At 35.4% G+C, this 72,089-nt stretch overlaps 1 protein-coding gene across 2 annotated transcripts; it reads left to right on the top strand.

The window, feature by feature from the left end:
• Window positions 1–20,736: 20,736 nt before the first annotated feature.
• Window positions 20,737–69,845, top strand: Trpa1 (transient receptor potential cation channel subfamily A member 1). Of its 2 annotated transcripts, XM_015485712.2 has the most exons (27): window positions 20,737–20,972; window positions 26,619–26,778; window positions 29,070–29,245; window positions 32,840–32,947; window positions 35,368–35,476; window positions 35,655–35,800; window positions 36,759–36,895; window positions 37,731–37,779; window positions 39,454–39,553; window positions 40,693–40,793; window positions 42,299–42,468; window positions 42,554–42,718; window positions 44,150–44,264; window positions 45,155–45,321; window positions 46,670–46,763; window positions 49,726–49,785; window positions 50,278–50,376; window positions 53,409–53,479; window positions 54,020–54,182; window positions 54,979–55,068; window positions 56,562–56,731; window positions 58,284–58,413; window positions 58,961–59,143; window positions 63,160–63,228; window positions 66,426–66,536; window positions 68,247–68,344; window positions 69,040–69,845. In XM_015485712.2, exons 1-27 carry the CDS (start codon window positions 20,865–20,867, stop codon window positions 69,254–69,256), a joined length of 3,366 nt encoding a protein of 1,121 aa, XP_015341198.1. In that variant the 5' UTR covers window positions 20,737–20,864; the 3' UTR covers window positions 69,257–69,845. The 2 variants fall into 2 exon arrangements, with proteins under 2 accessions (XP_015341198.1, XP_048638814.1); XM_048782857.1 differs by lacking the exon at window positions 54,979–55,068.
• Window positions 69,846–72,089: the final 2,244 nt, after the last annotated feature.

Genomic DNA, 72,089 nt, shown 5'->3' with positions numbered 1-72,089 from the left:
TTTATATAAAGTAATTACTGTGCTTACTCTACACAGGATGTTTAAACCAATGATATGATGGCAAAGGAATTTATATTAACATGACCTGTATTTACTCAGCAGGTCTCCATGTTAGTTAGATGCCTTGAGTCATCATGGAGGAAGTGGTCCTAAGGCTTTGCAATACGGTGGTGCTTTCCTGGATAAATTTTCAAATAAAAAACTTTTATGGCAACAAAAGCAGAGTATTACATTGAGTATTTATTCCATCATTGTTATTGGTCTCAGTAGCAGATAAGCACAGCATGGAGGAACTTCCAGTTAGCTGACTTTCTGCTTGAGAATATGAGAAATGAATCCAACTTTGGGGTCAACAATCCCTGATGAATTTTGACTTGCTTCCTTTTCTTCCAACACTCAAGAGACATCTTATAAATTTAGGAATAAAGGGTAATGAACAATCATAAAGATTTTGCTACTATTTTGAGTTACTAGTGTTTTTTCTATACCATTGTTGATATTTTAGTGAGAAATTGGGTGAGGCTGTGTATTAGAATAAATGGTTTTTACTGCAAGACAAAGAAAGTACTGTTTTTTATTAATAATTTTATTTATTATCAAGGAGTACAGAGAAAATCAGTTTCAGGGTTGCTTCAGTAGCTCAGGAATAGTGTTGAAGATGCACAGTATGTTCACCTGTGGGGCCATACTAGCTTTTATCCTCTTGCTATTTGCTTTGTGTTCTGGAATAGTTACTAGAGACCCAAGCATTAAACCCTCTCAGGGTGGTGTTCAAAGCTGAGAAAAGGAAGTGAGCAGGAAAATAGGACCTTTTATAAAGTGAAAGGAGAAAAATTATTCCAGAAACCCCCAGTTCTCCAGTCAATCTCCTCAATCCTCAAGTTCCACATGGTCACACCCTGATCAATCACTGATAAAATGGAATGAGGTTACCATAATTCATCTAGACCATTCATAGCTTATTCCCTAGGGTTCATCAAATGAAATTAATACGTTCAAAGAAAGAGGGCTAAAGACACCAGCTACACAAGGAGCCACACCTGGTGTGGGTTGCTGTGGCTATCTGCAGTGCGCCATTTTGAATATGAGTTCTCACATAGATTTTCCCACATTGTCTAACATGTCTTATCTATCACATGTGGGTAAACAGAAGTCAATGTGAAAAGCAAGAACATAACACACAAATACAAAAATCTTATTTCTGAATAGTTTGAGTGTACAGACATAATTATTCACTCTGTTTTTCAAAATTTATTTTTGATACACAATAATTGTACAGATTTACATGATATGTCATGATGTTTTGACTCATATATACATTATGTAATGTTGAAATCAGAGTAATTGGCATATCCATCATCTTAAACACATCTTTAATGGAATATTCATAAATCAGGTCATATATTAGAATGTAAACTTGATCTAGTTAAATGAATTAGTTGAGATGAGGATAATAGTTAAGCAGATATTTTTCATCTTTACATGCAGGTTCACCAAATTATTTTTGAAAAATCAAAATAAAATAATGCTTTAAAATGTATCAGAAAACACCAAAAGATAGCACAAAGTCACTGAAGGAAGGAAAAATCAACAAATTGAAATGGAGATTATATCATAGTTACTATTCTTGAACAAACACATCTGAGTTTATCTTTTCCCCAAATATTTATCCCATGGTTAAGATAGCTTTCCTGATGTAAGTTTTTCATGTGGTTAGACACCCTTAACTACACACCACCAAAACAGCGATGAGGCAACTTCACAGAAGATCAGGCAACATTTGGCAATATGTATGAGCACTTGATCTCTTGTCAAAATGGAAGATTAACATCTGTGAAGAAAGAATTTCATCTTTTTAAAAGGCAATGTTAAGAAAAGATAGAGGACTACAGCTCCTACTGGTAGAGATCCTTGCATGGTTTTCTGGGTCCTAGCTTAGCCTGAGCTACTTATTTATACCACCACTCCGAACTCAAAATGATACCACTTAAAAATGCAAGCCATCAAATCCATGTCCTGTGGCCCTTGGATATTCTTTTTTCTCCCTCTAACTTTACTGAAATGTCATTGACAAGAATGGAATGTTTGCTTAGTATGCACAAGACCCTGAGTTAGATACCCAGCACCACAAAAAATTATATTTATGGTGTATAATTTGATTATGTATGAGATGATAGATTTCTCAAAATCAAGCTAATTAACATATCCATCACCTCATACTTACCTTGTGTGTGCCCGCACATGGGTTTGTGTGTTTGTGGGCACAAGCTTAGGTGGTGAGAATATTTAAGATTTACTCTCTTAGCAAATTTCTGGTACAGACTACATTATTAATTAACTATAATGACATTGTTGTACTTTGATCCCCAGAATTATTTATCTCGCACAACCGAAATTTTGTATCCTTTGACCAATATTTTCCCATTGCCCCGACCTTCCTATTCCTGATTAGCACCATTCTACTCTGTTTAAACAAGTGTGGAATTTACTCTCCTTATTCTCAGTACAACACAAAGGGATTTTGGTTTGGCTTGCAGAGTAACCTTTGCTTGGCTTGCAACAATTTTTTTTCCAATTAACTGTATTTCTTTTAATAAAATAAAATGATTACAGAATTTTTAAAATGAGGGTTGGGGTTGTAGCTCAGTGGTAGAGCACTTGCCTAGCATGTGTGAGGCACTGGGTTTGATCCTCAGCACCACATATAAATAAATAAAAGAAAAAGGTCTATTGACAACTAAAACCCAAAAATTTTTAAAAAGAATTTTAAAAATTAAAATGGCTACACAAAATTTATGTCTACCCCAACTTACTGCTTGAGAAGGAAACAGCCATGGTTGTGTATATGTACTGGGGCCAGAAAGAAAAGGCAGCCCAAACAGTATCAGATGGGAAGTTTCTGCCTGAAAGCTGACTTTGTGCCTGGAGGTCCCACCTAAAAGCCTGCTTTGGGCAAACCATAAAAAAGGAAGTCTGAGCGCTTTAGTAAGTGACACTCTCAAAGGAACCCATTTACTCCTATGGGGGTGAGAATGTGGGTGCCTGGAGTGGGAGGGAGCAATTTCTTGTTTTCTGTCTCTCTTTTATTTTATTTTATTTTTACCTTTTTTTGCCATGCTTAGTTGTTCTGGGAGGTGACTCCTATAGGACCTCTTGCAACTGTCTGCTAGAGAGGTGCTGTCAAATGGAATGATGATAGGAGAGAGAATTCATGGTGGGTTTTTCACAATGGCGGCCTGCTTCAGTGTGGTGTCTCTGGGCAATCACATTAACTGAGATACTACCCGTGATGTTCTCAATAATAATGAAGAGACAATTTAAGAATAGAAGATAATTATGTTCACTCTGTCTCTCAATTTGGCCTTTACTGCAAATTAACTGCTTATTTCCCTGGGCCTTCTGCTTGGAATTTCCCAATGAGGGAAATAAGCAATTCATTCAAAATTAACCCTGATTTGGATAAATTTTAGACCTTGATGAGCGAGTGAGTAATCATAATTTGTTTTGTTTTCTTTAGCCATAACACAGGAAATTTATATCTGGAAGGCTTTCCTCTTGAGCAGGCAATTTGTCTGGAAGTATTTATTGAGCACAGTCAGGATGAATCATACTCTCAAGGATTAATGTTTACAAATGAAAGTAATTAATTATTTTAGTAAAGCAATGGAGGGTGTAGATGGGGCAATTTGTTGATGCATGGAGATTATTAAATGTTAAAATTGGTGACCAAAGTTGCCATGGAATCTTTATCTCTAACAACCCTTCAGAGTCATATCCTGGTCTAAGGGAAGTCATTCAGCCACTGTATACCTTAATTTCTCATCTGTAAAATGGGAAAAATTAAGGAGTTCCTTCATAAGTTGTGAGAATTGAATAAGATAATAAATGTGAAACATTTAATGAAATATAAATATAAAAAAAGGCTCATTGTGATCATTCAATTAGTGTGACCAATGTCCACTCTTGATGGTATCTTGGTGACTCTGCAATAGAATTTTGAGAAAACATAAGGCCTTATTTTCCCTTTTATGATAGCAACTCAATTAAAAAAAAAATAGTCCTGTTCTTATCCCCAAGAACCACAAGAAAGCACATTTCACTTTTGAAAAATCCAAGGTTTAATATTTGTCCAACTCAGAGGTTCATAAATGGTCCGCCTTGTACTGTGCTCCTAATGCTTTCTAAGATTTCTGAAAAGAATCAGCATCATAAATAAGGGGTTTTTTTTTTGTAACAATGCTTGTAAAACCAAGACAATTATGTAATAGAACAGAAGAAGCATTTTCTCATACAGTGTCTAGTTTATTTCTAACAAAACCCTTCTGAGACCAGCTTTATTATTTCCACTCTGAGCAAAAGGGATCAGAAGTTCAGAGAAATGAAATGACCAATCTAAGGTTATAAAACTGCCAGGTGGCAGGTTGAGACTCAAACTTTGGTCTCCTTATCTCCAGTTCTATGTAATTGCCAAGCCTTTTGTTCTCTAGGCCTGGAAAATTCAGGTTTGGCAGAGCATTGTATGGATAGCTAGGTACATGGGATGTATTTGCTGATTTCCTACCAGGAAAACAGGTAGTGGATTCTGTCTTATTTTTAATGTGGAATTATTTATCTTATTTTTGTGAGTCAACAGAAACACAAAACTCAAAACCACCAAACATAAAAGGCAGATTACTTCCTTTATTTGTAATAATCCACTATTACAATTTTAATATAGACTCAGGCCATTATCCAGGCTTTTGAGCTTCTTGTAGAATATGCAGTGCAAAGGATATATCTTCATTTAGTTTTTAAAGAGAAAAATAATTGTATAAACAAATATAAACTAGGTGTATTATTACTTTTAGTTCTTTGAGATATTATCATTCCAGATAATGCAGTATAGCATTTTAATGTTTGAGATGTTACTTAATATAAACACAATTTCCTACTCCACCAATTTCAGTTTTGATAATTTTCTATAAGCTGTTCTTTATCCTTTGGGATTTATATAATGCACATGAAGTGTCTGCTATTAAAAATTTTCTAATTTTGATCACTAAATAACAACTGAAATACATTATTGTTCATCATGGAGGTTTAAAAACTATTGATTTGCATACTTTAAACTTTTGTTATCATACATTCTACGAATTAATAGTCTTTTTTATAACATTCTCTTCTATCATTTTGATATTGAAATTTTGGAGACATTGCTGCCAATAGCAGCACTCGGCATGAAGTATTAGTAATAGCAATCATGTGCATTATCATCATCAAATTTCTCAGTAAATTAGGGTGGAGGTGAAAGTCTTCCATGTGGAAAAATATCTGAGTTGGAGCTCCAATGGTTCTGAATTGAAGATCTACTTGTTTTTACATTCAGAGCATAATCAGATTCTCTTTAAACTTTGATTAACAACACTGTGATAAACACCAAATCGTGTTTCCGATCTATACCTGAATAACTTTAACCACTAGGGGAAGCCGTTTCATTATTTATGCTAAATATTTGAGATAATTGTAATGCATTATTTTCACTGTCATTGCCAAGTTTACTATTAAAAAAATAGCAAAATCGAATTCTGAAACTTCTCTTAGCAAAGTCCCTGGTGACATTCTAGTTTTCACTTTGAAAGAGGACAGTTTGGTCTTCCTTTTCTTTATCTTTCTTCAGATTTTGCAAAGTCAAAATTTTCTACCACTTAAAAACTCTTTCATCCCTTGGATTTCTGGAAGACAGACTCTTGTTTTTCCCCCTCCCTTTTAGGAATACACTTACCTCTCTTCTCCCAGGAAGTCAGAAACCTCCAAGTCATTCTAGACTCTGCTTCGCTCATCCCACCCTCAGATTGCCCTCCAACTGCAGTAGTCTCTGTCTCAGAGGTCTACTAAATTCTCCTCCCCCTTCATCTCCACTGCCACAGTGGAAGACTTTAGCCTTTCTAACCTTATGACCATTATTCCATCATTATTGACTTTACTGACCCCACCCTTAATCTGCTTGCTTTATATCCTATGGGGAAAATACAGGAATCTCAAATGAACATAAAGTTTTTCATTCTCCCAAATCAACAATCCCATTATCAAAGTTTCCATGGTCCTCCATGCTCTTTCCTTCCACCCCTTCATGAGCCTGTTGAAATTCCTTCATTACACCATCTTTTCTCACTTGTGATTTGCATGTGATCTTCCTTCTGCTACAATCATCTTGCTAGCATGGCTCTTCTTTCACCATCCCAATTTCCTCCTGACTATTTACTACTCATCCATCATGGACTTTGCTTCCTTCAGAGAGCCTTCCCACAGCAACTGTGGAAGAGGCTACTGACAAACATTGCTCCTTTTCCTTTTAGGCACTATATTTCTCTGACTCCTATGCAGTTATAGCTATGTGGCTACAACATATCAGGTCCAAAACAATGACCCTAGAGATCTATTTTTTATATTCAGAGTATAATTAGATTCACTTTAAACTTTGATCAGCATCACTGTGATAAACACCAAAAGTGTGGCCATCTATACCTGAATAACTTAGACACCAGGGGAAGCCATTTCATTATTTATGCTAAATGTTTGGGATAATTGAAATGAGTACGTTGAAATCCACTGTTCCATGCTCTTTCCCCTCTCTGGCTCAATCCAAAAGAACATGGAAGCACAGGGAGCTATGGATTGAAGGTGTCAGAGCCACTCTTCAATGCTAAACCACCATTTGAAAAGTTGATTAAGCTAAGAATATCTGTTTTGCATGAATGGGACTGGAGGACATTTTGTTAAGTGAAACAAGTTGGGGACAGAAACAAAACAAAACACTGCATATTCTTGCCTATAGGTGGAAAATAAAAAAGTTGTTCTAGAAGTGGAGAACAGAATCGTGGTTAGCAGAGTCTGGGATGGGGAGGGTGAATAAAGAAAGGATGATTATCAGACACAGTAGGATAGAACTATGGTTGACAACTCAGTGTGTCACAGTGGATAGTGAAGAGGATTTTGAATGTTTCCAAGACAAAGAAATGATAAATGTCTAAGAGAATATATGTGCCAGTTACCCTGATCTGATCATTACACAGTGTACTTATGTGTTGAAATGCTACAATTGTACCCCATAAATATGCAAAATTACTGTGTTAATTATTGTGCACACACACACACATAGACACATATACACACAAACATATTTAGAATATTTGTTTAGGGCTTTGCATAATTAAGAAGATCCCATGCTTTACTATCACAGTAATACATTCTGCTTCAAATTTCTACTTCTCTTTCATGTTAAGTTGGAAGCTCCTTATATACCTCCTCATATGAAGTTACTACAAAGTAAATGTTTTTGAATTAAAAGAATGAATAAATAAAAATGTCTTAGGAAAAGAAAATGGAGAACACATCAGATGGAGCATTTTCATTCAAGTTTTCATAGCTGACATTCAAAGTTGGTTTGATTTAAAAAAAAGGTTTTACAAGGTAATTTGTAAGTGTTCAATTTAGAAGTTCATTTTTTCCTGAAATCATATTTCTGTTAGACACACATATACTCATGGTGTAAAATATTTGTCATATTTGATTTTTTATACTTTTTCCTTGCATTGTTCAGTTTTGTCCACAATTTATTATTGCATAACAGATTTTAACAAGTAAATGACAATGCTGCTATCCTTTATTTAGTCTCTTGATGATCTGTTTCTCTTGATAATCTGTTGTAGTTCTGTTTCTCTTGGTAATCTGTTGTAGTAGTAAAAAGGTTATTAGTTCTATGCAAAAGTTAGATAATTCTCCTATGGCTACTCCTATAAACTATTTGGGATTTGTACTACTGAATAATAGAGAAGCTTGGTAGATAAGACAAATGTACAAGTAATAATTAGGTGATTGGTTTTGAGTAGGCAACTATCAAATTTCAAAGCCCAAATTATGAATATACAGTGTTCACTCATAATTTATATAAGGCAATTTAATAAAAGGCATAATATTGACTCTTAGAATGAACCACCCCTTGTATAATTATATTGTACTATAAAAGTGGTGCAACCTATTGACTGAGAAAAGGAACAGTGCTCTACTATTTGGTCATTTAATCCTGTGTAAAAGGAGTCAATTTCCATGAATAAAGGTAAGCACTTTTTAATTCAATTTCTTGTGATTTTCCTATGTTTAAAGTATAATGCGTGTATTTCAGAAGTGAGATGAGTCAAATTTTCTGACATCTGAAATAAATATAATTGTTACATTCTCATATATATCTGAATGTCAATTTGGATTTCAACTGTACAACCAAAAGGAGGTTCTCATTTTATATTTGTTATTATTAATTTCAATCCGACTTAGCTCCTTATTATGAATTGGTGAACTGTGGTTTACAGAATTTACTAAAAGTCTTATGATTTGGAATCCTAAAAAAGTCTTTTTTTTCAGACTGGGATAAATTAATATATTTTTGAAATAGTCAAACAATAATGTTTCTCTAAACTGATGATGGACTTTGAACTACAGATATTATTATGTTACTGCTTAAGATAAACCCAATAAAATATTTTCATATAATGAAGTAGTTTTGCTTTCTGAAAGCTCCATATATAATAAAAGTATTAAATAGTAGAGGTGCTTAAGAGAAAAGAGCTTTCTTTTGTAGTCTTACTGCTCCAGGCTAAATTATCTGGGTATTAATTATGTGCATAGAAGGGAAACATGCACCATGGAGGACTTTTGTAATAACAGACATTAATTGTATTTCCAAATCCTGTAACTACTGAAAGTGTGAATAATCTTCCACATCTCTCATTCACTGGCATATATCATAGAAACAAATTCTAAATTTTGGTTGTTGCTTCAGGATAAATGGAAATAAATATCCCCAACATACAGATGAATTCCATCATCTGATCAGATTAAGTAATAAAATATGTATAATTTTTAAAAAATTGAATACCATCAAAATACATTTGTATGTCTTATTTTATTCTAAAATTTGTTACATTATTTTATTTGATAGAATTGACTCTTAAGAAGGCTTTCCTTGTCTGGGGGCCAACTAAATTAACCTTATTAATATCTTACATTTTAAATAATCTTATCAGACTTACATTTTTATTAACTATTCCAACAATCACTCTAGACCATGGTTGCTAAGGACCCAGGGAATGGGGCTGGGTTGGTTAATCTGTGTATATCTCTTGGTCTCTGGGAAGTAGAAAGGGCAAGATTTGCTTCAGGTTTCTTTGTAGCAAAGTACACCAAGTATCTCTGATTACACGGTAGAAAAAAATTATTTTATGGGTATCATGGTGGAGTGTGTGTGTGCATGTGATCATGAGAGAGAGAGAGGGAGGGAGGAGAGAGAGAGATGGGCAGGGCTTGATGAGTGGTAGAATCCCAGTAAACATTAGTTTTCCCTTTTCTTTCTAACCCAATGCTCTTCTAATATCACTCAAATATTTGAAGACAGGCTATATAAAAAAATTCTCCTTTGTATACATTTTGGCAAGAATAGGATTGAATTTTTTAATTATATGGAAATTAAGAGAAAGCAATTGAATGAAGATAGTTATCTGAACATACATACCTATCTTCCATCCCATCTGAAATCCTATAAAGTGGACCAAACAAAATTCTATGTGTGTGTGTGTGTGTGTGTGTGTGTGTGTGTGTGTATAAGAAAGAATAAATTCAAAACAAGGTTGGATGCTACCAATAGACTAGAAATGCAAAGGATTCGAGAAAGATGTTAGGATAAGACTTACATAGTTATTAAACACAAAGGAAAACACAAACCCATGCAAAATAATACTGCAATGGGAAGAAAGATGGGGAGGCCCTGATCACAAAGTGGGTGTCTGCAATTGTTTACCTGAGAAGTTACAAGCTGAGAAACAACAGCGAGAGGGGAGCTCATCCCCACTACACCTTTCTCTGAGTTGTACTAAGCAACAGGAGCAATGATGTTTGCCCATGAGCTAAGGCAGATTATGGGCAACTGGAACCTGAGGCACAGTAATTCTCCAGGGAGGACAAGGTGCTGTTGTACCTAGATGGAGGGTGAAGCACACTAGCATCTTATCAGACCTCCCCAACAATCCCAGAGGCTGATCTTAGTGAATAAAAGAGGCAAGTGATACTAAATGAGCAGATGGATTATTCAGCATTTGAAGGACACTAATGCTACTTATTATACTGAGAAAATGAGGTTAATAGGATGACAAGCAGATCAGGACTCAAGAATGAAATGAAAATGTGAGAATATATTACAATCTGAGACTTTGAAATAAAAATTTCTTCATGAAACTTATAAATATGGATACTTGATAGAGAAACATAAGTGAAAGACAACACAGTGAACAGGAAGGTCAAGTCAAAGAATTTTCCTATAATACAGCATAAAAAGACTAAAAAGTAAAAATTATGATAGTAAGCTTGAAATATAAGGAAAAGAGATTAAGAAATTTTAGTATGTACACAGAAAAATCAAATATAAAAATAAGAGAAAGTGTGTGTATAAAATACATATGTATAATTTATTGGTTCAGTCAGGCAGAAATAGTATCAATTTCTTGCCCTCCCCACTTTTTTTCCAATATTGTACTCAAATTTCTCTCAAGTTGATGGAATCATACTTCCCCCATTCTCAACCCATGTAATTCAGGTACATTTGAATCCATGTCTGGCTTCACCAGAGGACACATATCTTAGGTCTGCATAATCAAATTGTTTTCCTGGTCATAGTGACTAGATAAGAGACTGAATTCATAATCTAATTAGAGCAAATGATACATCATGAACTTTTGTAGAACTGGTGAAAATTCAGTGATCATACCAGTGAACATAAACTTGGAAGATTTGAGCCTGGTGCTGTTATAGCTATCTAGGTACACCTTGGAAAGGGAAGAAAAATTCTCTCTTTCTATTAAAAAAACTGGTAAAAGGAAAGAGAAAACCAGCTTTAATGACATTGGGTCCCCAGATAAAGTTGTATCTGAAGTTAGTACTAACATAGGCCTTTTTAGTTTTGTGGCCAATAAATTCTACTTTTGAGAAACAAGAATAAATTTGATTATCAAAAGTAGAATTGAGTTGAATTTTTTAATCATTTGCCATGAAGAGATGTGCAATGTATAGAAAAATAAATGATGACATTAGTACATCATATAAATTTCCAAGATCCAAAGAAAATCACTAAATTAGAAGGAATCACAAGAACAAAAGAAAATTCTTCATCCCAGAAATAAATACAACAATCCTTAAAAAATTGAGAAAGAAAAAAAAATAACTTACAAAGAATGAATATGAAGTAAATCAATAGAAGACATTTTATCTATAAAAATATACTATGAAAAGTAATAGGAAAATCTTCAATGTGCCTTCTCTGGAAGAATTAATTGTGTATGAAATTCAGAAAAAGGTGATATGAATTCAAGACAAAAAATGGTAAATATTACAAGAACCAGAAAAATAAAAATATAACAATGATAACATTTAGAATTATCTATGTATTTTTATAAAGCTTAATTCTTCAAATTTGAAACTAACATGCAGGATATATTTAATGTGGATGGGAGAGGTAGTCAGAGAAAAGAGATGCAAATGTTATCAGCTTATTAAGTTGTAAATAGAAAAAGTGTAGGGGATCAACATTTGAAATTGACCAAAATCTTAAGTGTGATTATTAAAATTAAGGGGAAAATCACAATAAAAAAATTAGAATGTACAATCTTTAAAACAGTAGAGGCTAAAAACGCACAAGGTCAGCCTAATCATCAGAAAGAAATAAAGCAATTAAAAAATAGGTAAAATTTCAAAAGCTTTATAAAAAGAACAAATGTAAATGTATTAGTGATCACAAATATGAGGAGTTAAACTGCCCCATTTATTGAAAGAAAATTTTAGACTGGGTTAAGAACAAAATAAAACCAACTGTAAGCTTTCATGAGACACATTAAAATGAAAAAAAAATGTGCATAGATAAATCTTGAAAATAAGAAGATGGAGAAAATATTAAAGAAAATAATAACAAAGAAAGATGGTATAGCAGTATTAATACCCAATTAATTGAATAAAATGAAATTCAAGTAAAAAAAGCATTAAAAAGAACAGATATTTCACATTGGTAAAAGTGTAATCCAAAAAGACATAAATATACTTTTATTGTTATGAACATCTACGTATCTGAAAATATAGATTAGAAATATTTAAATGGAAAACTGATGATAAATATGATTAAACTGTCAAATCCACAATCTCAGTGGAATTCCTTAACAGAAGTTTTTGTATCAAGTAAACAAAAATATGGATGTAGTATAAGATGTGAGGAACAAGAAATAGGTTTATATAATGGATTTATATAAAACTGTGCATTAAAATACTGTGCTAAATACAACTTATCTATTATTGGACCCCCCAAAAAATCCCAATAATTTTCAAAATAACACAGATAAGATGTATTAATTGAACATCATTAACAAAATTGCAAACTAACAAGAAATACTTTAAAAATCCCAGCCATTTAAAAGTTAAAAATCTTTTCAATAATGTTTTTGTTGAAAAGGAACTTTAAACAAAAACAAATATAAGAATTACCAAGAAATACTTTTTTTTGGTGGTGCTGGGGATTGAACCCAGGGCCTTGTGTATGCCAGGTAAACACGCTACCAACTGATCCATATCCCCAGCCCTGACTAAGAAATAAATTTGAAAAGCAATAATTTTTAAACACCCTTGTATACAACTAAAATAAATATCAAGCAACAAGTTATTACTTTAAGTGCATAGATAATAACATAAAAAACTAAATATACTAATGCCAGTATTTTTTTAAATCTTCAAAAAGTTACAAATAATTTCATATAAAATAGGATAAAAGTAGAAAAGCATTTAATAAAAACAACAAAAAATAGAGAACATAGTTACCAATATTATTACTAATGCCTTAAATTGATTATTTAATAAAAATCAGTAAAATAGGCCCTTGTCTGAAAAATAAAAAAATATAAAATTTAATCATCTCACATATCTCAAATAAACATTAAAAGCAAGAAAGGGGAAGCATACACACACACATTCATGATTAAGCAGAATCAGTTTCTATTTGTGTGTTCATATATAAATATGTAATATATACATATATTTGTATATATATACATTTTATACACACATATATGTGTATATATGTATTATTTAGAAGTTTATGTATGATTACTATGAATCCAAATTCATTTTTTACGAAGTGTATATGAAATGAATTATTTCTAAGGAAATTACTATTTTCTAAATTTGACTTAAGAAAACACAGGAGATCTATCTAAATAGACAATAAACATCCACAAAATGTAGTCAAATATTAAGACACTAATAGATCAAAGACACCAATAGATCAAAACATTTTAATGTTTTCATAGATTAGTTCTTCTAAAACTTTGAAAAATTATTACTTGTACAATTTTACAGCTGTTGAACTCCAGATTTAAATACAATTCACAAATTACTATAAGAAAAAAATACAGCTGAATTCATGTATAGAAATCTGTCAACTTTCATCTCTGTAACTGTAATTATATATTTAGCAAATAGCAAAAAGCAAGTTTGGGACACTTAAAAAGCAATGTTTTAACCTAAATAATACACTTTCAAGTGGGTAGTGAAGCTAAAAATCCAGGATAAAAATTAAAATTTAAAAAATCTGATAAGAAATAATATTAATAGCTGCAAACCACATGAGAGATAGATTCTACAGTTTAATCAAAGGAATATTTCAAAACAAAACAAATGAAACCAAAACAAAAAGAAAACCCAACCCTCCAGAACAATTAATCAGAATTTAGAGTTTCTAAAATTAATTATCTAAAATACCTAGTTTTAAACACAAATTTTTAAGGAAATAAAGAAATAATGAATTATAATCCTTATTCAGAGAAAACAGTAACAAATAGAAACTGATTCTGCTTAGTCACAGACATTACATTTGTCAGTTAAATACTTCAAATCAGCTAATATAAGTATATTAAAAAGTTAAAGAAAATCCAGTCAAAGAACTAAAGGAAAATATGATGACAATGATAAAATAGAAATAGCAAGGAAAACAAAAAATCACCTTGGCATCTGTGGTTGAAAAGACAATAAATATTCATTCATAGGCTCATCGGAAGATTTGAGAAGAAAGAAGGTGTGAACTTGAATATCAATCAATAAAATTTATCTAACTTAAAGCAGAGAGAGAAAAAAGGTTTGGGAAAAAATTGAACAGAGGCTCACAAACTTAATGGGACAACATTAAGTTTACTATCACATGTGACAGAAGTCCCAAAAGGAGAGGAGAGAGAGAGTAGGGGATGGAAAAATTACTTGAAGAAACAATGGTTGAAATTTTTCCAAATTAGATATAAAGTATTAATTTACAAATTCCAGAAGTTCAATAAACACTAACCAGGAAAAACACAAAGAGATCAACACCTAAACACATAGTCACATTGCTGAAAGACAAATAATAAATCTTGAAATCAGGAAGAAAAAAATTACTTATCATAAAAAAATAGAATAATTTATTGACTTTTCTTCAGAAACAATGCAGGTCTGAAGCCAGCATAATAACATTCTGAGTGCTAGAAAAAAAATAGCTGTCAAATAAAACTTCTACATGTAGCAAAAAGAATCTCTTACTATTTTTTTTAAGCAAGCCTACTTTTCAAGAAATTCTAAAAAAGTCCTTCAAATTGAAAGTAAATCATAAAAGTAAATCAGACTGTAACTCAGATCTTTAAGAAGGAATGAAGAGCACTAGATGATAAATACGTAGGCAAATAAAAAGGCTGTGTGTATGCGTATTTCCTTTTCTCTTATAATTTCTTAAAAAATATAAAATTGTCTGAAGTAATAGCTATAACAGTATTTTGGAGATATTATATAGCATGCATAGATATAGTAGATATGTATAAATGTGTTACATGTGATAATAATTTCATAAAGATGTAGAGGAAATGAAGGAGTGTTGGAGCAATGCTACCATAGTTTCCTGGAATTAAATAAATACTTAGCTGGTATTGATTGTGAAAACTTATAGATGAGCATACTAATCATTATACTCTGAAAATAACTAAGAACATCTATAAATGGGTTAAAGTGGTATGTTAAAAATGTTGGATATAAAATAAGGTGGTAAAGAAGGAACAGAGGAACAAAGTAAGAGAAAGACATGAGACAGAAATCAAATATGCAAATGGTGGCACCATATGAACAATTACCTTCAAAGTCAGCAACTCAGTGAGTGAACATTGTAATCAAAGAGGAAGGTTGTCAAGCTGGATAACAGAGTAGGATCCAACCACATAGCATTTATGAGAAACAATTCAAAGACACTAATAGATCAAAACTAAAAGGATGGAAATAACATACAAATAGTAAATATAAGAGATCTGGAGAGGCTGTATCAGACAAAATAGACCCAAATACTAAAAGCCAAGAAGAAAATTTCATAGTGGTGAAAGGGAAATAAAACACTAATATATATGCATGTACGTAAAAACAGACTTCTCTGCAAATGAAGGAAATCTTGACAGAACTGAGTGAAGAAATAGATAATTGAACAATTATAATTGAAGAATTTATTATTCCTCTCAGTAACAGATAGCAGAGTAAACAGAAAATCACTTAAGAATTTAGGAAACTTGAACAGCACTATTGACCATCTGGACCTAATCTCTTCAGGAACTTCAGTAAACAACAGCAGAGTATACATTCTTCTAAAATATATATCGAATAGTCTCTAGGACAGGTCATCTGCTAGCCATAGAAACAAATTTTGATGTCTACATTTAAATTTATTTAGATTGAAATTATACAACATGTTTTCTGTCTGTAATCGTATTGGAATTAGAAATCAACAACAGAAAGAAATTTGGGGAAATCCCACATACTTGGAAATTAAACAACACACTTCCAAAAGTAATCTGTGAGTCAAAGAAGAAACCACAAATGAAAACACAACAAGTCCAAATTTATGGGACACAGGTAAAGCAATGTTTAGCAAGTGTTCTACAGTTTTCAATGGTTATGTTAGAAGGAAGAAAGATTTAAAACTGATAAACTAATGTTCTACTTCAAGGAAGTAAAGCAGCACAAATCAAACCCAAAATAATCAAAAAGAAAATCAGAGAGAAAATACATTTAAAACACCCAAACCAAAGTAGAAAAATAACAATGAAAATTAATAAATTCAACATTTCATTGTTGGAAAAGATGATTAAAACTGGTGAACTATTAGCTAGAAAAGAGACATGATGCAAACTACAAAAAAGAAAGAAAGAAAGAAAAGAAACAGAAAAGAGGAGACATTATTACAGACATTGTAAGGACTCAGTGGTTTGCAAAGGAATTTGTGTGTGTGTGTATTTTAACTACCTTTTTTCTCCTTCTAATTAGTTATACATCACAGCAGAATGCATTGTACACAAATGGAGCACAATTTTTCATCTCTCTGGTTGTACACAATGTAGATTTGCACCAATCGTGCAATCATATATGTACTTAGGGTTATGACTTCTGTCTCATTCCACCATCTTTCCCACTCCCATGCCCCCTCCTCTTCCTCACTCCCCTCTGCCCAATTCAAAGTTCATCTGTTCTTTTCTTCCCTTGCCCTCCCCTCAACCCCCATTATGGATCAGCAGCCACATATTCGAGAAAACATTTGGCCTTTGGTTTTTTGGAATTGGCTTATTTCATTTAGCATGATATTCTCCAACTCCATCCATTTACCAAGGTTGCCAGGGAATTTTATGAACACGCCTAGAAATCAACAACTTCAATGAAATAGACACAATTCTCAAAAGAGGCCATGTTACCAAAATGTACTCAAGCAAGAATATAAAATCAAAACAATTCCATAAAAGATTAAAAAAAATAGTTGAGTGCAGTGGCACATACCTGTAATCACAGTGGCTAGGGAAGTTGAGGCAGGAGGATTGGGAGTTCAAAGCCAGCCTCAGTATCTTAGTGAGGTCTTATGCAACTCAGTAAGACCCTGTCTCTAAATAAAAGGTATTTAAAAAAAAGAACATTGGGCATGTGGTTCAGTGGTTAAGGGCTCCTAGGTTCAATCACGTGAAAGAAAGAAAGGAAAGAAAAGGAAAGAAAGAAAGAAAGAAAGAAAGAAAGAAAGAAAGAAAGAAAGAAAGAAAGAAAGAAAGAGTTGAATTAGTAATTTAATATCTTTTTAAGAAAGAAAGCAAAAAACAGGTAGAAAGAATTGAATTGGTGAATTTTTACGAAATACATTGAAAGAGATAAAGTAATCCACCTTATCTGTGAGGGATATAGTCTAAGACCACCCATGGATGCCTGAAACCAGGAAGAGTACTGAACCCTACAAGTCAATGTTTTTCTCATTTTAACTAAGCACTCATCATGTACTCCAGCCATAACTTTTGCAATGTGAAGGATGATAGCTAAACTAGCACGAATTTCTTTTTCCTTCTTCCAAGTTTCACGGGAGAAGATTCATTCTTACTATAGCTCTTAGCAACCTCAGCATTTTTTCTTTCATTAACCCATTTTGTTCCATTCTCCCGGATGTGGGACACCTATAAGAACTTAAATTGAACATCAAATATACCAGTTATGCATAGTTTTTTTAAACAATTAATAACAGTTTTGTATTCATATGCAAGAAAATGAACTTAGTCCTCTACCTCAAGCCATACATAAAATTAACCCAAGTTGGATCTATGTAAGAGCTAAAACTATAAAACTGCAGGAGAAAATATTAAAGAGAATATTTTTAATTTTAACAAAGGTAAAACTTTCCATATATGAAATCCACAGCACAATCCATAAAACAATTGACAAATTAGACTTTTATCAAAATTTAGAAGTTCTGACTTTCAAAACACATTGTTAAGAAAATAGCCATGGACTCAGAAAAGTATTTGCAGATTATTTATCTAAAAAAAGGCATATCTAGAGTAATGAACTTTTACAACAATAGTAAGAAGTCAGTCCAATTTCAAAAGAGGTAAAAGAACTTGAAAAACATTTTTTTTCAAGAAAACATAAGAATGGCTAACAAGGATGAGAGAACATGGACAATATCATTAGCCATTAAGAAAATAATAACAAAGCTCACAATGGCATTCAATTATGTACCACTAGAATGACTATAAAGAAAAGTTGACAATATTAAATTTTGTGAGGATAACTAGGCTCTGGTGGGTGTGAGTGTACAATCACTTTGGAAGAAAATCGGTAGTTTAAGACAAAGCAGATGTGCAATTAAAATGAAAAATTTTCTGGACATTTCTATGAAGATTTTTCTCTAATAATTATCCCTATTTTGAAATTACAATTATTGTAAAATATTGTATTTTATTACTACTCATCAATAATTAAGCTTCAAAGGGAATAAGATTCTAATTGTAAAAGGCCAGATATCATCTTTTTCCTGTCTACATTATGCATCTTAAGTCCAGTAATTTGCAGTCAAGGAAGCCCTGCCTACAAAACAGATACTTTTGGTTGGTAGGAAATAATTTAACTATCAATAAAAAAAGGCTCTAGGAATTCCTGAGAGGTCTTAGGGAGACATTGTTGAAAAATGCCTGAAATAAGCAAGTCCAGTCAAAGATAAAAGGAAATGTGAATTAACATTTCAATGTCTCTTTCCGCAAGCAGAAATGTGGTGGGAAATATGCAGCTCTGTAACACCAATCATCTATATTTTTCAGCATTAAAGCAAGAGGACCAGTTGGAAAGAATACATGCTTTGGGGTAGGTACAATACATATATGTAGTTGGGGTGTATATATGCAAATGGGGTTCAGAAGCTAGAATCAGAAGTCATCATTCTGTAGAGATTTTGTGTTGGTGGCAGAAGGGACATTATAAAGGAGGGGTGTTGGCCTTAAGTGACCCTTCTCTCAGCACCCCCCACAGTAGGAATTTCCTGGACTCCTCATCCTAACCTGATGCTTGTTACCATGACATGTGCTCTGCCCTAGCTTCTAAAATGATCCTTTTGAGACTCTTTTTTCTTTCCTTTGGCTTTAGTGACCCTTTTCACCTAAGTATTGGTAGAAAATCAATTGATCATATCAATTCATAAAAACAAATAAAAAGTCCTAATATTCCTAAGAGACATTTCCATTTTAAAAAGTGCAACAGGTCTGGTTGCAATGGTGCATCATGCCTGTAATACTGGGAGGCTGAGGTAGGAGGATTTCAAGTTCAAAGCCAGCCTTGGCAACTTAGCAAGACCCTAAGCAAACTTAGTGAGACCCTGTCTCAAAAAAATAAAACAAAATAAAATAAAAAAAGAGCTGGGGATGTGGCTCAGTGATGAAGTACCCCTGGGTTTAATCCCTGGTATAAGAAAAAAATAAATAAAAAGTGTAACTGGTAACTGGTGTAGATAAAATGCCAGAGAGAATAGAGGCTCGAAAGTTATTTTCTTTACTTATCCCTCTGATTCTTTCCTTCCTGACTAAATCATAGCAAAGTATGTAGTTGATCCCTGTTCTGTACTCCCTGAACAAGTGGCAAGGTTAAATATCTTCAACCTTCAACATCTTCAATCTTTCAATCGCCACATTATGGACAGATGATAAGTTCAATGCCATGGTTGCAAGGAATTCCACTCCATAGGTGGAATTGATGGCAACCTGTAATATGACTTGGCAGGCTTTTGGGGACCTCTTCATTGTTCCTCAATAACATCATGACCACTCTGCTATCATTAAATTCAGCCTACTGGAGCCAGGCATTCCACCAACTTCTATTGAGCACTGGTTGTATCTAGTTTCTGGATTGGTGTGGGTCTAGTGTTAGGTGCTGGAGAAAACCAGGTGAATTGGACAATCCAGGGTCTTAAAGGAGTACAGTTTGTCAAAGCAAAATTGTCAAAGCTAAATTCTGTTCTTTTAAGGTTTAATCTCATGGTCTAAGAATAGCAGCAGTAGTTTCAGAGTCTCCTTTGTCAGTACCCAAGTATAAAATTAGCACTCAATTGATCAGGAACACCTTTCACTGCACACGATTTACACCTATGCTGTTGATCAATAAGTACAGCACAGACCCATGAAGATAAGTCTCTCAAACAAAGTTGAGTGCAAACAAGATTATGCCAGTCAATAGTGGATTATGTTTAACCTTTTTTTTGTTAACCATTCTTAACTCCAAAGCATGAGGGGGATTAATATTGTCATCCACAGGAAATGGGACCTGAGATTCAAAGGGACTTAATCTAGTCCCTCCAACCAGTGTAGGATGTAACCACTCTCCCAAATGTCTGAAAAGTTTTGCTAAAAAACCTAATTTCTAAATCAGGAAGACCCCCCAAAGGACATAGGCAAGCTCTGACTAGGAATTTTAGTTGGGGAAAAAGAAATTCTAAAGTTAAAAAAAAAAATCCCAATGATGTCCCAGTTATATATTCATTCATCCATTCATTCTATCTCCCACTTACCACACCCTCCCCGCCTCTTTCCCTCCCCTCGGTCTCCTCCCCACTCCCTCTTCCACTTCCTACTCCCTCCTCTTCCCTCCTTCCCTCAAGTGCTTCTTCCTTAAGAGGCCAGAGTGTTTCTATCATAACTCCAGTCATTCTGTCCTGAGCAGATACAGACACTGTATTTGTTCCTCCTTCCTGCGCCCTGGCTGCTTCCTGACTACTAGTAGCTCTGGCCTGAGAACTCCTTCCAGAAGTTCCCCCAGGCACACCCGGAGGAGAGGAGGAGAGTTTTTTTCCGCAGCCAAGATCTGCTCAGTGAGGGAGAGCTGGGTGGGACTAGGCGCGGACCCCGCGGCGCACAGATCGCAGTCCACTGAGCCCTCTGACTGCGCTCTCTGTTCCCAGGAGCTTACGGACTTGGGGAGCAGCTACGCCAGGTGGCGTCCAGGTGGGGCCAATGAAGCGCAGCCTGAGGAAGATGCTACGCCCTGGGGAGAAGGAGCCCCAGGACGTAGTCTATCAGGGCGTGGAGGACGACATGGACGAATCCAAGGACTCCTTTAAGGTACCCTGGGCGATCGGCAGTGGGGACCAGCTCCGAAGTCTGGGAGGGGATTGGCTGGAGTTTTTCTTGTGGGCAGCATTTGGATACCGGGACTGGAAGCTGCCAGAGTGGAGTGGAGATGCTTGCTTCAGGGTGTGAGCACAATGTAAGTGCTCCTCACAACTGGGGAGCTTGCAGGCAGTGCTCAGAATGCGCCCCCGCAGTAACCATTCCTTTTCTGTGCGCTTACTTGTTCAGCTTGTTTTTGTTGGTGGCTTTTGTTGGTGGGCAACTGCGATCTGGGAGCGCGAGCCAAAATGTACCTTTGTCATTTGCCAGAATCGGCGACAGTTCTAAAGTTTGTGCCTTTCGCATGGACACCGCATTGGAAGTTGGATAGCTATCTAAGAGATTCTTGGGGATTGGGAAGCATTTTTGTCTAATAGTGTCAAGTAGAGAACACTTGGAAATGCCTGAAGGACATCCATGAAATGGAAGGGCAGGATTGGGGGCGGGGAGCATCGGAAAGTCTATGGAGGGGGAGACATTTTGAAGGTGGGTGGGTGGCTAGGATGGCAGTTATTGTTTATTATGCAGTTCTCTGGGCTTTTTGACCTAATGCAGCACAAGCTATCACCTGATGGTATCCTTCTAGTCAGAGGAGTAGAGGCTGTTGGGTTCCAGAAAACCCATCATTGTATTTCCTCAGATTGACAGCAGGAGGGAGGGTCTCTTTTGTAATGAGAGGATATCATTAAAGATGGCTTTTCAAATTCCCATTTAAACTCCCTTTCCACAGTGAAACCATCTTAACAGTTCCTTACATATTTTTCAGAAAAAAAATACTGATGCTGTACAAATACACACATGTTCATATATCTTTTTTATTTGCAAAAGTATGAAGTCACAGAGATTTATATTTTGATTTACTCATGAAATACATTTTAGTATACTTTTCAAATCAGCAGTTGAGATTTACCTCATTCTTTTTAGCAGCTTCATGACACTCCATTGTATGAATGTATCATGATTTATTTAGCCAGGTCCTGCACTGATAGACACCCCATTGTATGAATGTATCATGATTTATTTAGCCAGTCCTGCACTGATAGACACTTAGGTTGTCTTTGTTTTGTTTTGTATTTTGCTATTACACTTGTGATTGGTTATGTCTGTAAATGTAGATGATCTCTTGTATTATATCTTTGAAGTTAACCTGGGTCCAGAAGAAATTTTAAAATTTCAAAAATTATTTATGTAGTTCATTTTCTAGAGATATGTGCTGAAGGATTTCCACAGCCCAGTCTCAATCTTTTCTTCACATTTTTGTTTAATTGGTCTTTATTTCGTTTTATTAACTAAATAAAGTAGGGTCATTTATATTATTTAAGGTTACATTAGGGCCTGCAGATCAAGGGATTTAGACATTTTATTTTGCTAACTGCAATAATTACAGGTCATTCCATAAAAATCCCAGTGGATGGACTCATTTCAGTGCAACATGTATAACACTGTGAGAATTTTGAACTTAGGGGTTTTTTGGTGGCTTTCTAATTTGAAAGATAGGGCATATAACTTAATTCTCCAGTACATACACATAGTGTCTCATGAATGCTAATTAGAAAATCAACCAGGCACATTGGGGAACACCTGTAATCCTGTCTACTCAGGAGGCTGAGGCAAGGGGATCACAAGTTCAAGGCAGCCTCAGCAACTTAGTGAGATCCTGTCTCAAAATTAAAAAGGGTTGGGGATGCAGTTTAGTGACAGAGTGCCCCTGGGTTCAATTCCTAGTACTGGGGGGAAAAAATGGAAGGATGGATGAAAACTTCTAAGATGAGAAATGTAGAAAAAGACCGATCAGACTGATGCCTTTGTCTTTTTCAATAACTTTCTTTCAAGAGAGTTAAAATGTGAATATTTAACCTTTCTTTTGTTGTAATCTCTCACCTTAGTTTTCCTCCTTTTTTGCCCCATTACTGCTTATATGTATTTCATTAAAGCAAAGTAAAACAAATGAATTTGAAATCTCTGATTTAAAAGGCCTAGTTATAATTAGCTTCTCTAAAGTGATCTAGTCTATAATGTACTGAATCCAGTCATATAGTTCAGAATCCAAAAGAGCCTAAAGAGACCCTGCAACAATAGGAAGCAACATCAAATGAATATGTGATAATTTATCTAAATGGCATCCTAGGCTTACCTTCAGAGCTTTCTTTGAGAAATGTCTTCAAAGCCTGACAACATACCAGATTCTGAATTGAGATGGTCCAATACATTAGTAATACCTTGGGAGCTCACAAGGTAATATTGAATTCACAACTGCAAAACAGTACCTAATGAACTTCCATGAGTGCATGAGATGTGCTGGTACTTCCTGTAAGGATTGTGAAGTTGGGTTTGTGTTGACAGCACATTGCTGAACAGAACCTATAAACTATTCTTTCAAGCAATAGGGTGGGCAATACAGTATCATCTTCCAAAGAGCATATCAAATTCAAGTGCAGAACACTTCCATATGGATTTAGGTATACACTTTTATTTAATAAGGCATGAAATTAAGGAAGAATATTTGATTTATTACTGAATATATGTAAATTTGAAAACAGGTGCTTATTTTATATCCTGCAGTCACTAAAGATATATATAGCTTATGTTGAACTCAGGGTTTTTTTAAGTTAAAGAGTGATCCATCTTATTTAAGAATCTACAACAGAAGAGTAATTTCTTGAATGCTCACTGTGCTAACAGAGGTTAAATCCAAAGTTTAAAAAATTGAGATTAAATTTTTATTTTAACCTGACATTTACTGAATTAATACTAGCATACAAATTTTGTTTTTACTTATTATATTAAGATACTTTATTTTAAGTATTTTAGGACTGTATGATAGCTTTTCTTTTCAGTCATGAGATATTTTCTAGTTATCTTTAAAATAAAAATTGGAGTATGGACACATACATTATCATGTGGCAAATGTGACCAGTCATAATCAAAGGAAGAACTAGAGTAAGTATCTGGATCTCTTGTTTGGGGGTGTTTCATGCATTTTCAGAAGATAGTCATTGTATAATGGGTTCCATTAAAAGCTACTGTCTCATAGAACATTTGCTTTGAGTCTATATAATGAAGTATTCATTAAGAAATAGCTTTGGAAATATTTTAGACAAATGTTTACTCAGTCACTTATTTGTAATCTGGAAGTCACTCTAAGAAATAATATTAATTATTATGTAGCCATAGAACTGGAATGAGGTTCTATTAATTTTTCCTTATTTTGCTCTGACTTATGTTAGGCCTCTTTAAACTTAAACAACATGGAGGATCCCGAAGAATGTTTGTCTGATTTATAGCTGCCAATATTTATCATATTAGAAATTGAAGTAGAGAGAAGCCTTAAAAAATGAGAAGGAACAGCACACTCCAGTAAAGCAAACCAGTGCTGGGAGTTCCCACACACCTGGGAGACTTCAGTGTGGACTGGAGAGAGAGCCAGAGAGGTTGGATGGCAGTGGTTGCTAACACCATCAGGAAGACCTCCTTGCAGGCAGGATTTAGGAGGGCTACAGGAAGCTGGGTGGATTGGGAACAGGAGAGGAAGAAGGTGCCCATCATTCAGGTGAAGAACTTGCAGAGCTGATGGCATAAACACAGCAGCACAGCAGGGAGCTGCAAAGGCCCAGCTCCTAGAGGCCACCACAGGCCATTAAAGGACACATTTGCCTTTGGCTTCAGCCACAGTTTTGGGCTAAAATCTGCAATTTACCTTTGAATTTGAATTTGTCTTTGGTAAGCAAATATCAGAATAACTCAACGGCATTTCTAGCCTCTCTGAACCCTATATGATCAATGATCTCATCATAATGGAAACAATGTGAAATTGTTAACAGTAGGATTAGATATGCCAATCAAATTTATTTATTTATTTATTTATTTATTTATTTATTTAGGGTACCTGGGATTGAACTCAGGGGCACACAACCACTGAGCCACAACCCCAGCCCTATATATATATATATATATTTTTTTTTTTTGTATTTTATTTAGAGACAGGGTCTCACTGAGTTGCTTAGCACCTCACTTTTGCTGAGGCTGGCTTTGAACTCACGAACCTCCTGTCTCAGCCTTCCAAGCCTCTGGGATTATAGGTATGTGTTACCTCACCCAGCCAGATTTATTGATAACACCTAACAACTCACTTTCAAATATAGGTAAGAATTCTAGAAGCCACTTTGAATAAAAATCTTATCAGTCAATTGTAGTATAATTACTTTTGTAATTAATGATTTTAAAAATTCTTCATTCTCTGTGTAAGGCAGACATTAAAATCTTTCAAATGATTGAATAAGGAAATATATTGTCAGTGTATTTATGAGAGGATCCAATAGTTAATTTTAGGAAGAACTTCATACACTTTATTACCCAGCATATTTATAAACATTTAAATAATAATGTAAGGTAGATGATAGAGTCAAGTTTATAACATGAAAACTTTTATAAAAAATTGGTTTGCAATAGTGACCTTAATAGCATTAAATAAAATGGCCTTTAAAGTTTCATTTAACTATTAGTCATTTAATTATGTTTAGGCTATGAGCTTTCTAAGAGAAATCCTATTGGGAAATTTTTCATATCTTGTGAGAATGAATCAAAAGCAGAATGTAAACACTATCACCTAAAAATTTCACAAGAGAGAAACACAGTGTCATCCATGATAAATCATCTCCAGTCTACACATGGTTAACATAAAAAAAAAAAAAAAACAAAACAGAGAGAAGTAGGGTGTTCAAGAAAGCTCTGCCTCTTCCCCTGACGTGAGTGGAAGTGGCATTTGTTTGGAATGATACATTCACAGACTAGTGACAGCAGGTCTAAAAACCTATTGAGCCTGCCCTTCCAAGTCTGTTCTTAAGCTTTATGATATCTTGTTCCATTGCATGATTCATTCTATGTCGGTGGTTTTTTTTAATCTCACACTCAGCTTCTATTATATATTGATTTTTAACATTTGTCATGCAGCCAAAAATATATTACACATACCACTTGTCAGGATACTGACAATTGTCCTGGTGCAATAAAGAAGAGGCATTACATATTCCCTGGGGAAGTGGGCATCATTCTGAATTATTGCTTAAGTGAATCACAAGATAGTGTTGGAGGATGGTTTTAGCTTTGTTCTATAAGGAAACATTGGATGGAGTTTGCCTGTAGGCAGGAAAGCCCAAGAAGACAGTAATTTAGATTCCTGGACTTAATAATCCTTGTATTTATAAAAACCTTTAAATCGAATCTGAATTCTTCATGCTGTAGTTTAAGTACATTTTCACCTGGCAAAGCAAATTCCTCTGTATTTTCACAGTATTTATTATTTGTCAGAGCACCTCTCTTAAGTTCACTTCTAAACTTTCTCTAAGGCCTTTATAGCTACAGCAAATTTAAGTTTACAATAAGGAAAATCAAAACTTTATTTAATGTACTTATCAGTGCTTAGGCATTTGCTTTTCCCTTTTTATGTCTGTGAGCATTTTATATACTTCAATAAAAAATACTTAATAATTATAAGCGTGACAGTTTGGATAATTGTAAACCTGTTAAAGCTATTAGCTCTATAGTCAAAAGTTCTGCATATTCTTGTTTAAGGTAATGGGTTTTCTTATATCCCTGTAGGTGGTTTTTGAAGGAAATGCACATAGATTACAAAACTTTATCAAGAACCGAAGGAAATTAAGCAAATATGATGATACCAATGCTTCACCTTTGCATCATGCAGCCGCAGAAGGTCAAGTGGAACTAATGAAGACGATCATCAGTGGCTCTTCTTGTGCAGGTAACAAAGTGCTACAGTGAGTGCTCCGTAAACCATCCTCCCACTAGATTGCCTGGGAAGAGTGGTATGAAGCAATTCTACAGGGTAGATTCGTACCAGAATGAAAGATGCTGAAGAACTGTCACCTTCTTGACTGTTGGTTTCCTTGCAGATGTGTGTTGCTCAAAAATTTCCACTGAAATACTGTAAAGGAGAGTAAAAACATCTGGGATACACATCACAAACTCAAACTTTCTTTGACTTTTTAGGCAGATCATGAAAATTCATGTACATTTTATGAACCTTTCTATGCTATTTCAGAAGATGTTATTTATTCTACACTTAAATTAATCATTGAATGAAACTGACCCTTCAAAAAGAGGGGCCATCTCCTTCTCTCAGCCTGACACCTGGCTTTGTGTGAGAAGTGCATCTGTAGGCAATGACTGAGGTGGATGCTTAAACAGTGAGATGGTATCATAAGACCTTTGCTGTTGTGGAAAATGGATTAGTAGAAGTCTTGTTAAAAATCTGTTTTTGCATGAAGGAAAAAGAGAGGTTGGAGTAAGGAAAAGAGAGAGATTCGGGAGATATGTGCATGCAGGGTCCACAGTGCTTGACAACAGGTGGAGCTTGAGGACTAAGCGGCAGGGATTTGGAACTGACTTTGACACTCCTAACTTAGAAGATGAATCTAACAGTATAACCATCTCAAAAAGGGGGTTATGAGTAAACAGAAGAAACGTGAGTATGAGGGTGTACGGAGATATTGAACAGCCCAGGGGACTTCCCCTTGGAAATATCCAATAGATAATAGAAGGAAAGGAATCACCCCTGTGCAGCCGTTATTATAGGAAGTAGACGAGACTATGGAAGTGAATGAATACACTTTAAGAGACCATAGATTGCTAGTGAAGGTAGCTAAGGGTGCAGTACCAACTGTGACAGATGGCAAAGGAACTGCCAGAAAAAGGATGAAGAGGGTGATGGATGAAAGATTGATGATACACAGGCCAAGGGAGAAATTATTAAGATGGATGATACAAGGATCAATAGCTCCAAAGAGTTCAAGTAGGAAGGTGATTACAAGAAATCCCTATATTAGAAGGCTCCAGTGACCAGGAAAGTGGTGCCAATGTTCTGAAGCCAAATTCAAGATATTTAGTTAGTAAGTAGCACTTTGTAAGCATAGCCCCCTGTTAATTAAGTTTGCTGAATGGAGTGCTCCATCTCGCTCAGACAGAATGTTCAAGAGATGTGCATGAGTGTGCAACTCTCAGAATATGGAAGAGTGTGTGTGTATGTGTGTGTGTGCCTGAGTGTGTGTTTTTGAGAGTGAAGCACTTTGATGAATGAAAGGAGATATTGGAGAGAGACAGGAAATACAGCTGTACCGTGGTTCCAGGTATTATCGACAGTCCCTAACTCATATTTATGAGTGAATCCTTTTTTCCCTCCCCAGACATAAGGATATTCTGCCAATGATTAAAATAGTTGATAAAGCAGATAGCCATGTCTATTTTGCAATAGCTATAGGGCACTGCAGGAATGAAAAGGCACATTATTCTTATGCTCACAGGGTAAATAGTACCATTTATTTTATTGTAGAAATATGTGAAAACTGCAGCATCAGGAGCTTAAGCTCAAATTCTCATCTTGTTAACCTGTGGAGAATATGTCTTCTTATTAACATGTTTGGAAACATCACCAGAGGTCAGGCATTCTTCTAAGACCTTTAAAGGCATGATTTAATATTATTGTCCCAATAACATTGCAAGATGTCTCTGTGTCGGTGTATTTTATTTTTACCAACTGTGACTATGAGAAAGCTGAGGTTCAAAGAGATAATATGAACTCCTCATTAGCTGTGATGTTAGCAAGACTTTCAACCTCTCTAGGTTTCAGAGACTTCATTTTTCTGAAAATTGGTCTTAGTGGTACCTCACGGGCTATTGGAGGCTACGGTGAAGTCTTAGTTGTATGGAATCTAGTGGATTGCCTGTTCTACGGTCCCTGCTCTTATGTAATCTCAAAGTTTACCACAATCCTAAAATTTGTAAACATAAAAACATGTAGCAATAAGATCCATTTCTTATGGGCCCTATAGACAGAAATTTAATTAAATTAATTAATTAGTCAATTGATAGAGTCAGTGCCATGCTTTCATATGTTCCCTAAAGGTGCCCTTAGAGGTTTCTTGAGAACTGAAGCTACATTTTCGTTTCTGATAAAGAAGCTAACAGCCAAATATAGTAGCACTTTGGCACAGTCCAAGCAAAATTTAATGCATGTTTTTGTATTTTTTCCCCTAGTGTTGAATGTAATGGACGATTATGGAAACACCCCTCTGCACTGGGCTACAGAAAAAAACCAGGTTGAAAGTGTTAAGTTTCTTCTCAGCCAAGGAGCAAACCCAAACCTCCGAAATGGCAACATGATGGCACCCCTTCACATAGCCGCTCAGGGCATGTACAACGAGATCATAAAGGTGAGCCTGCTCTCCCTCTCATAGGGGTGTTGGAGCAGGGACTGGCACCAGATACAGCTCTCTCTGCCTAGGCCAAGTGGCCAACCTAAACTTCAGGGCAAATGAAAGGTAATGACCACCGTGGTTACCTCTCACCACCTGGTGCTGATGGTGGTGGTGGAGGTGAGAGTGATAGTCTTCTCTTAATTTACCAAGCATTTTTTTTAAGAGATTTGTGTTTTAATTTCTTAAGTCCTTATTACAAAAAACTATAACATTGTTAGTATCTCCATTTCACAGCTGAGGAAGATGAGTCATAGAGAGAATTAAATAACTTGCCTAATATCACATAACTGCTGAAAGCAAGAATTAGGACTTTGGTTCTCATCTTGAAGTGCCCAAGCTCAGGCTTTACCATTCGCACCTCATTAACTAAATAACTACAAGAAAGAAGCCCGTAAGTGCCTCGGTGAAAACAGAAACCTTAATTATGAGGTGCTATTTTGTTAGGGTGAGAGGCCTGCCTCAGGATTAGCTAGCAGAAGACATAGGCTCCTCTTGGGGAATTATTCTTGTTTTTCAAGTCTTGACAGTGAGTTTGCTGAAACAGAAGAAATCCTGGTAAGTGCCTAATGGTGAGATTTAGGCCAAGCATTTTTTTTCCTCTCTCTGTGGGGATATTGAACCTGGGTCCTTAGTGTATGCTGGGCAAACAATCTACCACTGAGCTACACCCCCAAGCCCCAGGCCTTGGCTTTTCAACTACAGTTCAGAATCTCACAGACACACTGGAAAGCAAGCATGCTTCCTAGAAGAAGAATGCCTAAAAGGATCATGCCCTACAAGTTAATTTCGAAGGTAGGTTATTTGGAACTTGAAATACATTTTCCCAGGGAGACCATATTGAAGATGCTAATCTGGCTATTGCGCTAATCTACACCAAAGCCTAATTGTCTACAAATCACCAAAGAGATCTCTTTTTAGCACAAAGTTTCTTCTCTCAGTCCTCTGAGACTCTAGCTTCTATAAGCCTGGCATACAGAGAGTAAGGGATTCTCCCTTCCTACTTCCCACTATTCCCGATTTGGAACTCTGCACATGATGTTGTCATGAAATGTTTGTATGCTTTTCTTCCTCACTGGCTAGTTATCCTTGAAAGAGGGAATGTGTCTTACTCATCTAAATGTCTCCAGCCCTCAGAACTGTGCTGGTCCATGGTGGGTGTTGAATAAACAATTGAATACAGATGTAGAGGAGAGAGCTAAAGTATTAGTACCCCTGAAGGAGGTTGAAGCAGCCCCCTGAGGAGGTTATTAGAAAGGTCTCTGGCAACAGCCTGTCCAGTCTTCTTAATATCTACGTTATTCATGAGCCTGGTGCTGCTTCCATGTCCTCCACATTGGGCCACTTGTGACCCAGAGATTCCCCAGTGGTGTCACACATTTCCTCCTGGAACTCTTATGCTTTCTCTGAAGGCTCTTTTCAGAAACAGATGCCCATTAACTTAATTAATCTTGACTCTAAAAGTATGACTTGGGAATTCAAAGGCAGGTAGTAGTTGAAAGCTATTGTTAATTAGAAAAAGAAAGTTTCAGACCAACACATACAGAAAGGTACGTATAGCATGGAAATAGAAAAGAAAGTTTAGAAGTAAGTCCACCCCGTCATTGATTTATAAACTAGATGTAGAAATAAACCAAATTTTCCTGGGTGACACCATAATAGAAGAAAAATAGGATCATAGGAAAGTTGAAATGCTCTCTCCCATACTTAGTCTTACCAGCCACAATTATGGCCTAAAAATATTTTCAAACCCCTCTAGTTTATCAGACACAAGAGGAGGAGGAGTTTGGAGTGTTTCCTTGAATTCTTATGAACTGCAGTCCTCCCAGCCTACCTCTTCCAGTCATGCCCATGGGTCTGGCCTGCACCCACCTAGCCAGCCATGGCCAGTTTAGAAATCTCCTTCACTCTTCCACCAGCCTTCCCCACACTTTTTACCACTGCCTATATGGTTGTAAAGTAAAAAGTTGTCATCAATATATTACCTCAAATTCTTCCATAGACAGTATAATATTCTCTGGGGTCTCCTGGCCCAGGGATTAGGGGGTAGCCATATTTCTCAATGGTCTTCATCCTTGGGGCCTGAACTCAAAACAGCCAGTTGTTTGAAGCTCCCACAAGGCTTTCCTGGATTCTTATTATAGGAATCTCAGAGAGTTCACTTGCCAACCTCCCCGACTTGCCTGGTCATGACTGAACTGAAGTGGGTGCACAGTTGAGTTACTCTCTCTGGAGCTGCTGCCACATATAATTTAACAGACTTTTGAAATCGTGCTTATGATAGTCCGATAGTAATGTCCTAATAAATGCTGCAAATTTGTGATTCTAAGAGGACAAAGAGAAAAACAATCTCTTCTGGTAGAGTTTAGAGTGTTCTTTTATATGTGAATATAGCACTTCTTAAGAATAGAATGTAAAGGTGCTTATTGTCCATAAAGTGAACTTTTAAAAATCTCATTTCCCTTCATCCATCAATAATTCCCCTCTGTGTTCTTGTGGACCGAAACCTTAGTTTAATTTTCTCATATGAGCTGAGCTTATTAGTAATTCATTTGCTGACACTCACATTGGGCAGATTCTATTAAAGAAGGGACTCTAGTAGGAGGTTAGGTACTATTTTAAGCAAGTCAAGGTTTTTAAGAAATAACTTGTTGAATATGTTTTTTTTAAAAAAAACAACAATGTAATTATGAACCTATGTCATAGTTTTATCCTGGTGTTACTGGAAGAGGAAAGGCCTCTACTAGGTCAGTTAATAAATTTCTGTCTTGAGAGAAACCCTTATATGAGACACTTTTGTTAGTTTTAATATGAAATAAAAGCTGGTTAAAGATCTATAGATATGGTCAGTATTACAGTATTACAGTGTTACAGTTGCAGTTACTAGGTGAGTAAGGGACAAGTCTTCAATTAAATTCTATCAGAAAAATTACTGGACCATTTTATTGGACTCCTAACTTTTTATATCATAGAAAAAGTCTCTATTCCAGACCAAAGATGAACTGATTGAGTTGTTGTACTCATGTGTTACATGGTGCTTGCTTTTCTCTGCTGACAAGAATGGAATTTTCTTTGACATTTCCCAGAATTCTTGCAATTGAGGTAATAGAATAATGATGAGGGGAGAAAGAAACTATTCCTGCCTCCCTCTCTTCTTCTCTCTCCCCTCTTCTCTCCCCACTTCCTTTTCTCCTATGCATGTATTCCTAATAGCTCCATACATTTATTTATTGAAAATATTAGTTAATGGGACTTTCAATTGAGAAGTAGTAAGACTGTGTTAATTATTTAAAATCGTTATTTAAATTTCTACTTCCAATTCCACAATTCAATATTGTCTTAATGGATGTGATATTAAAATCATTATTTTTTCCTTTCATAAAAGAATATCCACTATGTGCAAGATTTCATGACAGATTATGTGGGAGAAAGATGAAAAAAAGATAAGACATGGTCCCTGTAATGAGAGACCTTAGAATCAAGGGGAAGACAAGTCCTTATTTGGAAATATATAATTTTGCTTTTTGACAGTTTTTCTCCTCTTTTGTGTAGGTCTTGACTGAGCACAGAAGTACTAATATTAATTTGGAAGGAGAAAATGGAAACACAGCATTATTAACCACATGCGCCAAGGATAATAGTGAAGCACTGCAAATTTTGGTTTGTGTATTAATCATATTTTGCTTTATCTTTTCATGAATATGACATGAATCATTGTTAGTTATAGCAGCTCTTTATTGTCTAACCATCTTAGCAAAATATAAAATATAGAAAAGAGGTTGGGGAAAAAAACCCTAGTTCTATGTGTTTTTATATGTGTGTACACTCCTTAGATTCTAAATGGACCTGATTACTTACAGGAGACTAACATTAGAGCATGAAAGAAAAGGTGAGAAAATCGAAGTGAAAAGAAATACAGGCAGGAAAGTTTAAGATGAAGTTGATGGTCCTACTAGAATATAGAATACAAAGTATAGCAGCCTATATATTGATAAAGACAGTCAGACATTTGACTTTGACTTCCAATGGGAAAAAGGGAAAATGTATAGGGTCAATTCCAGATTGATTTTGTCCATAAGATAAACGCTATGAGAAATACAGCATTCTTATTCCCAAGACCAGAAGAAAAATTGTTGCCATAGGTTCTCAAAGGGGGATCCCTGAGTGTTTTAATGACTAAAGGTCCTTGGTGGGAGCCACAGTCCTATGTACAGAGTCAGCTTTCTCTCTGATAAGGTTTCCTGGGGTGGTCCAGTGAAATGCTAAAGATGTCTGTCTTTCAAATATTCCTTAATTACCTGCCTGATATCCAGGCCAGGTTCTATATTTTATCAATTGATTTTTGCCTTGTCACCATTATAGAGAATAATATAATAAAATTTAAAATAACTTTGAAGTATTTTCCTGATATTGAGATGCACAAGTATGAGTTAATGTATTTACTACATGTACTTAGAGCATAGAAGGTAAGATGATTAAAACAAAAAGAGAATAAATAAAAAAGAGAATCAAATTAAATAAAATCACACTCAAACCAAGAATTTAGGAAAAAAGCTTTAAATAAACCAAAAGCAAATAGTAATAACAAAACAGTAAAGTTGAAAACACTTTAGGAATTAATATGTGTTTAAAATCTTATTTCTTTGCGAATGTAATTTTTAAGTGTACACTGTGTGATTGTATTGTTCAAAAACATTTTACTTAACATATTGCTTAATAATATGATTTGATGAACTATGTCTTTCATTTTGGGGTATACAAAATTTTACGTATAAATACATAACTTTATTTAAATTATCTCTAGAAGGCAAGATCACAGGTATTTGCTTCTCCCACTGTTCTACAGTTTAAAAGTTATTTTATAATGTAATGATAAAAGATGCTTAAAACAAAATTGAAGTTTAATGACTTATAGAAAATGGTACTTGAAAATGATTGTCTCAGACTAAAAGATGTAATATTAGGGCTGGGGGTATGGCTCAGTGGGAGAGTGCTTGCTAGCATGTGTGAGGCCCTGGGTTTGGTCCTCAGCACCACATAAAAATAAATAAATGAAATGAAGTTATTAAACAGAAAGTTTTTTTAAAAAAAGATATAATACAATACTAAATTCTTCTACCATCTTTTTAGAAAGAATCTTCCTTAGTGAAAACTACCTGATTTTTATGACTTGATAAGAATATTGGTGTATTATTTATAAATCTTTATCTACCTTTTCTTGTTTCTTTAGGTTTTTTTTATTAATTTTGCATAAAGGAAGGGAAAAGAATCTGGACAATATTATCACTTTATTTGTATTAGAAATTGAGAATGAAAATAGAGGTTGTGAAAATGTTTTAAAAATGTGCTGACCTTTCCCACCCATGTCTTGCCTGGGTGGTGGGATTGGGGTTCTCCTTGGTGGAATGGGCTGACTGAGAAATAAAAGCTAGGAAAAATAGAACTGTGAGAAAACCACAGAACACAGAATGTAGTTTTAAAAGTGGGGGCAGGATGAACAAGCTGACCAGAGGGATCCAGTCTCTGACAAAATAAAGCTCACACCTGCTTTGTTTATATCAGGAGACATCAAAGAGACTGTAGAATGTTCTTTTCCATAAAAGGTTAAAGATGGGCTGTTCAGTTCCTAGGGTCATGCTCATCTCCAGTGCTCTATGAGGAACCTTTCTAGCAGAGCCAAGGGAAAGGTCATGTGCATTGGGTGGTCTGTCACCATGGAAGAACTGTGGGAAGTTCCCAATGCCAGGCCTATCCCTTCTTGGCTTCCAGAGAGAAGGTCCTCATGTGTTTCACGGATGGCTTCCTGCAGACTTTGGTTTGCTGGGGAATCAAGACCAATATTTCTGTATCTTGGAGTTAATTCATCTTTGGAAGACATGAAGTATCTCTATTTCAGAATCTTAGCTTAGTTCCCAAATTACCTTTTTGCCTAGACTTTATATCACATGAAGGCTTTTGTATATTTTTGAACAGACCCTGAAGAGTGAAACAGCCTGAAGAACAGAAATTCTTGTCTACCCCTGTGATTTGTTGGTTAACTTGTGTAATTGACTCCCCCACTACCCCTTTTCTTTTTTCAGTTAAATAAAGGAGCTAAGCTATGTAAATCCAATAAATGGGGAGATTTCCCTGTTCACCAAGCTGCATTTTCTGGTGCCAAAAAATGCATGGAAATAATATTAAAGCATGGTGAGTGGAGGCTTTTCTACCTTCTGTATGATAAAGAAACCTGTTCTGTTAAACACTATTAATTTGAAAAACATTTAATAGAATTTACGCATAGCCTTTTATGTAAGTCTCAACGTCCTTTCTTTTAAAAAATTGTATTATTTCAAATATTCCTCTTGAATGGCATTTTCTTCTAAAGGTGAAGAACATGGATACAGTCGACAGAATCACATTAACTTTGTGAATAATAAGAAAGTCAGCCCGCTCCACTTGGCGGTTCAAAGTGGAGACTTGGAAATGATTAAAATATGCCTGGACAATGGTGCACACATAGACCTGGTGGAGGTACTTGTTCACAGTCTAAATTATACTTTTATTTTAGGATTGTTATAAATATTTTCCAAAATGCTTTATAGTTCTGTTAAAGTCAATTTAGACTGAAAACATATATAGCAGAAAATAAATATTATTTCCTTATATCCATTGCAGAGAATCCAGAAGAGTATGTCCCCAAATTTTTATTGGTAAATTGCAGTATGTCATTAACAATTGCAAATACAGATACAGTAAAGAGGATATCCAGTCTAACTGTCATTAAACATGTTAAGGCCTACCCTCAAAGATAATACTATGCTCCTATTGTCATCTTGGAACGTTAAAGTCCTGCCATGAGTATCTTTGGTTAGAGTGCTATTCTGAAGAGTACTCTCTTTTAACCAGGGATCACCTAATTTCTAAGGATAAGTATGTGAAAAAGTGTTGACTGCATCTGGGTTCTGACTTTATGCCAGGCATGTTTGATTAAAAGATACTTAGGCCCTTTTTTCTTCTATCTCTTGGGTTTTGGGTGACAACACCCTCCACTCCCAACTAACCTCAAAGACTTGTCCTCTCTGGTGGAAGAGGAGATTAGTTAGTAATCTTATACAACTTCTGGGCACTGTCCCTAAATCTCTTCAATATAGAAATGAGGAGTTACCACTGTTGGTATGGGGTTGGAAGTCACTTTGTGTACTGGGTGCTTACAACAGTGGATAAGACAAGGTCCTCATACTCCTGGAAGAAAGAATGGCATTCGGATAATGATGATAGTAGTATACACCAAGAACTGTCAGATTGCAAGGAAGCATGATTGCTAGCTATGATTTTTATACTGATACTTTTCAGTAGATGCGTCTGAGAATGATTTATCTTCATAAATTTGACATTTCTTGATCTGGGGAGAAAAAACTCACAGCTGATTATAAATTATATTCTTAAATTAAGGTTTAAACACTGATTCTGGTATCAAAACTCTTTATAGAATGGGAAGTGCATGGCCCTTCATTTTGCTGCAACCCAAGGAGCCACTGAAATCGTTAAGTTGATGATATCGTCTTATTCTGGTGACAGCAATATTGTTAATGCCCTTGATGGAAATCGTGAGACCCTGCTTCACAGGCAAGTTTCCTATTATCCTATATACAGATGCCTGGAACTTATAAAATCTCAGTGCCAACTAATTCTATCAGAGAATCTATCCAGATTCTATCAGAGTCTCTGGGATGAACCTCAGGATTATTTAAATTTTTTTTTTACTCCAATGTTTAGTTAATTTGGAAACACAATGACTTGAGTATAGTTAAAATGTACCTTTGGAACACAACTTCAATATGCCAATATGCCTAAGAAGAAATCATTTTAGGAAAATGAACCACTATTAAATTATTAAATATAATTAGTACATTTTAAATGTCATGCAATCACTTGTGAATTTTTGGTGAAAATCAGCAAGCTGATTCTGAAATACATATATAAAGGGCAAGAACAGCTGAAATAGTCTTGAATAGGAACATAAAAATGAGATTAGTGATGGGAAACATAAAGTTTTACAACACTAGTATCAACATTGGTTATGGCAGTGCTTTAATATAGATTAAAAACTTCTATTAATTAAAAATATGAATGTGACTAGTTGTGATATGTTGTGAAAATAACTTCAGTTCACTCTACAATTATTTTAAGTTTCATGAAAAATAAGGAAAACTAATGCTTCTTTGTTAGTTTTTGTCAAAGGTGAGCCCTTCAAGGTGTATGTTTAGAGGGATCTTTTGAACTCTGCAAGTGAGTTTTAGGTACATCTTGCATGTTGCTGGTAACCAATTATACATTTCAAAGGTTACCAATTTTTTTAACATTATATCTTCTCATTTAATGGCCACTTAAATCCACTTTATACATGCACTAGCTTTATTTTATGTATTTATATTAATATTACTTACTTCTCTTTTTGCAGAGCCTCATTATTTGATCACCATGAACTAGCAGAATACTTAATTTCAGCGGTAACTATTCAACAAATAAGTTTATTTTTTAAATTACTGTTTATATATGAAAATCATACAATTACATAGTAAGGATTTCCCAAAATAAACCACATTCTAATTTCTTGTTTAGCAGCAAAGAAAAATTTTTTAGAAGGATTATGAACTTTTGCAACTAGGGTATATTATATATGAATACAAAACAGCCAAATTTCATTACCATGAAGTTAGAAAGACTGAAGTGTGGTTTTTGATGCCTGTACCAATGTTTTTCATGTGTGGAGTTTGTCATGTGAGCTCTTTGTTGGTCTGTGAATCAGTCCTCCTTAGGTCTTAGGAAACTTAGCTGACCTTTCTTCAGCACTGGGGGCTTGAAAGTGAAGCAGGATAGGCATCCTCTGTCACTGTCACCTTTCATTCTAAACTTCTGCCCTCACTGCCTTGGTACCACCTTTCAACCCCTGAAGATGCAGGAATTGAAAAATCCTGTTGAAGATTTATTGCAAAGAAAGCAGGAGGTCTTTTTCATTCCCAGCAGTGGAGTCCATGAGGTTCTGGATGAATGTGTAGTGGGTTTATTGAAGTCCCATCATGTCCGCCATGAATGTACTTCTACTTGTAGAATTTGGTGTGTCATGAATAGTAACTACTACAGTTGTGATAGTCACATGAAGAATCCTGGAAAGCCTCCTTAGATACCATTGTTTTATGTCACGTGTGTTTTTTTTTCAAAAATGAAGGCTGGCATCTTTGCCTGGAAAGTGAACTGTGGTGAACACTCACCCACCACTATGAAACTTTCAAAGGGAATGTGCTGCCACTGCAGCTACACTCAGCAGATCCTGAAAGAATAGGGACATATCCACAATTGGAGTTTAAGCTATTTATATTACCTTATCTAAAGTATAGAATTCTCTCCATGAAATAGTCAAAGATCCTTTGTCTCTTGCCCTATCAAATATTGTAACAAACAGTGATTTTTTTTTTGTTGGAGGGGAGTATAATGGATTGAACCCAGGGGTGCTTAACCACTGAGGCACACCCCCAACCCTTTTTATATTTTATTTAGAGACAGGGTCTCGCTGAGTTGCCTAGGCCTTGCTAAGTTGCTGACTTTGAACTCACAATCCTTTTGCCTCAACTTCCCAAGCTGCTGGGATTGCAGTTGTACACCACTGCATCTGGTACAAACAGTGATTTTAAATTATAAGGTTTTTCAAATAAATGTTTGTCTAAAATTTTACTTTAGAAATTTTGATTCAGTTATTTTGTTTTATTTCAAATGGAGTAGATGCTTTTTAAAAATAGTTTCTTGTGAATGGTCTTAAATCATATATGTGATAAATTTTGGAAGATGTTTAAAATCATGGAGATTTAACAATAATTTCTTACTGTGGGAAATAAACTGCTACTGTTGTCAGAGAATTTTATCTTTAGGGCTTAGACAGTAATAGATCTATTGCCAGATGTCAGCCAAAGCCTAACATGTGAGAATTATTTCATTGTTGAGTTTATGAAAGAATGCCTTGATGTTCTGATGTGGATTATAGGGAAATGTAAAATAATCTTGTGATCAGTCACATGCTGGCCGTAATATAGACACTCTATCCCAATGGATTAATATTATTTACAAATGGCAATGTAAGCTGATTTGTCTGTTATAAACCCTTTGTTGAAAGACTTGTTTCATTTTAGGGAGCAGATATCAATAGCACTGATTCTGAAGGACGCTCTCCACTTATACTAGCAACTGCTTCTGCATCTTGGAATATTGTGAATTTGCTGCTCTCTAAAGGTACCAAGAGGGAGCAAGCCAAGCCTTTGGAACCAGTACCTGATTTGGTTAGAGTACTTGACAGGGCACTTGACAGGGAGCTGGGAATACAAAGATAAGTACACTGTCATGTCTAGAATCATTTTCAGTCTGGTGAAGGAGCAATATTTGGAAAGGTAAATTCAGAACAAACATTTAGAAGGCAACTGTTTCACACCAGGTATTTGTCAAACATTTTATCAGTTTTCTCTCAGTGAGTCAGTCCCGTATGGTTGTGGTACTGTAGTTAACCTCATTTCTAGATAACATTGTCTATAAGTTTAAGGAATGGTAGCTATCAACAATACAAACAATAATAAAATTCTGGAGAGGACGTGGAGAAAAATGAAAAACTTACATTGTTGGTGGGATTATAATTAGTATAACCACTGGAGATCAGTATGGAGGCTCCTCAAAAGACTAGGAAAGGAACCACTATATAACCGAGCTGTACCACTCCAGGCTATTTATCTTAAAGAATTGAAGTCATGATACCACAGAGATATAAGCACACACATCTCTGTAGCTTCACAATTCACAGTAGACAACTGTGAACCAGCCTAGGTGTCTATCACCTAGAAAATATGCTATAAACACACAACAAAGTTTTATTCAGACATATAAAAATGAAATTATATCATTTGTAGGAAAATGGGTAGAACTTGAAAACATTATGTTAAGCAAAATAAGTCAAACTCAAAAGGTCAAGGAGTGTATGTTTTCTCCCATGTGGAAGCGAGGGAGGAAAAAGGAAAAGAAAGGTGTAGGGGGTTTTCTCCAGAAAATGAAAGGGAGATCAGAAGAGCACAGGAAAGTGACTGTGGGAAGGGAGAAGGGAAAGAAGGGGAAATACGGATAAATGATATTGGCCAAATTATATGTTATAGTGTGTGCATGTGCAGATATCTACAATAAATTCCACTATATGGATAGCAATAGTGCACCAAAAAGTGGAAAAAATAAAATAAACATATTAAAATTAAACAAAAAATAAAATAAACATTAAAATTAAATAAACATTAAAATTAAGGCATTAAAAAATCTCTTATTAAGTAAAGAATTCACCACAGGACATGCATTAAATAAGTGAATAGAATTTATACTTATACCATGTCTTTTAGGTGCCAGAGTAGACATAAAGGATCATCTTGGACGTAATTTTTTACATTTGACTGTTCAGCAACCTTATGGATTAAAAAATTTGCAACCTGAGTTTATGCAGGTAATATATGACTATGGATCGTCAAAACTGAATTAATATTCAATAGAGAGTAAACTGATGGTTTTATTATTATTTTTATTGTTATAAAGACTGATTCTAGGATTTGAAAAATGTTTTAAAATAAAGATGTTATGTTTGAATATCTATTTATATCATGGTGAAGGTAAGGAGAAGGGTGATGATGATAATTGCCTTGGGACTGAGTTTTTGATGATACAGAAGGTTTCCGTATACCCTCATCTATAATAAGTAGACCTATGTAATTTGCGGAAGCCATCTGTGAATTACATGAGGTTCATCTCTCGATGTGGTAGCCAGGGAGATTTAGGTTTGGCATTGCAAACTATTGGTGGCTGTCCCAAGGCAATAGACTGCCCAATGCATGTTACCTTTACCTCCACTCTATTAGGAAGATATCTCATAGTAGCTCTGGAGATGGGCATAATCCATTGGGAACTGAGCAGCCCACCTTTAACCTTTTTTATAAAAGAACATTCTCTGGAATGTCTTTGATGTCCCCCCATATAAATAAAGCAGGCATGGGCTCTATTTTTCTACAGTATAGAGGCTCGATCTGTATGATCGGCTTGCCTGTCCTGCCCCCACTTTTGAAATTATTTTCTGTGTCCTCTGGTATTTTGTCATTCTAATTTTTCTTAGCTGGTATCTCAGCCAGCCCATTCCACTGAGAGGAGCCCCATTTCCACCACCTGTGTGGGGCGCACGTGAGAATAATTGGTCATGTTTCCTTCACTCTTCCACCAGTATGAGTTGCATATCAGTGGAAAGGCCAAGTATGTGAGTGAACTAGCCATACTTCATCAGTAATGAAAAACAACTACATAACATACTTGACCCACTGATGACAGGCTAAAAGCATGATCCCCATATTTATATTAGCCAACTAATATTTACTGAGTGCCTATTAGATTTATGAGAAGTGTGCAATATTTTTACAATAGACAGATTTTCAGATTGTCATTGCCTTTAATGAAGAATTAAATATATATATATATATATATGCTTGAATATTTTAAACAAAAAATAACAAATATTTTTAATAATTGGATGAAGTGACTTAATTGCTATTCTTTTTTATTATAAAAGGAAAAAGTAAACCTACTTTTAACATCCTATCCCTTTTTGCCCAACATAACACATTAAACTCTTATGTGTTATTTGGGGAAACAATAAAAAGAGGGTCAGAGAGGGAAGTGTGGTCAAATATGTCAGGAAAATGTTGATAAAACTCTTATTTGCATTTCCCTACTTTCAGGACTTCTCAGCACCTTTAATTTGGCAACATTGGTACATTATAAAGGGATAGAGCATGAGAGTTCATCCATCTTTAATTTGCTCTAGTACCCTTAATGCTGTTTATAATTTTTTCCTTGAGGAATATAAAATGGATCCTTTTTAGAAAATATTATGCTATGGAATAGTTTGCAAAATTCTGCATTAGCATAAGAGGAGAATTATATGTAGAATGTGTATTTTTTCCATAGATGCAACATATCAAGGAGTTGGTCATGGATGAAGACAATGATGGGTGTACTCCTCTACATTATGCATGTAGACAGGGGGTCCCTGTATCTGTGAATAACTTGCTTGGTTTCAACGTATCCATTCATTCCAAAAGCAAAGATAAAAAGTCACCCCTGCATTTTGCAGCCAGGTGAGGGTCAGTCTACACAACATGTAAGTATATCTTCTTTCTGTTTAACATCTACTTTGAACATATGAAACCCGTCTTTTTCAAGTTATGGGCGTATCAATACCTGTCAGAGGCTCCTACAGGACATAAGCGACACGAGGCTCTTGAATGAAGGCGACCTTCACGGAATGACCCCTCTCCACCTGGCAGCAAAAAATGGACATGATAAAGTGGTTCAACTTCTTCTGAAAAAAGGTGCATTATTTCTCAGGTGAGGTCACATGATTGGAACGTTCATATGTTCTTTGTAATTAGTTGTTTTCAAACTGCTTTTCTGGTATATATTAGTTATGGTATCTAACTTTATATCTCACTAACTAGTTTTACTCATCTTACTAAATCCTCAAAGTGTATAAAACTTCTCAAATATTAAAAGGGAGTTCAGTAGTATTCTCAGTTGACAAATGAAGACTTTGAAGTTTATAGAGTTGTTGCCATTTCTGAGAACCTTTGAAATACATTTCCTCATATTTTACTTTATCTTTTTGCCGTCTACTCATGCAGATACAAAACTACATTTGTGTAGGTGTGTGTGCATGTAAATTTATACACACACAAACACAAAGCCATACACATTCAGAGAACTTACTTTTCATTCAACATAATAAATGATGGGCATAAAAATTGAGAATAGAAAATATTAAGAGTGAACTGAATGAACCTCATTATACTTAAAGGAAATATAACACAAGAAACGAAACCAAGTCAAAATATGTAAGTATCATAAGATATGTGCCATGACATCTTTGTAAAAAGAAAACCTTGAAACATTTATAGAGGTTTGGTGAGCTATCTTCTACTTTCACTAAAGTTGTAGGTAGCAAGCAGCTCATTAGCCCAATGTTTCAAAGCACATCTCTTCATCAGAAGACGGATGCCAGCAAATTAGTGTCATCATTCTAAACTGAATGCTTTGCTCAGTTTCTTCCTATTTTCAAGGGACACTGAGTGGCAGGTATGGAAAAGGGACCCAAGTGAACCCAAGCCAAGATTTGTTTCTTAATTATATCATAACCGACATAGCAAGGTGACTCTTGCACCTTAAGATAGCTGCTTGTTAGCACTACAATTAAATTATGTCACTTTTCCCCCTATGTCTAATGTGGAAATGTACTACTAATATGACAAACATTTTCAAAGGGATTGAGTGAGCATCTTTGATAGCACAGAGAATACAGAACTAAATGCTTAGAAGCATAAGTGAAACTAAGCTAAGTATGTTAGGTCATGTGCAATAGCTATGGACTATGAATACTAATACCACCATCATGGAGTATTTTTTTTTTGGATTGGTGTTCAAGGAAACAATATCGAAAATACTGTGTATGAGCACATTATAGTTTTGAAAAAATATGTGTGATACAGAAATGCTAATGGTTTCCTCCACAAGTGTTTGGTGATATGTTTGTATCATTTATATTTTATTCCACTAACTAAAATATCATGTGAATCACATTACAGATAGAATGTTTAAGACCACTGGGCTTCAAATTTATCTGATATGTGATATGCTAAATATTGAGTCACTAGATCTCAATTATGCTTTTGTCATCAGATCCACTGATGATGAACCCAGTGGCATCCTTCCCACATGTCACTGATACAAAGCATTTGTACATGTCTTTTCTTGATTCTCCAACAGTGACCACAATGGCTGGACGGCTTTGCATCATGCTTCCATGGGTGGGTACACTCAGACCATGAAGGTCATTCTCGATACCAATTTGAAGTGTACAGACCGGCTAGATGAAGAAGGGGTATGTCTTGTTTTCTTCTTGCCAGCTTAAAATCTTGATATAGAACAACACTCTGAAATTGCAGGAAAGCCATATTCTTAGCCATGCTCCATCTCTAGCCTTTTAATGAGTTTTTAACAAATAAGCTCTTGGAGTGAGGAGTGAGGACAAGGGGAACAGAAATAGAAGGGCACTAAAGGGTGGGTGCATGTTAAGGCCACTCATCCAATTCACAGAGACCTATCCAGGGCCAATGTGGTCTAATGATAAATTTTTCACCACTCTCTAGTCAACCTGGAGAAAAGAAGAGATCAGGAGTGGGTGTATTATTTTGAAGTATAATAATCTGACTTACTGTCCTTTATTGTGCTATTCTGTTCTCTCTCCTTTTGTGAAGAGTAAACATTGAAATATGCATTTGTTCAAGAACTGATGGAGATAGAAGATCCCTCTTATTTCAAAAAAAATCTTTAAATAGCAAGAATAAGAATTGTCAACCTTGTAAGAATCTCTGATTTTTTTTTTTTTTAATTTGACAAGCTTGTGATAACACCCGATCTGGAAACCACAGCTCTACTAGATGTTAAATCTGCCAGGATTATTTTCTTCTATGTTCCTATAACATCCTTACCAGGAAAGCTTCTCCTTTGTCCTTGTGGAGTCATCCCACCACAAAAGCAGTACATACCCCAAAACCCTTGAAATTCACACCATACCATGATTGAATGACAAACATTATTTGGAAGTTTGATTCTGATCACCAGTTTTAAATTTGTGTATTTTGGTATTAAGTCGTAAGCTTTGTTGATCAATTTTCTTTAAGCAATTCAACAATGAAATGAGGCAATAAAATGGCCCAAGGACGATTAGCTTCTGTCACCTCATTTTCTGTATTCTGTTTCCTCTAAAAGAACACTGCTCTGCACTTTGCTGCCCGCCAGGGGCACGCCAAGGCGGTGGCACTGCTTCTGAGCCACGATGCAGAAATCATCCTTAACAAGCAGCAGGCCTCCTTTCTGCACATCGCACTTCACAATAAGAGGAAGGAGGTGGTGCTCACGACCATCAGGAGCAAAAGGTACAGTGGCTTCTTGTCCACCATTACGCAGCATCCTGTGGTGTCAGGGATAATTCACAGACTTAGAAGAAACACAAAAGAAAAATGGCTCTCAGACTTTAGTTGACATATTAAAATGTCAGTTGTTTGCAAATTTTCAATGGACCTTTTGGGTGACAACAGGCACATTGCTTTATCCTCTGGTTTTCCATTTTCATTTCTATAAACTTTAACTCTGTGAACATAATTCCTCCTTGGTAGTCCTGCTGTGAGACTGGAGGGATCCAAGGATATCAAGGATGGGGCACCATGGTCATTGTCAGGTGACTCTGCCTTTCCCTATCTGAACTTGCCTGACAACACTCTTGCCAACTAAACTCCAAAACTGGATGTCAGGTGCCATCTGGTGATTTTTTCCTTAACACGTGATCTTTTGTGGTTATAAGTTTTTTAAGCATACTCTAAGGAGTTTAATGATGACCTTAGAGGGTAGTTTTTCCACTTCTCAAAATAACTTTTCTCTGTCAACAAGACATGTATCAGGCTCCATGTCACCGAGTAGTAGACGAAGAAGTGAGCAAATTCATATTCAAGGCAGATGTAGCCTATGTTTTGAGCATGGGATGTCTTAAAAACCCATTTCCTTTGAAACATCAGCCAATAAAAGTGTAGAAACAGAAGTTTTATGTTGATAATACAGATATTCCAAATGGACTTTACCTATGGGGAAAAGAGAAAATTTGAGTTGTTTTTAGGATCAGATTCTCATCGCTTTATAGGATCTTGGAGATCAATGGGTTTTCTTTGCTTCATGTTATAGATTTGGTTTCTCCTTGATATCATAAGCTCTTTCTTACCCCATCCGAGAAGAAAAAGGGGTAAACTCTGTAAGGTTCTGACAGAGCCTATGCTTCTTAATATATCTAACATATTTGTAGTTTAATTCAGTATATTAGGTGTGTGTGTGTGTGTGTGTGTGTGTGTGTGTGTGTGTGTGAATTAACTATTAAGTGTGGACCACATACCAAATTGCTGATATGTATTTGAATGTGAATATCTCTAGCCAACATGATCAGGTCTGAAAATACCATTTCATGACTTCAGGAGAAAAAGAAGATAAAGACCTGCTTTCTTTAGAAGACATTTAAAGAAAATACAATAATTATACAGCCATTCTGGAATTTGCCCACATTCCTAATTTCTATTAATAAAGATCCTCCTAATGGATTGATCTTGGTTTACACATTGGCTCCAATAGGCAAGCAGTGTGTATCAATAATAAACTTAAAGCTAGATTTAACCTAAAGATCTAATCTTGAGTTTTAATTGTGCAGAGAAAGAGGATAAAGACCTGTGTTTGTCTCTACAGGTGGGATGAATGTCTTCAGGTTTTTACTCATCATTCTCCAAGCAATAGATGTCCAACCATGGAAATGGTAGAATACCTCCCTGAATGCATGAAAGTAAGCCCCCCAAAACAACAACCTTATGGGTATACACATGCCATGTGATATGGTTTTATTGTAATTACAACCTAATTTAGTCAGCTTTTTCACTGCTGTGATTACAGGATCTGACCAGAACAATTTTAGAGAAGGAAAAATTTATTTGAGGGCTCACAGTTTCAGAGGTGTTAGGCCATAGAAGGCTGGCTCCATTTCTTGGGGCTCGAGATGAGGCTGAACATCATGGTGGAGTGTGGGCAGAGGGAAGCAGCTCACATCATGGTGGTCAAAAAGGAGAGAGAGAGAGAGAGAGAGAGAGAGAGAGAGAGAGAGAGACACCACTCGCAAGATACAAATATACACCCAATGCCACACCCCAATTCCCACCTCCTCCAAGCACACCCCACCACCTCAGTTATCACTCAGTTAATCACTATCAGGAGATTAAATCATTGTTTGAGTTAAAACTCTTTCAACCCAATCATTTCTCCTCTGAACCTGCTTGCATTTTCTCACACGTGAGCTTTTGGGGGACACTTCACACCCAAACCATAACATTTTCCATCTTTAAATAAAAGTTTCTGATTTTCCATAAGCTCTAAGGGAAGTAAGCCACCAGCATTTAATAAAGACCTATGTGCATTAAGGAATCCTATTAGTTATTAGGTGTAATGTGGGAAAATAGAGTAAACATATTTTTTTTCTTCAAATAATCTAAGTTTGGAGCAGAGACTATAAAGTGGTATGTGTTGGACAAATAAAAGCTCTAGATACGTTTTATTTTTCATGCAGGTTATTATTGTTTCAAATTTGCATTAATTGCTAACATTCACAACAAAGATGCTTTTCTTAAGGATTTGGTTATCTGGCTTCCCATAAAAATATGAACATCTGATTTTTATAAGGAAAAATATATTTGAGTACTGGTAGAGGCAGTAAGATATAGTACACAGCAGGGAGAGGGCCAGAGTTAGGGTCTGGAAGCCCTGGGACTTAACCCTAGTTCTGTGCTGCTTTAGGCAAGTCACTACACCCTCTTGAACTTCGTTTTTATTTTCTTTAATAAAATTGTGGTGCTGACACTGATCATTCAAAGGGATGGCAAGAAAACAAAAAGTAGATACAATATATAAAGTGTTAAGGATCATTGTTGATAATAGTATGCTTACTATTGTTTTTTGATGTTTGCATGAATGTTACTCGTACTACTACAAACACTTACTGTTTTTTATTTTTCAATAAGCTTTTACTGTGTGCACATTTTTTTTGATGTATAATGTAAGTTAGAGCCAGTCCAGTACACCAATGGCCTGCAGATTAACTTTTTATATACATAAATTTCATTAAAGGGTGCATCAATATTTAGGGTTAAAAACTATCTCAGACTTTCATACTCAGTACTTACAGTTGTTAGTATCTGTTCTATCGAATAATCAGAGATACAGACAGATTTATATATTTTGCTTCCTGTGGCATTATTTATAACAGTAAAAATATACGTTATACATATTGACTTATGGAAAACAGAAAACATTGATGCCAAAATAATTATAGGAATTGTTTTTTATGGTATAATGATCTTTTCCCTTCTTTTTCTATGTATTTCCTAGTTAGTTTTTCATAGTGACTTGTATTATTTTTGTATTATGAATATTTTCAATAAAATTGAGAAACTTGATATTTTTGGATTGACCTCAAATCACACATTTGAATCACATATACATTTCTGAAAAGTAGCTCTTACAAATCTCTACCCACACCCCATTCATCCTATATTTTGCCTATTATTTTGCTAATTATTACAAAGTTTTCGAACTGTAGCAGCTAGACCTGCCTCTCTCATTCTGCCTTTATGACACTACTACCAACTAGTTTTGTTTTTATTTTTCCAAATGCCTGTTCTCACTCACTACTGCTTTCTAATCACCAATGAGCCTTCCTTGGAATTTTCTAAGGCCCTCTGGCACCTGAGACCCTGTTTCGTCTCTCAGGGCACAGTCTCTCTACTCTCAAGTCACCAAAGTGGGGTTGACCAGTTGCCTTAGAGGTTCAGAATAAATATGGGGCCATCTGAGCTCTAATATCCAGTCCTAGTTCCAAGAGGGTAGACTGGCCAAACAATAATATTTTTTCAGAATCATGACTTTGGGCCACCAGATTTAGGATGATTCAAATCTTTTATATAGACAGAGGTCCCCAAAATATCTATCTCCACAGACTCTAAGATTACCTCTAATGACCCCATGAGTGTTCTTTCCCATAGTGTAACATCTGGAATGTATTCAACTATTTCTCATTTCAACCTCTATCCCCCACTATCCTGTCCAGTGCCTTCTGGGTTAGATCACATGGCAGACACAGACATTGACATTTGTAAAATTTTATTGTTTATATAATCTATAATAATACATTATAAATACATTTATAATAGTAAAATTGTACAATTTTACTATTATATTTATACTATTATACTTTCTCGGTGTTGCTCAGTAACTGAAATACAAAAGCAAATGCAGTATTCCAGACTATAGAAATATGGAAGATGTGACCTATACCATAAGAAGATCTCAGTGCTGAGGTGAAAGATCTCAATTAAGGACAATAATTGTCCCTGTAAAATAATGAGCAAAGGAATCCTTAATAATCTATATATTCTCTAGAAGCCTATAAAGATACAAAATCTTAGACAAAACTAATGAAGTAGCTCTTACCCAAATTTTAGTAAATGCAATTTAATTCTCAAGCTATTTTTTATGAATCATCTGATATTTCTAAATCATGCAGATGTAGTTGTGACATTTTGTATTTTAAATCTTGTTCTTGAATGATATGGATTATGACTTATCCTTGAGGTGAAAGAAGCACAGAAAAGGAAGGGAGAATATCTTTGTGTGCTGTTTAAGAAACAGATAAAATGCTTATATAAAATTTTTATATGTTGCCCACTGCCCCAATATTTTGGCTGTTTTTTCTCTTGAAGGTTCTTTTAGATTTCTGTATGATACCTTCCACAGAAGATAAGTCTTGCCGAGACTACCATGTAAGTTTATTTCATCTTGATAATTTAAATTTATTTTATTAAAATTCTTGGGAGAATATGAAAAACACAGTGCTAGTATAGTTCTATATTCAATTGTGAATAGTATGTATTAGCTTCGTTTGTCATATGATTGTATTTTCTGCTTGAAAGAATTTTCCCCTTATACTTTTCCCCAAATATTTTAATGGTTTTTAATAGCACCATTAATGTTGTTTCTTACGTGGTTTTGTGTGAAGAATGAAGGTTTAAAAGATTTAAATGATTTTTTTTAGAATTCTTCTTTTTCCATGGCTATGAGTTGTAAAGCAATCAAGTAATAGTTTTCCATAGTATTTTTATAATAATTTAATTTTCTTTTCTCTACTTGAAATAACTCACTCTTCTTTGCATTAATTTTCAGCAGAATTGTAGATATATTTGATTTGTAAAGAACTACTTTTGGGGTCTATGCTAGAGTAACTGTAATTTTTCTAAAAAATTTACCTTCTACAGATTGAGTACAATTTCAGATATCTTCAGTGTCCATTGGAATTAACCAAACACGCAACACCAATACAGGGTGTTATATATGAGCCTCTTTCAGTCCTCAACGTAAGTCTGTTATTTTCATTATCGAGTTAGTTTCTCTGTTTACATTTCAATGTCTGTGTCTGCCATGTGATCTAACCCTTAATTTTTTAAATAAAGAAAACAGACATTTCTACCATTGCTGAAATTTCATTGACTTAAAAGTTCCACACTTCAGTGAGAATGATCATTTAAGACTTGACAACACACTTAGTATTTGCTCCCCACCACTGTCCACTTAAATATTCAAGAATTTCCTCCAGTTTAAACTAGAGGAAAATGCAGAATGTGACATTTTATAGCCATAGTTCCCAAGATCAGCCAGTAGCTGGGCTCTAAGATAAACTGTGACCTTTCAGAGGCTCAGATTCTTCCAGAGAATCCAGTCTGGATCACTCTGCACATACAACATGGTCCAGGACTTCCCAAGGCTTGCTCTAAACAAGTTCTTATTCCAGAATTTAACCAGCGAATCAATTATGGCCGTGCATATGACCCATTATTGTCTTAATCAAGAGTCAGACTGGATACAGAGAAAACAGGCAACAGTAGAGTAATGTGAGCCCCTGGTTGAAAGGACAGTGGGACCAGCCCAGGCAACAACTATATACAAATATTGGCAACAACTTAAAATTATGTGCATGCAAAACAAAAAAACAATATATTTGAGGATTGATTTTCAAACATGGGTGTACATACATGCTGTCTGATATGGCAGCTAATCACATGTGGTTACTTAAATGGAAATTAGTTTGAATTAATTTTTTTTCAATTTGATTACCTACAGTTCAGATATAAAATGTTGCCATCACCACAAAAGTTTTATTGGTCAACACGGGTCTGAATCAATGAAGAATTTTCATTCACTTTAAATAAATTCATTGTCCTACATGAAACCCTTTGGTATAGATCATAATATGAAATCTGGAAGAATCACTAAGCACTTGGAATGTGAAAGCTGCACATGAATGGGGACTTTATGTAATGCACTCTATGCCCTCAGTGCTGGTGATAGCAAAGGGATTTTAGCTCTGCTAGGGTATTTTATGTTTTGAAGTTGATATTATAGATCAGAATCAATAACCAAGTAATTCAGTAGTACTCCACTGTTGTGATACTTAGAAAACATTTTGTGAATATTTCTGCTATTCTTCTATGAGAAAAAAATTTCTTCATTGTCTCTTCCACCAGAATGAGATGGGAAAAGTAAAATTTATTTAGGATCTAACTATTTAATAATGGGCATGGTATAATTTATATGAAATAGACTCATTTGAATAAATATACTCCCTACTCATTGAGTGTCTCATCAGCACATGATTGTAGTGCCTTATAACTAACTATAACTTCATGGTTATAAGTGAGCTGATGGGGGTTCTTCAAGAGGAGCAGCTAGTCTGGTATGGGAAATTATTGTGCTCAGAAAACTGAAAGTCTAGATGTAGTAATTGGGAGGCACATAAAATTGGGTACTGAGATTAAGGCAGATAAGCTGGTGGGAGGCTGTTTCATTAATGTTACATGCAGAGTGGGACCCCTTAAAACACTCCTCTATCATAGCTATAAATATGTTGATATTTCAAGTCTTTATTTAATTTGGGTGATATTTAAGCCTACAATGTGCTTATTTTCTTACAGTGGTAGATTTATCCCATTTGTCATTGATTTAAAACATTTTCAACACTTAGGAAGCATTTTTTAAATAAGATTGTTTTAACTAAAACACACAGAAAACAAATACAATGTTTTTAATATTTAAAAACACTATGTATATAATTTTATAATATTAAAAATATATAGTGTTTTTAAATATTAGGAATAGTTTAACTAGGCAAATTACTCTTACAAGTATTTTTTTCATGTTTTCATTTTAACTTGGAAAAATGTGTTTATATAGTCACCTTACTCATTCTTTACTGTCTGACTTTGCATAAGGTCAACCCAACTAGAGATTCTGAAGACCTCATGAGCCTTTTCTAGGAATTCATTTTATCTAGGCTTGAATATATAATCTTCTATGATGAGGTTTGCTTGTTTCTACTAAAGACTTCCCTCTGATATGTGTCTGACTGCAGCCTCTCTGTTGCTGCAGCAAGCCATGATGTCAAAGCACTGCCTCGTGTTTATTTTTGATACTGCAGGTTCTTTGGTGCTAGTCCAAGCCCCAGTGATCTGCTTTGCAGTCAGGTCCCCCTCCTGTTGCCTATTCCTGTTGATGCTTAGATTCAGATTAAGTAAAAATCATTACCTGGGGAAGCCCCCCAAAACCAGAATATTGGATGTACATTTCACCTCCTTTCTCTCTCCCTGGGGAGAAGCCAGGAGTTGAAACTTTACTCCACCTGGTACTGCACTGTGCCAGAAGAAGGGACTATACTAAGCAAATGCCACCAATTCTCCTCCTATAATTGATGTGGTTCTTCTTGGCTTAATGCCCATCTGAAGTACAGGAACCCTTAACTGGGTTCTGGATTCTCTAAGGCAGTGGTCCATGAATTGTTAAGTCAGTGTCTCCATGGAGGAAGGATAGTTTGAGTCTTCCTATTCTGCCTTCTTGATGACACCATTTTGTCTGTGTATTTCTTGAATAATGAAAAAAATAACTTTTAAAAACATAGTCATAGTTTCTAATGATGCTTATGAAAACTTATGATTTACAGATTATTTTTAACTACTATTTATGTGTATTCTACTATCTATACTCCTTCTGAATAAAGGGCTAAATTTCTTTAAGGATAGAATGAAGGTGTATCCCTTGCTAATTTATCTTTAAAGTCAATTCTTTTTATAACCCTGTATAAGACTATAAAGCTCATGGAATCTCAGTCAGAAATCAAAAGAGACAAATTGAATCTAATAATTATACCTGTATAAATAATTCTTTCTCATTTGTATTTAAACATTTTTTACTTATTTTTTGACTTTTTAAATTTTCTAGTATAAGCAAATGTTAATTTTATAATATTAAAATAAAGTTATAAAACTAGAAAAAAGCTCAAGCTTATGTTTAGTTGTTTAATATGATTGAATTTTTATGCTGCTTCCTTATTTCTTAGGTCATGGTACAACATAACCGCATAGAGCTTCTCAATCACCCTGTGTGTAAAGAATATTTACTCATGAAATGGTAGGTATTGAGTAGTATTTCTTTTTTAAATGAAGTACCTATTAAATCTATTAAAAGCTGTAAGCAATTATTTTAAATAATATTTTAATATTTTATAATTTGGAAGAGAAATTATTATCAATGGCAAATTTTAGCATTAAAATGCTGGCATTTTACATCTTTGACACTAAAATAAATATTTGAGGGGTGAGAGGGAATTTTTGCCTAAGACTTGAAGAAGTGTGCTGAATCCTGCAGTTAGTTGACAATGAAGTGGGAGGTGTGTTCTACAAGAAAGCATTCAACTGCCAGTCAGATCATATGGGCTGAAGTCTCTGCTCTTCCATTAATTGGAGAAACTTTAAGTGAATTACAATTTGCTTAGAAGTTGATATTCCTTCTTTGATTGATAAAGTAAATTAGAAGATGTTTTTGGTTTTCAAATTCAATGAATTTACCAAATATATTTCTGAGCGATATTATAAATACTTTTCCTACAGGTATCCTGAGTAAATATCTTTGTTTAAAATGACTCAATTATTTTTGCTTATTTATTTATAGGTGTGCTTATGGATTTAGAGCCCACATGATGAACCTCGGATCTTACTGTCTTGGACTCATACCTATGACCTTTCTTGTTGTAAATGTAAAGCCAGGAATGGCTTTCAACTCAACTGGAATCATCAATGAAACTAGTGATCATTTGGAAATATTAGACTCTACGGTATTTTCTAACTTCAACTCTTTCAAATAAAAGATAAAAAATGTATTTTTCCTTAGTGATACCACCGTTATAATAAATCTGAAATATCAGGATTTTGATATGTTAAATAACCTATAGACTTTGCATATGGTACAAATTTCTTCAAAAATCCTTTGTGGAGTTAGAAGGAATATGATAGGTCAGTAAATGAATTCATAACTAATTTAAAAAGAATTGAGATGTATGATCTATCTTAAATACCAAAATGTAATACTTTAACATATGTCTATATAATAGCAGATTTGTGGTTGCCAGGGACTACAGAGAGAAGGAATTGGGCAGAGATGCTTAATGGGCATAAGATTTCCATTTGGGACTGAAAAAGTATAGAACTACATAGTGGTGATGGTGATATAAGATTATGAGTTTGCTTCATGCCACCAAATTGTACATTTTAAAACATAAATGTATATATCAAACGTAAGGCTTTTAAATTAGCAAATTTATGTTATGTGCATTTTACCACAATTTAAAAAATGTAGAGGTCTGCAGATTTGTATCCTTTAGAATTCATTTGGCAATTTTTGAACATCTCTTAATAAGAACAATATGAAATGAGTATGTATCATCTTAGCTAAATGAGATGAGTATTTGTATCACAGTGGTTTTCGGTTTAATTCAAATGTGGGCAGTACCTACAAATGAAAAAAAAGGAAAACAAAATAAATACTTAGTAGTGGGACATTATGAAGCCACTAACATGTTGTTTTATTTTGTATCCTTTATAACTATTCGTCTTATATATTTTTCATTTCAGAACTCATATGCTATACAAGTTTGTATGATTTTAGTTTTTTTATCAAGTATATTTGGATATTGCAAAGAAGTGGTTCAGATTTTCCAACAGGTAAATAACATGTTTCATATCTCTAAAGTTGCAAAATTTTTAATATACATAAACTACTTGATAAACAATTATTTGAACTAGTGTAATATCATAATAAAATCACATAGCTTGGCTAATGTAGACCTTTAAAATAAGCATAAACTTTTCAGAAGTACATGATTTCAGGTAAGGTCACTATAGCTTTAATGTATTTGAGAAAGAGATATTACATTTTTACTGATCTAGATGAATCTGACTGGCTACAAATGACCATTATGAATAACTTTCATATGTTTTCTCTTATATCATTTTTAATGTTTTGTTAAAATAATAGTTAGGTTTGAATTTGATCATTTTAAATATAATTTTTACAAAGAATTTATCTGGCTGAAGACTCAAATGATTCTCTGTTTGAATTCTTTCCCTAATAGAAATTCTTTTCTTTATTGGATAAAATTTCAAGTTATAATAAAATTTGGAACATTTTTATGACATATTATTTTACTTTGTACTTTATATTTTCAAATGGTAACCAAGTTCAGATCAGACCCAAGTATCATGCAAATGATCTGCAGGTCCTTGCTTTGATAAATGTCTTGGATCCTTTATTTCTGTATAGAGGTGTAATATTTTATTATTTGTCTTTTTTGTGGATCATTTTTTGAATATTATTTTCTAATTCATATAGCTCCGATACAGCACCTCTGTTTCTATGAAAATTTTCTTTCTTGCATTGTGTCCCTACATGCACAGATGTTTGCATTAATGAGTGCTCATAATAATGATGCTTTGCATTTATTTACTGTTATATATTACAAAGACTTTCATTTATATATTTTAAGTAAATTCTCAAAATTTTGAGAGACTATCTTGTTCTACTTTACCTTAAGTGATTTAAAGTATATAACTTAATCTCTCATCATTTTTTTCATTTTCTTAAAATGAAAATTACAGATTATAGTTTAAATTGAACTGTTAAGTTTATATGTTCTGACAGATTTGGTCACCACATTTTCTTACTGATATTAAAATGATCTATCCTACATGAAATTTAATGCCCCAAATATGAAATCTTTTAACAATACCATTATGATTTGTTCTCATTTCCTGGTGAAATCTCTGAAGGTCTCAAACATGTTTAGAGGCAGACAGTTTATATGTATCCAGAGATGGCCATGTGTTCCTATATGGACACAGAGATCTCAGAAATTACTTAAACCAACTTGACCCCTAGAGGTTACCTTATGATGGAATGGGCTCTGCAGGGTAAGCCCGCAAACTTGTAGGATTTTCTTAGGCATCAGATCTCATAGCACCAGGTCAATTGATGACTCTGGGCTATCTCCAGCATTTTTGCATACATACTTCAGGGGCCCAGGGACTCTGAAGCAACTCAGATGGCAGAAGGTGACTCCTTGGTCATATGTAGACATATGCATGTGTATATATGTATGTATGTATCCATAGATACCGGGTCTCTATATGTGATAATTGTGCATTATTGTCAATCCCAGAAAAGGAATTACTTTTTGGATTATAACAATGCCTTGGAATGGCTAATCTACACAACTAGCATCATTTTCGTGCTGCCCTTATTTGTTAATGTGCCGGCGAATGTGCAGTGGCAATGTGGAGCAGTTGCGATATACTTCTATTGGATGAACTTCTTATTGTATCTTCAAAGGTAAAGCCAGTTTGAATTATTTCTATGTCCTTTAAACATTTTTAATATCAAATGCAAAACTGTTTGTAGACGAGGGTCTTTCAACCTCAGCACTATTGAACTTTTGGCTCAGTTAATTCTCTTTCAGTGTGTATGTGTTTAGGAACTTGTCTTGTGTATTATAAAATGTTTGGTAACATTTCTGGATTCTACCCACTAGGTACTGATAGCACCTACCCCCATCTCTATTGTGACAGCCCAGATCTATCCAGACATTACCAAATGCCCCCTTAGTGCCAAATCTTCCTGGTCAAGAACCACTGAGCTAGGGAAATCTAGATTAAACGTAGGGAGTAAACGAGTGTACAAGTTCTGGCATTTCTTTCTTTACTGGATATTATTTGACAAGCATTTACTTTGGGGTAAAATGTTCAAAATGAAATGATAAGCAGTATGGGAAATAAATGTGGTATTAAAAATAAAAGAAAAAATAAATCCAACTTCTCACACTTATTGTTGTTTAATTCAATGTTATTTCACATTGCTTTTACAATGAATAAATGTTATGTCATTAATTTTCTATATAAATGAAGTTTAAGCATTTTAATGAGCAACTTGCTGAAGATCTCTGCTAGTAAGTCAAGACTTAAGTATTTAACAGTCTTCTGACTCCAGGGTTCATGCATTTTCCACTGTCCCATCCACATTACTGTCAGGAGCACAATGATCTTGCACCTTGGTGAGACCCAGTGGCCCAGGAGTCGGAAGGGTTCAAGTCAGGCTGCACAACTGTCATTCCTTTTGTTCTGTCGTATTCAGTGACCTTAGCAAGTTTTTCAACATCTCTGGGAACTTAACTGAAGTCCTTTTCAAATTTTTAAAAATCTGTCTTATTTGAGTTATGCATAATACGCATGTATATTTGTGAGCTACAATGTGATGTTTTGATTTTTGTATGTATTGGGTAGTGACAGTTTTGACATCCTGTGATTCTCACTTTTGGTAAGTAATCTTTGGCAAAGGAGGAGAACAAGCTATTAACCAGATGACACTCATTATCTGTCCAATATTCTACCATGCAGGGTGCTGGAATGGGAAAACAAAAGGGGTCAATCCAAGAAAAGTAATTACTTTTTGGATTTGAATGCAAATCATGTATGGTGTGCCCTGTAACAGGGGCCTTCAAGAACACAGGCTCATTTAATCAGTCTCTGCTTGGTGCATCACATGATTTATCTCTATAATTCCTTTAGCAAGCATTTACCATGATTCTCTTTGATATTGGGGAGCTTCGGGGTTTTCTCTCCTACCTTGGTTGAAGTAACATCTAGTGCTCAAGTGGAAAAATGATAGAAGGTAAACATTAACAAAAGGTGGGAGGAGAGTCATTTGATGAACAGCCTGAAGGTTAGGCTCATTATTCATAAATATTTATGTCTTTTTTTCCCAAAATGGACTCAATGGTCTCATCTATGAAACTTAGACCTAATTTAATACATGATAAATATTGTCACACAGTGAAATACACTCTGACCACAAAAGTGAGAAAATATAAATTTTTTAATTTTTCTAGATTTGAAAATTGTGGAATTTTCATTGTTATGTTGGAAGTAATTTTGAAAACTTTGCTGAGGTCTACAGTCGTATTTGTCTTCTTGCTTTTGGCATTTGGTCTCAGCTTTTATGTCCTTCTGAATATACAGGTGAGAAAGTTGCATCGGTAATTGACTTCATCACTGTGAATATTAAAAATAGAATTATACTTAAACCTCAATTGCCTAGAAAATAAACAATAGTTACCTTTTTCATCTTGATATATCTTTTTAATGATATTTACTGCAGAAAAAGTGGAAAAGGAGATGTTTTCTATTACCAAAAGTTGGCTTAAAATGTACATTGATTTACCATATGTGTGTAAAAGATCTTTTTGATAATTTTGCTGCAGTTTATTAATATTTCTTATGAATGTATTTTAGTAGCTACTTGCCTATGACTTTTATTTTATTTTTAAATTCATTCTGATTTGTTATATATGACAACAGAATGCATTTCGATTCATATTACACATACAGAGCACAATTTTTCATATCTCTGATTGTACCCAATGTAGAGTTACACCATTCATGTCTTCCTTGCCTATGACTTTTTAAAAGTATTCTGATTATATTTTTTTGTCATTTTACTCTCCAGGAAATACATGTACATTATACACATTTTGCATTTCATTTTGACTTTTCTGTCTTCTCTCAGGATGCCTTCAGCTCTCCATTACTTTCCATAATCCAGACCTTCAGCATGATGCTAGGAGATATCAATTACCGAGATGCCTTCCTAGAACCATTTTTGAGGAATGAATTGGCATATCCATTTCTGTCCTTTGCTCAACTTATTGTCTTCACAATGTTTGTCCCAATTGTCCTTATGAATTTACTTGTAAGTAGCTTCTCTTTGTATTTTCTCTGTGTTGACCAAAATAATTATTCTTGGCTTCTTGGAAGTCCCTCTGATGGAGGGAGATAGATGTATTAATTTCATGTTGCTATAACAAATGTCTGAAACAACTAATTTACAAAGAAAATAGCTTTGTTTAGCTCACAGTTCTGGAAGTTCAAAGGCATGATGTTGGCACTGGCCCAGTTCTGGTGTGGGCAGCAGTTGGTGACACATAATGGTGGGAACACACATAGGAACAAAACAATAACATCTCAAACTAGAGCAGAGACAGAGAAATAGTATGGGGGGGAACTCATAGTCCCTTTCAAGGGCATGACCTCAATGACTTAAGGACCTCTGCACAAGGCCCCACCTCTTAAAAGTTCACAGCATCTTTGAATACCATCACCCTGGGGACCAGGCCTTTACATATGGACATCTAGGGGTCCATACGAAAGCAATGGAAAGAGGGATACTACAAAATCTTTATTCAGTATTTACATGGTGCCTGGGGTATACCAGGGACATCAGGAGGCTCAGGGAGTGCATGCATTCATTTGACAAATAATTGCCAAGAATCTACTATATGCCAAATACTGTTGCTGGTTCTTGGAAAAAGTAGTGAATAAAACAGATCAATACCTGATTCTTATATGATTAGAAATCAGTCATAAAGTAGGTAATAATGAATAAATATGTAGGATAATGTAATGGAGGTAATACATGAAGGTAAAGAAATAGAAAGTTGAGTAAGATAATAAAGATGATGGTGTGAGTTTCTTGGAGCTGGAGAGGGTCTCAGAGAATAGGCAAAGACCTTTGTAGAGTGTATTGTCTTTACCCTTGAATTTCTCAGACCAGAGATTCAAGTGGGGAAGAGGCTGTCCTGCAGAGGCTGTTAGCTGCATTCAGATGCCACCTTAACCAAGTCAATGTCTAGATACCTTCAGCAGACAGGGGAGTGCTCTTCACATGGAATTTTCTAGAGGATTTTCTCAAATCATGAGCATCTTGGCTGATGGATTTTAGTCCTATGAAAATTCTAATTGGCATGATGGGAATTGTTAACCCTTATCAATTTGCACATATATTGTTTCAGTCAGTTTCTCTCTCTCTCTCTCTCTCTTTTTTTTTTTTCTTGGTTGTTGCTGTGACTAAAGGATCTGACCAGAACAATTTTAGAGGAGGAAAAGTTTATTTGAGGGTTCATGGTTTCAGAGGTCTTAGTCCATAGAAGGCTAGTTCCGTTCCTCAGGGCTTGAGGTGAGGTTGAACATCAAGGTGGGTCAGGGTGGCGGAGAGAAGCAACTCACATCACAGTGATAAGGAAACAGAGAAAGAGACTCCATTCTCCAGATACAAATATATACACCAAAGCTACACCCTAATTTCCACTTCCTCCAGCCACACCCTACCACTTTAGTTATGGCTCAATTAATCCCTATCAAGGTATGTATTCACTGATTAGGTTAAGACTCTTACAACCCAATCATTTCCCTCTGAACCATCTTGCATTGTCTCACTCATGAGTTTGGGGGGACCCCTCACATTTAAACCATAACATATGTGTATGCATTCTACTTGCTTCTTCTGCATCTGATTCGGTAACACAGACTGTGTTAGGCATTGTTTCTGGAAAGAAATAAATAATGCAGACTCCTTAGTGTTTTGATTCACTTATCTGCTACAAAAACTTATCTGATTTTTTTTTATCCTTGAAAAATAAAGGATAGTGCTAGGAATCATAGAGGATAATATAAGCCCACATTCTTCTCTTATAATGGCTTATGTTTGGGAAGATGACTATTCACAAGATAATTTGGGTTACCAATAGTACAACTTCTCACCACCATGAAGATGCATGCACCCAGCTCCCACTGAGCATCTCTACCTGCATGTCCCAAGGGAAAATCAAACCCCACAGAGTCAAGACTAAAGCCATCTTTCCTTCCAAATTTGTTACTACCTTGCAGTAACATCTCATAATGGTCTTAGAACATGGGAAGATTTTCTTGACCACCCCCAGCACTTTCCCTCATTCCTTTCCATAATTATTTGCCTTCTATGTCTACTCTGCTTGGTTTTCACCCTCGACATTCTTTAAGTTGCTGCTACTGTGGCTCCTCTGTCTAACCCTTCCTGCATATTTTCACTACAGAGATGGCTAATGAAAATCTGGACCTTCCAATGTCTCTCTTATTTTTGTTCTATGACTCTTTAAAAGCTTCAATATAGCATGCTCACAAGCATCCCTGTGATCTTGATCTGATCTTACCCAAAGTCTACCCTTCCTAGTAGTGTGCCAGCTTCCTTCATGCCTCCTGGACTCTCATAAGCTCTTCCCTTTGCCTGGAAAACTGTCCCTCCATGAGTTAACTCAAAGCTTTCAAAACTCAGTTTAACTGTCATCTCTTCTGGGTAGAATTCCCTTACCAATGTTCTCACCGCCCCCTCATTACTTTAATCTGAATTGGGCACTGCCTCTTCAAGTTATCATGGTTTTGAGGACACAAATTAGAGATAATAAAATCTTCTTTCTTGGGGTTTATGAAGATTGCATTAGCTAACACAAAACACTTAAAATGGTGCTTGGCACATGATAAGCATCCAACGAATAATAACTATTAATAGTTGATAATTGACCTGTTTTGTGTCTCACATTTCAGAGCCCAGGAAAGCATCTGAAATGTGTGAAGAAGAAAATATGAGATGATCAGTTTTGATCTAGGCTGCTATAACTTGGACAGAACCCCCATCTAAAGACTTGCTCATTTAAAACAAAAATCCTGACAAATAAAACCTATTTGCTGAACATGTATTGCTCTCAATGCCAGTTTGCAATTTCTAGAATATATTCTCACACTGTTCATTCGTTCAGCAAATATTTTATACTATATATTATAGTTTACAAAACACTGGACATATAGCAATGACCAGACAGACAAAGTCCTTCTCTTGTGGAGATCTTGGGCTCTCAACTCCCTGAGAGCAATCACTGGCTGTCCCTCTCTGATGCAGCATCCAGGATGCCAGCTCAGTATAGACACGGACTAAACACCTAAAAAAATAAATAAAAGAATGAGTCAATTTAATTAGATTAAGTAGATCTAAATCAACAGCTTCCGTTTACCTGATTCTATCTAGTCACAGATTTCTAGAAGGATTTCTCACCAGAGTTTCACCTACCACTGAAGTGTACCTTCTTCTGCCAAACATGTGAGATATAAATCCTTATTCCCTAAGATTAATGTTTTAACTTTCTCATGTTGGCAAGTCACTTTTATATGCCTTAGTTAAACTAAATACCTGGAGTTGCCAGCCATGTTGCATGGCTACCCCCAATTGCATTTGATATCATATCATCCCTGTTCTCTCCAAAAAGAACATATTTTTATCTTAAAATGGATTGCAGATTAATCTGTAATGTCTTAAGCTTTTATGATAACAGTTAAGATCATTGTACTGAAGACAGTACTTGGCACATGATAAACATTCAATGAATACTGAATACTCTTGCAAAGGTATATGGGGTTTGCAGTTTTGTGTAAGGTATATTAGCAAAGCATTACACAGCTGTTGCTAGTAGATCACATGCCCACTCCTCCACTTTGGCCAGAGAGACCTTGCTGAAGTCTGAATGGTTACACCCCCTGCAAAAGTTACATGTTGACACCTCATCAACAAGGTGATAGTCCTAGAAGGGGCCTTTGGGAGGTGATTAGTGCATAATGGCAAAGTCCTTATGAAAAGGATTTGTGCCTGTTTAAATAGGATGTGAGAAGCTTGTTGGACTCTTATGTCCTCTACTACATGAGAACACATAGAAGTCATTCTAGGAGGAATCACTGAATCAGCTAGTGCCTTCATTCAGGAGACTTTTCAGCCCCCAGAACTGTTAACAGTATATTTATGTTATTTCTAATGTACTCAGTCAGAGATTTGGATGTAGAAGCCTGAATGGACTAAAACAGTGCATTTTTAGATGGGTCATAATTAAATTTTATGTCGTACTTCAGATCGGTTTGGCAGTCGGGGACATTGCTGAGGTACAGAAACATGCATCATTGAAGAGGATCGCTATGCAGGTAAGTATTATATTTAAAGCTTACTGAAATGATCAGTGTCATAATTATTTGCATATAAGAATAGCAGATTTTCTGAGAACACATATTTATATCCCTATTTATTATGAATATTTTCTCAATACTGAGTTATATCCTGTGTCTGCTTGCATGCTCACTGGCATACCTGCTGTAGTCAGAGCTATTGAGAATGATGAAAAATGTTCCAGAACAATCTAAGCAGAGAAATGGAGACACGACCTGAGCCTCTTTATGACAACACGTGGCCATACAGATAGCTAGTAGCTAGACCAAGAACATCACTGGTCTGTGGTGTTGTGTATTGCCACAGACCAGCTGTTCAAAAGAGCTCCTGATATTTTGGCATGGAATCATTGGGTGCCCACAGCAGGTTTTATATGTAAGTTTTGATTGTATCCATGAGGCTTTTGTTCTGGTGTGATATCCCTGTCATTTTTCTAGATGATTTGATGTAAATTTTGCTATAGTCAAAGGTTTTTGTATAGGTCCTTTGCTACTGAGTCTTATGAGGTAGTTTCCTATCACACAACACAGTTATTTCTATGCTCTTTATTGTTTTATCTTTAAATTTCAATTTGGAGTGAGATTATTTGATGCTTCAAGAACATCAGAATATCAGTAGTATGTAGGCATTTAGAATTTAGGCCAGTTTAGAGAAAGAAAAACCCATGCTAAAATGTAACTTTATTCGAAAAACAATGTTTCAGCACATGGTATGTGTACTGTATAGTACAACTTAGCATGAGAACCCAGAGGGAATAAAGGGATATGATCTATGACTTATATTAGGCTGTGCCTACTTATCATAGCAACTACACATTCAGAGAATGAAAGATCAAAACTCAACTGAGAACTATCCTTAAACTTTACACTGTATGACTTAGCTGTGTATTGTATAGAGAGTGTGGGACATCTAGAGACCAAAAATATATGAATTTAAAGATTACCACGTACAGAAAATAAATGCAAAAACAATTAAGGGAAACTGCATAGAGAAGATGGGATGAGTGAGCATTGAAAGATGGTAAGCTTTAAAAAGGCAGTGAGTGCTGGGCCCAGTAATCCCAGCAGCTCAGGAGGCTGAGGCAGGAGGATTGCAAGTTCAAAGCCAGCCTCAGCAAAAGTGAGGCTGTTAAGCAACTCAGTGAGATCCTATGTCTAAATAAAATACAAAATTGGACTGGGGATATGGCTCTGTGGTCGAGTGCCTCTGAGTGCCCCTAAAAAAAAAAAGGCAGTGAGACTCTTCCAGAAAGAAGGGAGTAAGTGGGAACAAAAACCCAAGGCATAACTAGGGGAAGCAGGTGAGGTACTGTTACGAGGTCTTCTTGCCTGAAGTATGGTTCATGAGGTTGTTGTAGCTGAAAAGGGCTTTGTTCACAAACAGCAAATAAAAACCTTCACTTTGAAATAAAAGGCAGAAAATGACAAAGTACTTTGAGTTATCTTGTTAATGAGTAGAGTTATTATCAGTCTTCACAAAATAAAAATGGTATTTGAGATGATCTGCTGTTATCTAGGCTTACTGGGGAAAGACTGAAAAAAAGGAAGAGCTAATGGTGTGTTAGGACTCGAAGAAAGATGGGGTGCAGGGCTCCAGGTAGGTGGATAGGAGAGGGGATAGATAAACCCCAGCATGACTCTTAACTGCCCTAATAGTGCTTTAAAACACCAGTGGAAATAAATTTTAAAAAATAATATAGACAACAGCGCTAGATAAAATGTTCTAGGAAAGCCCACTGAAGTACAGGGTCAGGAGGGCTGAGCCAAAAAGTGTGATCCTACATTGTGTTTATTCTGGTCCCTGAAGGCAAACAGCACAAAGCTTAGGACCTTTTTTTGTTCCTTGTTTTGGATCAACAACAGCATTGACTAGAAAGCTAGGGGATGGCTCTTCTCTTCTTTCCCTTGAGTTATTTTAAAGCAATTCTTTACAACCATTGTGAAACCTCTGCTTACAACCCCTCCAGGACCATACTTGAGAGAGTCAGTTTGGTAATTCCTATAAAGTTAATAAACAGGGGTTTTGCACACCATATCCTCTCTGTTGGCAAACTCAAAACTTGAATAAATTGACTTTGAGTAAATAAATAATAACATGTAACCTCTAAAAAATAAATATGGCAAGGGGAAAGGAATATTACTCTAAAGACCCAAGGGGACAATAGGAACTCAGAAAAAGTATTATAGAAAAATCAAAGAAAATATCTCACTGGTATTGTTAGCACAGTACAAGAAAACATAATTTTTCTTGAAGCTGAAGTTAACATGTAGGAAGTTGCAAGGGGAGGGGTAAGCACCATAAAAATAGCAGGGAAGTCAGACAGAGTCTTATAGGGGTCAGTGGGGACTACTATTCTAAGCAGTACGATCAGGGAAGTTCCTACCATCTCACCATTTATGACTATCAATCACCTAAACATCCAGGTATTGAAAAACATATGGTCATAGATGAGAAAGCAAATCTCACTATGTGGAAGTTATGATAAACATTTTTAAGCAACTGACACAAAAAGTGTGAAAGATGAATTTGGCCAACACAAAAGGAAAATTTAAAATAAAAAAAAATAAATTCTAAATGAAGCTTAAAACAGAAGCATTGAGTGAGATAAAATATTATACCTTCCATTTATATACCAAATAGAAATTTCTTCAGTACACCATTTAGCACCTGATAGCATAGCATAAAAATTCTCTGAATACTCTTAGACATACTAGTTCTATTTTTTTTTTTTTTTACTCTTTTACGTTATGTTCCCCTGGTTAAGCACCCTGTACTCTCCCTTCTACATTCATACCATCCTCTCCCCAGCTGTGACATTTGGTGGTATTGTAATGCTCCAAGAGCACAGACTGTCTGTTTCTTCTTTATACCTCCAATGCTGATCAGAGTCCCTGAAAACTAAACACCTGCTGACCTAAATTGGATTATTCCCTTAACAGCTTGTCCCCACCCCAAAACATTGTTTCCCTTGTCCTGTGGGTGGATGACGGAGGGGAAGAGGTGGAGGAAGGTGACTGAGTAAGGGCTGAGGAATCCTAGCCAGCCCAGCTCCTGTGCATACATTAGGACACAGGAATCAGTCTTTATTTTTCTGTACTCATGATTACATCTATGTAATATAAGATTTCCAGATATTAATTAATGAGTCTATCAATAAATCCAAAATACACTTTAGGTGGAACTTCACACCAGCTTAGAGAAAAAGCTACCACTCTGGTTCTTACGCAAAGTAGATCAGAAGTCCACCATCGTGTATCCCAACAGGCCCAGAGGTGGGAGGATATTGGTAAGTACACTGAACCAATAGCAGCATAAGCGACATGATGCTTCATTCTTGTGATATCCATTGGTGCCTTGTTATAGCCTCTGATTCTGCTCTGCTTGTGGGAAAGAAGCAGTTGTAGGGATGATGATGATGATGATGATGATTATGATGATGATGAAGAAAATATATGATTAACACAATGTGAAAATGACAGTCAGTGAGCAAGGAGACTTGTTTTTTTTTTCCAGGTAGCTCATCCACAGCATCAGAATTAAATATGCCCATGTCCTGGGAGAACAGACAGGTGACAGACCAGTCATAGCCTTTTAGTTTCTTATTTTTCATATTATAGGTATAACTTATTTCTTTTTCCTAGTCACTTGCCACTTGGAAGATTTCTGTGTACATTATGTGCATATATGTGTGTGTGTATGTCTATACATAGAGCACACAATAAAGAACACACATAAACACACACACACACACACACACACACACGGAGAATGTCCACTGTATAAAATACACAAAGTGATCAAAGACCAAGCAAGACCATTGCCTTCTCAAGGACAAGGGAACATATCAACAGCCAGATGTTCTGGTTGCTAATCCTGACCATGCTGGGCTCTCCCATCTCTCTGACTGTTCTTCCCGAGTTCTTTGCAGTTCTTTTTTCCTGTAGAGTCCTAAAATGGTCAAGTTTGATCTACAAATTATCTAGGCTTTATTCTCACTTCACACTAACTCCCATCCTATTTCACACAAGTGAATTGCAATTGCTGGCTGCACACTAAATATCTTCATTTCTCCAGCTGAGAGCTGCCTTTGAGCTCCAGACCCCTATGTCCAGCTGCCTACTTGACATTTCCACTACCTGTCTTGAAGCTACTTCAAACTTGGCATTACAAAACCAACCTTCACTCTTCCATGTCTCACCCCCTCTTCCCATCCCCTATAGAAACATAGCGAGAAAGTTCTGTCCTCCTCTAAGGTCTTCATTGCAATTCATGTCAACGCTATTCATTTACTTATGTCATCCTTGACATCTTCTCTCCTTCCCCCTCTCTCTTACATTTGGTACATTTAATTTTCTGGGAGACCTATGCAAGTAGCCATGTTCTCCTGCCTGGACTCCTAACATGATCTTGTTCTTGGCCTTTTACATCTGCCCTTGACCTTCTCCAGTTTAATGGACACTAAGCTGAGTGTACAACTCATTGGTAGGGCACGTGCCTGCTGCACCAGGCCTGAGTTTAATCCACCCCCCAATAAAAAAAGAACACTGAATCAAAACAAAATTCATGAAAAATCATGTTTCGGAGACTTTCCTATGTGAAATTTGTTCATTAGTTCAATCATATCAGATAATGGTGTGGAGCAGTTTTAAAGAATCAGTGAATCTTGTGTGAAATACCAGCACCCATAAAGGGCATTTTTCATGAGAATTTATAGAATGATCCAGTTTAGCTCTTTCCTTAAACAATTACCCACCCATTTTATGCTGTCTGTATTATTTGTACATGTTTTTACTTTTCTTTTATATATGACTTCATCTTATAACTTTGTACAGGGCTGTTTCTCACAGTAGACTGTGAGCTTTCTGTGGGCCGTAGCTGTGGCTTATGAACAGATGTGCTTAGTGAACCTGGCTCAGTGGCTGAATATTGGTACATTCTCAGGAAATAGTTCCTGAAGTGAATTCAACCTGAGTAACTATTTTATTTTATCCCACAGCGTTTATTTCATTACCTTTTTGGTAGCCACGAAATAAGACAAGAAATATCAAATACTGATACATGTTTAGAAATAGAAATGTTGAAACAGAAATACCGGTATGTATCTTTTTCCTTCTATCTATATTTGAGAATTTAAAACTCTTAAATAATATAGTATATATTTATATTGTGTATTGGTCTTTATTTCCTATGTGAAGCCATTTTTTTGACTGATACAGCTAGGGTATTGAGGATCAAGAGACTTTTTTTAAGACTCAAAAATTCATTTGGCTGCTGATCACTGGTTTGCCATTATCTAAGGATAAGTGAGTAAAAATTAAAATGGTGATTTCCTGATTCTCAGGGGCAATATTATAAACTGCATTTGTCATGAGCTGTCTGAATACATTAAGCAAAGCTCTGAAAACCTTTGAGGATCTGTGGAGTAGCTGTGTCGTTGACAGCAGTTAAGCACAAGGGCTTTAACATTAGTTTACCTTTTAAACCTCTAATTAACTATTTACTAGCTCTGTGATCCTGGAAAAATTGCTTAACCTTTCTGTGCAATTAGTTGCTTGTCTGTAAGCTAGGAACAACAGTGACAACAACTAGCCATGGACTAGTGTTACACTTTGGGAAATTCACTTATACTTCAATGCAGTGTATTCTTTGGGAGGGTCGTGACTATCAGAAAGCTATAATCTGTACCCAGTGAATTGAGAACATTACTGGAATGTTCTACAATGCCTCCTATACCCGGAAGGGCTCAAAGAAAAGCTGACAATAAACTCATAAAACGTGTGTTCTTTTAGGCTGAAGGACCTCACTTCTCTCTTGGAGAAGCAGCATGAGCTCATCAAACTCATCATTCAGAAGATGGAGATCATCTCTGAGACAGAAGATGAGGATAACCACTGTTCTTTTCAAGACAAGTTCAAAAAAGAGCGGTTGGAACTAATGAGTAGCCGATGGAATTCAGTGTTGAGAGCAGTCAAGACAAAAACACAGTGCCTGGAGCCCAGACCCTGAGTGGGGCTTCTTATGAGGATACATGACTCACTGCATCTAAGTTCACCTAGAAAGAGTGAGGAAGGAGCAGAAATCTGATTGATGCCACTCCATGGGAAACAGTGGTTCCTGCATTCTTTGTCAAAGTCAATTATTTCTCTCTATTCATATTTTCTGCCAATCACTAGGTATTGAGAATATCTTTGCAGATATGTTCAAGTTGACCTTTAATGAAAGGTAATATCATCATTTGAATAAATAGAAAACTTATTTGCTAGAACACACATTTAAGGATAAAGGAGTAATAAATATATTAACTATTAAGCTGGAATGCAAATAGCAATACTGGATTCCTGCTTGATAATTATATAACATGAGATGACTTAGATAATAGTCCCAAGTGCTAGATTGAGTTCTACCATGTGGAAAGCTTTTCTGTGTTACAAGAACCTTTAGTTGCACAACGTGTACTGTCTGTTCCGACTGTGGTAAACAGCCCAACACTTCTTGCTGATGTTACTTTGAGCCATGTATTTGAAGTCAAAATTAGTAGACCTTATGCTATGCATGAATTGTTTTATAGATAATGTGTTATTTCTGTATATTTTGTTTTCCCATGATCACAATAAATATAAAACCTGTGTAGTCATTACTCAGCAATTATGGTACAAAGTTTTTATTGCATTTAGGATTTTGAGAACTGCAAGAATGCTTCCATCACATACACCCTTTGTTTAGTACAAAGTATGAATTAAACACACACCTCATCACTGATCTCTAACTGTATTCTATTCCTCCCAGCCTGTCCTTTCTCCAACACTTTTAAAGCTCAATTTATATAGCATCTATACTTCAAAATTATCCCTAATGGTCCCCACTAATTATGCTCCCTGCCTCCTCCGAACTGTCATATGTTGCATTTCTCCTCCACCCTTTGACCTATTTGGTAATTCTGATTTGCTACACCTCTATCCCCCAACAGGAGGTAGGCTCCCTGAAGCTCATAATTCACTGTCACTGCCAATCTCAAGTGAGAAAAAGAATCACATTATATCTTATTTCATGTTTTTCATCTTTTGTCGTTCCTGGAACAGTACCTTGTACATAATAGATGCTCAACAAATACATATATGTAAATCAAATAAAAATCAGTGAAGATAATATTATAGATCTGAAAGAGACTGCAAGGAAACTGCCTCAGAAGAATATGTTACTGTCTTTATTCTACTGCTCTGTGTCCTAAACAATTTGAGGGATTTGCTTCTAAGTGGTGAAAGAGTTACCAAAACAACATTTTTTTCTGCCTTTCCCCCTGCTGCTTCAACCTGAATTGATATTTTTATGAATTTTAACTATGGTTAGCATGGTAATAGAGTTTGTGTTTTGCAATATTATACGTTTTACCTTCATATTGACTAATTCCAGTTGGTTGAGTGACTCCAGATGTATTTCCTCACATCTAAATAATAATAGCATATTGCAGTGTTGTTAGGAAGGGACAATATCATGCATACAGAGTACCTGAGCTCAATATATCCTATTGCAATTTGTTTTTGAAAACTATAACAGATAAAAAGGCTTATAAAACACTGGGATGTTCATATTCTACCAATTACTCATTATACTTCCTTAGAAGTTAACTAGTTGCTAATTTGATATAAATTGAAGCTCCCAGGCTCTTTGGGATCCCTTCAGCCGAGCAAATCATATATAAACCTCACATTCAGAGAGAACTTTGATATATATATAAATATTTCATCAATTTTTTAATCTTTATTTTTGCCTTAGACTTAAATCAGCATACATCAATGGAGCACTAACTCTCTGCTAGTCAGAGCAAATCATCATCATTTAATATTTTTTTAGCCATTTTCAACATTTTGATGTGAGCAGCTTAAATCATGATAACCAGAGGAAGGCTCATAAAATGCACTATGTATCAGGTGTTTCTCAAAGTACTATGTATTATCTCATTTGATTCTTAAAATCAGTATGGTAGGTGCTTTGACTGTCATTTTTGCTTTATAAAAGAAATCATGACACCTCTGGTTGAGCAGTATGTTCAATGTCACATTGCTGAGTTATGAACTCAGGCAGTCTGCCCCTGGATTTTGTGTTCTTGTCATGAAGCCATACTCTGTATCAAGTAAAAACCAAAGAAAAGAGCATATCTCTTTAGTGACTTCATCCTCAACAGATTGAAGAGTGAGCACTTGCAGTGTAACATTCATAGACTTCGACATTTGACTGTTAGGAGACAGAACACTACAGGCAGCAAAAGCAAGCATGCTGGCTGCCCGAGCTATAGAATGTCTAATTTCTAGCTGTGTGACTCTGTTAACTGAGGACAATAACATTGAGGACAGTTAGGATAATACCACACACAGTTATCTTTGTGTCTCTGTGACCAAAATACCCAACAAGAACAACTTAGAGGAGGAAAGTATTTTGGCTTACCTTTCCAGAGGTTCAGTCCATAGTCAGTCCACTCCATGGCTCTGGGACTGAGGAGAGACAGAACATCATGACAGAAGGGCAAGGTTGAGGAAAGCAGCTCACCTCATTATGGCCAGGAAGCAGACCCAGAGGAATTAGGTCACTGAGGTTCTGAGAATATGGCAGCCAGGAAGTAGAGAGAGTTTGAGTGCAAGGAGCCAGGGATAAAATAATCCCCAATGGCACACCCCAGTGAAATACTCTCTCCAGCCATGTCCAGTGACCTATTTCCACCACCCATTCATCTATTCAAATTATTAATCCATAAAATGGATTAATCCATTGATGAGGTTTAAGCTCTTATAATGTAATCATTTCACCTCTGAACATTCCTGCATTGTCTCACACATGAACATTA

Source organism: Marmota marmota, unplaced genomic scaffold, assembly GCF_001458135.2.
Source record: "Marmota marmota marmota unplaced genomic scaffold, marMar, whole genome shotgun sequence".
In the NCBI taxonomy this organism is placed as follows: Eukaryota; Metazoa; Chordata; class Mammalia; order Rodentia; family Sciuridae; genus Marmota; species Marmota marmota.
Note: the sequence above shows the minus strand (reverse complement) of the source record. Positions and strands in the feature narration are given on the sequence as shown.

Coding starts and splice junctions, on each gene's coding strand:
- Trpa1 (XM_015485712.2), top strand. CDS start 20,865: ATGAAGCGCAGCCTGAGGAAGATGCTACGCCCTGGGGAGAAGGAGCCC. Junction 35,477..35,654: donor GGAAATAATATTAAAGCATG/GTGAGTGGAGGC, acceptor TTTCTTCTAAAG/GTGAAGAACATGGATACAGT. Junction 36,896..37,730: donor CGTGAGACCCTGCTTCACAG/GCAAGTTTCCTA, acceptor CTCTTTTTGCAG/AGCCTCATTATTTGATCACC.